The following is a 71,082-nucleotide window of genomic DNA, read 5'->3' as shown; positions in this document are numbered from 1 at the left end:
TGCTGTAACATGTAGTAGAACTTTTAATGAAGGTTTGTGGACCACAAGGGAGAGATTACATCACACCACAAACAATTTGAAGTCACATTTTTGAAATGTTCTGAGAAGTTATTTTGGCTGTCTCGTCACCGGGGACTTCTTATTAGCCACCCCCACCCCCAACAGAGCTCCGGAGACCCCAGCCATCTCATCTCGCTTTCCCTCTTACTCCCTTCCCCCACTCCTCCTCGACTGACTCCGGGAAGCCAGATTCCTCTCTACTCTGCTGAATATTCAAGTCTTCCCAGGTCCCTTTTCCTAAATTCCTCCTGTCCCATCTTTTTATATCCAGAAACCCACCAGGTGTCTGGCAGGGTCACCTCTTTCAAGAAAGAAGCTGTGGCTTGAAGTGACATTTTCCCCACTAGTTTGTATTCACGATTAGGAAGAGTGTGAAATACTTGCTTCTGGGGCCCCTGAAGTCTTAGAGAAGCCCATGTTCCAGCAACCTAGTCCCATGAGGCTACCTGTTTCAAGTAGGCTGTGGAAGTGCCTGGAAAGATGCACACTTCTGTGGCTCTTAATCTTTAACTGTTAGGATTCTCTTGTCTGCCCACTCTTTAAGCTCCTCGATTTCCCTCTCAGAGATATTCCTGCAGCGGAAAGGAGAAGAGATTGGGGAACAGAACACCAGATTTATCCGTAAGGGTGCCAAACTGGCACTTGTTTTCTTACCTCCCAGTGGGGCCAGGAGCTGCACCTGCCCACTGAGGACTCTGGACATACGGCTGAAGTGGATTTCATCCTGTGGGTTTGCCCAAACTATTGTCAGAGTCCAGGGATAAGAGCTGCCTGCTTAGAGAACAGAGGCAGAGCCAGTTGGAACAGAGGTGAAAACTCCACATCCCTTGAATAGGAAAGCATGTGACTTATTGTATTGGGGGGAGGGGGGAGCACAGGTATTTCTGTCTTTTGGATTTCATTTTCAAAATTCCCATTGGCTGAGAGCTTTGTTTCTCAGACCCCAGCTCTGCCATGCATATTAGCATTCAGACTGTGAGACTGCTGGGGACTGAGGTTCAGCCTCCCTTTTATTCCTCCTGAACCAAGTAACAGGTTTCCCCTCACACTAGGCTCACAGAATTGGCTGCTGCCACTGCTGAGGATGGTGAAGACTGGGCCAGGCCTTGAGTAAGCAGTACCTTTGCAGTCTGAGCCAAGATGATCAGCAGGTATGACTCCACTTACCTAAGTGCCTGGCCCAAGGGGAGGCTGGGGAGGCTGACCTAAGGGAGTCGGGTTGTTTTCATGGAAGGCCAGAGGGCCAGCATTCCCTGCCCTGGTGGAAAGGCAGCAGGCCTAGCTGGTTCACACCAGGCTAGAGCCAAGGGCATTCCTGGAAACCAGCCCGCTGCAGAGGACCTGGGTGGCTGCCATCTGTCATGCATAGTCTGGGGATCAAAGAGCTCACCCAGTCAGAGAGTATGTCAACATAGCATGTGTGACAACCATTGCCGGCTGCCCCACCCCTACTCCTAGATGGCGCCATGGCCCAGCTACAGGCATGACCTCTCACGGATGGAAGAAATGACCTTCCCACCCAACCTGGCTCTGGGTCTGGCTAACAGCACGCCCACCCACCCACCTATCTGAGCTGAGCCTCTGTGCTGAGTCAGGTGAGTGAGTCAGGGCTCACTGCCCTGAGCAACACAGTGAGAGACGTGACTGGGAACTAATGTTTGAGAAGAACAAGAGACCCAAGGACAGGTGTACGTGTTGTGTGTGGTGGGGGGAAGTCTCCAAGGGGCCTAGAGACCAGAGGGACCCTGCTCTAGAAAGGAGTAGCCTGAGGATAGAGATGAATGGGAAGATATTGTCACTGGAAATATGTGGGCTTGGGCTGGTTAATCAAATTCACTCTTCTGTCCACCCCCAAGATTCCCCTCCACATTCATTCATTTTTTTTAATTCATAAAATATACAGTGCTGAAGCTGTGCAAGGAGCAGCCCTAGATGTTGGGGCCACAGAGACAAGTGAAGTACTGATCCCTACCTGGGTGCGATGGGGGTGGGATGAGGGCTGAGCAGCAAAGGCTTCATAGAGAAGATGCTGCTCCAGCCGACTCCTGACAAATACCAGCTGGACAAGGCAGGGAAGGGAGTCCAGGCTGAAGGAACAGCCTGGAGAAAGGCAGGGCAATGAAACAGCCTGGCACATTACAGGAACTGTAAAGATTTCAGTGCGGGTGGGGCAGAGGGTGCAAATCGGGGTGGAGTGAGAGCTGCAGCCGGAGACAGGTCCTGCCGAGCCTGGCGGGCCGTGGGTGAGTGGTGGTGGCGTCCACCAGGATGGTGACCACGAGGAGGAGAAGAAGCAGGTCTAGCAGAGGGGCTGCCGAGATAAGGAGTGAGCTTGAGACATGTTGAGCGTGATCTTTCCGTGGAGTGCACCATCATCTCAGAGTCCCCAGGGAGCCTGGGTTGTCACTTTCACACTCTCCGGTTCCCTGCCCGTCCGGCGCCCTAGCAGAACAAGGCTGTGCTCTGCCTGTGGCCACTTCATCTCCATATTCCAGGCCCCACTTTAGACGTTTTCTTTCTGACCCAGAGCCACCCTGTTGCACAGCCCTGGGAGGCACCATTGACCATAGTATTTGGTGTGAAGGGCGTCCTTTGCTAATCTGCCCTGCTGGCCCTGAGAGACTCCCAAGGCAAGACTCCCAGCTGCATCTTGGTGGCTCCAGGCGCTGGCTCCCAGTCAGATCTGGCTCCTACTTCCCACGGCTCCTGATTCCCCACTTCCAGCCTCCTCCTCTCCCCATCTGCAATCCCAGCCCTGTCGGGAAGAGTCTCCCCAGAGCCAAGGGCTGAGGACTCCTCCTTCTCTGTCTCCTCCTCTGCTTATTATGATCCTATTCACTATTTATTTTACTGTTTGTTATTACTTTGAACATAATCTTTAGAGGAAAGAAAAACCTGTGAAGATAAATATCTCTTTACATCTCTCTAAGTTCACTTCTGATTCTTATCAGTTTGTAGAAGCTTACTTTTGCATACCTGTGATTGATATGTACATGTCATCTTGGGTTCTGCTTTGGTCAAATTACAATATTCCCAAAACACATTACTACATACAGAGACCTTCACATACTTGTCGTTGTCAGCGCTTCCCAAGGGTTCCATCCTGTTGCCAGAGGAGTTTACTTAAGCGTTTTCCTATCGTTATTTGAGTTCTTTCCAACTCGGTGCAATATAAACAGAGTGTGTGTCAGGGTAGGAGTCAGAGTGGAAATGGCTTTCAAGCAAAATGGACAAGGTTGGATCTCAGCACCAGGTCCTGCCAGAGAGAAGGAGCAAAAATGTTAAGCAGTGGGGTCAATTGTCCGGGCTATAAACAGGGCCTAGGGGAAGGCACGTATTTGCTGTAAGGGGATGTGAGGTCCAGTACCTGGAACTCATGATGACTGACTCATGGGGAGGCTGTGTGGTGTGGAGGAAAGCTGGGCATCTGGGCAGATGGAGATGTGGCTTCAAGTCTGGACTGTACTACCAACTTGGCTGCTGGAATTCTGGGTTTTTCTGGACCTCTGTTTCCTCACGCAAAACAGGGTGATAGCTCTCCATCTGGGGCTTGCCATGATCCAGTACAACAAAACAATAAATATAAAAGAGCTTTGAAAAAGTTGCAAGTATTGTGCAAATGTCAGTTACAAAGATGTGGATCCAGGCTAAAAATCTGGAGGGGAAAGGAGTTACTTTCTAGAACCTGGAACTCTCCCTGTGCCCTGCTTCCCAGAATGACAAGAAAAAGCGGAAACTCACTTGCTGCAGAAAAAGATTGTCATTGCTGGTCCTCAGTACTTGTTTGCACTGGGATTGTCCTTCTTTGAAAAGGGGGACTGGACCTGCCCCAGCCATGAGCAGCTGCCACTTCCCTGGCACAGCCTGGCTCCGGAACTGGCTGCTGTGTGTCTAGCAGCCCCTCAAAACTTTCTCAAATGCATTTTTCTGGGTTGGACCAGAGAGCCTGATGTATCTTTCTTCAGTTTCCAAAGCTGCAGCTCAGAAAAGTTAAGGCTGAGAAAGCATCCAGTAATTGTAAACAATGTTCAAGGAATCTGCTCTGATGATTCTTTGTGCTACTTTGTGTACTTTTCTACCCTGTGTGTGTGCGTTTGTGTTTGTGGGGAGGTGTTTACCAAAAAGCAGACTCCAGAAATTGTGAAACTGGCCTTAGCTCCAGCCTCTGCCCACGTCTTTTGCCAGGCACTTATTTATTGAGCACCGGCTCTGGTATGCGCCAGGGAATCTGAAGTCAACAAGACAGACACAGTTCTTGTCCTCATGGGGCTTAGAGTCCAATAGCAGGCCTTTATCACAAAATCTGGGCCCCCCAATATCTTCTCAGAAAGGAGCCCTCCTCCTTCCTCTCTCCATGTGCCACACCCTGCAGAGTCCTTCTTAGAAGTAAAAGTCACACTCTCTCTGCTCCTGAGACTCCCAGACCCCAGGGTGGGGAGGAGAAGGGCAGTCCATCCCTAAAGTTCAGATTGACCCATCAACCCTTGGAGTTGCCCTGAGTCTTTTAGAAGCTTCTGGAATACTGTCTCCTGGGCAGCTTTCCTGTTCCAAGGTGATGGAGAGACGGCTGGTGAGGTGGAGGTGCCAGTTGGCCAAGTCAGGCGCAGCATTGCCTGTCTGTGCTTCTCACAGGGACTGCCACTCCACCCCCTCCTGCCACCTGCTCCTAGGCCTGGAAATGAGCCTGGAATTGGAAGAGACAACAGGTTAACCAGGCTGATTAGATACCCTGCTGGGGGTTAGTAGAGGTGTTTGTCTTGACTGGACAGGCACTGGGGCTGGATGGAGTGGCTAGGCAGAAGCTGCAGTTTCCCAAATTTCAGGTGGCCAGGGTCTCGCTCCCTTCACCCCAAAGGCCCTGCCCTGTAGCGGATTTGTTGGAGCTACAGGAGAGAGTGGTCAGCTGTTGGTTGTGTGGAGGCTGCTGGGTGGGAACCGCCTTCCTCACCCTCTCTGGTGTGCAGGGCGGGCCCCATTGCATCACCCTTGGAGCCTCTGCTCCTGGTTTTGCAGCCAGCTGGGCCCCTGGAGGAGGGACTCTCCCTGTTTTTCAATAAACCATTAACCATTTCATCCTCCTAGGTCTCCTTGTAGCAGACCTGGATTCCCAAGGCTACCCCAAACACCTGTCTGTCCAGACCTTAAAAACCTCTCTTCTGCTTTACGATGCACAGGTGTTCTGCCTGGGCAGCCTTTTGAGGGTTGAAGTTTCCACCTTACCCAATGCAAGCCCGGCCTCTTCCCCAGGAAAAGAGTTAAGCTTCCTCACCCCCACCCTCAGCATTTGTCCAATTCTGCAGCAGTGAGGAAAGACTTCTCAGACTCTGTCATGAGCTCATGTCACTTCCACACTCCAAACAGAATCGGACAAAGGGTCAACATACCATTTTCGACCAAGAGCAGGAGTCGGGCCCAAGCCAGTCCAGGAGCTTCGATGTTGGCCTCGCTCCACAGCCCCTCTAACCATTTCCTGCAGATCTGCTTGGGCCTTTGCCCTCTTTACAGGGACCATGGAGGGCGTGGGTGGAGTGATGGTCCTAGGGGCCCAAGGGTGTGATGAAAGAGTCCCAAGTACACAGTGTGTCCCTGTTCCTGTAGGGGCTGGGAGAGGAGGCGTCGGGGGTGGGGCGGGGATAGGAGGGGAGCACAGAGGCCCTTCCAGTCAGTCAGGCCCAGGCCACATTCCTGCTCAGGACTTTTATCTCCAGCTCTACCATTCCCCTCAATACCCCACCCGTTCTAGGGCCTGAAATAGCCTGAAATTTCATCCGGGCCTAGGCCCAGCTCCCAGTTTTAGTTCCACAAACATTTGGCTGCACTGTAACTGGCAGAATCCTGGGCTGGGTCTTGTACGGGATGTAGGGATGAATGGGGCCCAGCCTCTGCCTTCAGGGAGCCTACAGCATGTGCCCTGTGTCTGTAGACAAAGATATTAGATGTCTGTGGAAGAAGAAAGAAAGATGGCTTCCTATGGAAAGAAAGAGGGTAGCTTTGTGGAGGAGAGTTGTTTTTGTTGAATCTCAAAGAATGAGTAGGATTTCAATAATCAGAAACGAGGGGCACTCATTCTGGATGGAAGGAGAAGCAAGAACAAGGCTATGAAGGTATGAAACTTAGAGAATGTTGTGGAACATGGCCCGCAGTCTGGTTTGACTGGAGCACATGGGAAAATACTGAGCTGATTATGGTGTCCAGGCACGTGTCACTTAATTTACCGGTGAGTTTGTCCAGCCTTCCTACAGGCTGAGGGCTCCCAAGGGGCAAAGACCTACTGGTTCCTAGAACTGTATGGACCAGAAAATGGAGGCACAGAGGAGGAGAAACTTGCTTGGGGCTGTAAAGCACATTCGTGATAGAGCAAGGACTAGAGCCAAGTTCCCTATCCTTATCTGTCTTGGCCCAGTTCAGGTCCCTTAGTGCAAGGAGCTTAATCCACAGAGCTGATTGACCCAGCAAGCCTGCCACCCCTTAGGGAGTCAAGAAGACATTTGAAATGAGCAGCCATTGATCAAGGGTGAACCCAAAGATTCAGTCACATGAATGTTCCTCATGGTGTTGCATATAAACGAGGAATGATGGCCATAACACTTGGGAAAGAAAGGCCAGGATTCTTTATTTTTCCAGGTTTGTTTAATCTGGTCCCAAGCCCCATCACAACTGGTGAGAAGTTTAGTATCATTATTAGGGCTTCATCCCTTGGCTCCATGGGTTTTACAAAAAAACAAAACAAAACAGAACAAAACAAACAAACAAAAAAACCCAAAACAAAACAAAACCCCCCAGACAGTCAAACAAAAGGCCCGACTTGTAGAGCTGGGCAGCTGGTTCTTGTTTCCCCAGGCAGGCTGCTGAGTGCCCACTCACAGTGGCCTCTCCCAACAGCTGGCCACCTAGTGGTCTTTCTTCCAACCTTCTCTTTATGGCTATCTCCATACCAGGTTTTGCCACCCTGAGAGTTGGGGGGGAGGTGTGTGTGTTCCATTTGGATCTCAACTTTTGCCACTTGTGGACGCCCACACCCCCCACCCTCTTCTTAGGAACTGGAAGCCACTGCCTCACAGGTGAGGCTGCTCCCACTCCCTAGTTGGAAAACCAGCCCCAGTCCTCTCTGACCTCTAGGACTGGAAGCCCTGGCCGCCCTCCTGGGAGGATGTTGGGAAAATACTTCACATTCTTTCCTGACGAGTCCACAGCCAAGAAAACCAGATATGGCTGATTTCTCAATCAGGTTATGCTGCCACATTAAATGCTCAATTCATCACCCTGTTCCACCACCAACAGCAAAAGAAGAGTTCAGCAGTAGGCGACCAAAATATGGTAAAGGCGATACTGTACAACCAGGCAGAGGACTGTTTAGTGACATGGAAAGATATCCATGATAGAATTGCCAGCTGAAAAAAAGCAGCTTTTAAAATAGCATTACGGTATGAACCGATTGTTTGATAAACATAAAATTACGTGTTTGTACAAAGAAAAGAGAACCGAAAGGGTAAACACCAAAATGCTTATTTCCTCTGTGTTGTGAGATTACAGGTCATTTTTATTTTCTCATTTTAGCTTGTTTTCATTTTCTAAAATTTCTACAATGAGTGTGTATTGCCTTTTTTTTTTTTGGTGAGTAATTTGAAGAAAAATTGAATTTTAAATGATAAAAATAATGTGTACTCATAAAAAAAGCTAAGCAAACAGATGTATGTGCAACACAAATGAAATTCCTCTTCCCCGTTCACTTCCAAGCTCCAGGCTTAGAGTGAGGAAACTTACCTCCATATATTATTTTTTATATTTTCATACAGGTATTAAAAATTGCACAAATAGAACTATCCGTATTATTCTCAAACAATTTCCTAGTAAAACTGAGAGAACAATGATTCCGATCTTACTGGAGGTTTTGTTACAACTAAGTGAGTTAATATATGTAAAGCGCTTAGACAGTACCTGGCATGTAAAAAGCACTATATGACTATATGAACTTTAAGTATTTTAGTGTATTTATTATTTAATTTCTCATTCTACTTCATAGGCTTTTTTTACATTAGGATTATATCAATTTAATACTGAGGAAAAATTATTTTTTTGAAAATCAAACAAAACAAATACATAACTGACTTATCTGTTCCTCCCATCACTTGGAGAGGGACTGCCTGGTAGAGAGTTCCGCCTTTGTCTGCCTTCACATCAATGACTTGGGCTGGCTTTTACCTAAATGACCATGGGCCTCAAATGGGTGATCTGTTCAGCCAAATGCCATGCTTACCTAGAGGCCTGGGGTTATCTGAACTATTTACACCTTTCTGGAGGAGAAGGAAGCAGAGATGCCCTTAGCTCCTTGGAAATCTGCATAGTTGTGAACTGCACAGAGACCCTGGCTTAGCTGTTTGGTGGATTTTGTCCCATTCTAGGTGTGACTGCAAAATAAAGGAAGAACAAAAGAGATCAGGTTGACAGTGTAGCTGTAGGAAAATATAAACATTTGTTGCATCAATCACTGAAAATGCATCAGCAGGGAAGACCAGTTTTAATAACTGGCAATGAGATAGTGAGATTACAAAAGTCAGTTGTCAGTGCAGCCAACATGACTGTCATCTGTATTTTGGATTCAGGAGCAAAACAAAAGAAATTATATCTAATTCACAGCCCAGCAAATGCCACTAGCTCAGAATCCAGGAAGTATCTTCTATGGGATATTTGCAGAATTCTTGTTATTTCTTAGGTTCTATCCTTTTTAAAATAAAGAATTAGTTCATTTATAGGGTGTCATACTCAAACCAGAAAAACATCACGAGAAAAGAAAATTACAAGTGAAATCTCTCATGAACATAGACACAAAAATCCTCAACAGAATATTAGAAAATAAAATCCAACAATATAATAAAAAAGAGTAAAACACCAGCCCAAGTGAGGTTTATCTAGGGAATGCAGGCTTCTTTAATATCTGAAAATCAATCAGTGTAATTCCTGTATTTGCCATTTAAAGAAAAAAAACACAATTATAGCAATTGATGTGTACAAAGCATTTGACAAAATTCGACATCTGTTTACAATTTTAGAAAAGAAGTAAAATAAATATGGATTGCAAAGGAAGAAATACAACTGTCCCTATTCACAGAGAAGCCCAAAGAATTCACAAACACACACAAAATCACCTAGAACTATTAACTATTAGTAGGATTGTAGAATGTAAGATCAACATATAAAAATCAGTCATATTTCGATATAGTAGCAATAAAAATTGGAAATCAAAAATTTAAAACCAATACCATTTACAATAGCTAAATAAATGAAATATTTAGATATAAATCTTCTAAGAAATATATAGGATCTATGTACTGAAAACTATGAAAGAAATCAAAGAGGACCTAAATAGTGTTGTGACATACCATACTCAGGGATTAGAAGACTCAGTATAATTAGAGTATAGATTTAATTCTCTCTAAATTGATAAATAAATTTAACTCAATTCTAATTAAAACTTCAATGGATTTTTGGTAGATATGTACACAAGCTGATTCTAAAATTTATACAGAAAGGTAAAGGAACCAGAATAACTAAAACAATTTTGAAAAAGAAGAACAAATTTGGTGGAATCACACTGTCTGATTTTCAGACTTACTACACAGTTACAGTAATCACAACAGTATGATATTGGCAACAGGAGAGACACCTAAATCAGTGAAACAGAATGGAGGCTCTAGGAAGTAAACATTCACGAATATGGTCAACTGATGTTTTACAAAGGTGCAAAGGCAATTCATTGCAGAAAGGATATATATATATATTTTTAACAAACTGTGTGGTAACAGGTGGACATCCATATGAGGAAAATAAACTTCATATCTTATATAAAAAATTAACTCAGAATGGATCATGAATTTAAATGTAAAACAAAAAACTACAAAACTTTTAGGAAAAAAACATAGGTGAAAAATCTTCTTGACCTGGGTTAGGCAAAGAGCTCTAAGAAAAGAGCTTGACAAGAAAAACATGATCCATAAAAGAAAAATGTGGATATTGAACTTCATCAAAGTTAAAAACTTTCACTGTGAAAGAAACAGTTAAGAAAAATGAAAAGATAAGTTACAAACTGGGAGAAATTTTTTGCAAATCATATGCCCAACAAAGGATTTGTAGACTATCTAAAGAACTCTCAAATGTTTCTTACTTGACAGTAAGAAGGCAAGCAATCCAATAAAAAATGAGTCAAAGACTTAAACATTTTACTAAAGAGGATAAACAAGTAAGCACATGAGAAGATGTTCAACATCATTAATCACTAAGAAGATACATATTAAAACCTCATGAGATAACAGAACATGTGTTAGAATGGCTAAAATAAAAATACTGACAATACCAAGTGCTGATGAGGATGCTCTCATACAGTGGGACATTGTTCCAATACATTGCTGGTGGGAATGCAAAATGGTGCAGCCACACTGGAAGACAATAGGACAAATTCTTATAAAATAAAACACATATTACCCTATGACCCAGCAATTGTCCTCATAGGTAGTTACCCTAGAGAAATGAAAATTTGTGTTCACACAAAAACCTGTACAGGAATATTTATAGCAGCTCTGTTCATCATTGCCAAAAATTGTAACAATCCAAATTTCCTTCAGTAAGTAAGTGGATTTTAAAAACTGTGGTTCATCCATGCAATAGATTAAAAAGAAACAAACTATTGATACATGAAACAATTTTGATGAACCTCTGAGGAGGCATTATGCTGAGTGAAAGAAGTTATTCGTGCTGTTCTTTGACTATTATTAGAATGATGTATCTTTCCCCATCCCTTTACTTTTCATTATGTTTATATTCATATATAATCTATATTATATTTAAAGTGGGTTTCTTGTAAACAATAAACATGGTTTTTGATCCACTCTGACAATCTCTATCTTTTAATTGGAGTAGAAGATCATTGATATTTAGAGTGATTGTTGATATAGTTGGACTAATACTGCCATATTTGTTACTATCTTGAATTCATTACCTTTTTCTTTGTTCCTATTCTTGTCTTAAAGTCTTTTTCTGGCTTTTGTAGTTTTTATTGATTATTTTTTATAATTCCATTTTTTCTCTCTTTTCTTAGCATATCAATTATATTTCTTCTAAAAGAGTTTTTAGTGTGCCCTAGAGTTTGCGATATATATTTACAACTAATCTAAGTTCACTTTCAAATAACACTCTATCACTGCAGGAATAGGGCAAGTATCTTATAATAACAAAATATTGCTGATTCCTCCCTCTGAGCAAATTGCTATGTGTTAGGTCAGTTAAGAATAGCAAAAATTAAAGTTTTAATTTTACTTCCATTTGCTCCTTCTTTGACATTCTTCCTTTTTTTACGTAGCTCTGAGTTCCTGACAGATATCATTTTCCTTCTGAAGAACTTAATGTTTCTTGCAAGTAAGACCTACAAGCAACAAATTTCCTTAATTTTTGTTTGTCTGAGAAAGCTTTTATTTATCCTTTATTTTTAGAGGATAACTTCACAAGGGTCAGAATTCTAGGTTGATGGGGTTTTTTCTCTCAACACTTTAAATATTTTGTTTTACTCTCTTCTTGCTTGCATGTTTCTAAAAAGTCTAATTAATTCTTCTTTTTGTTCCTGTATATGTACGGTGTTTTTGTTTGTTTTTTACCTCTGACTTCTTTCAAGATTTCTTTCTTTATCTTAGATTTTATGCAGTTTGAGCATAATATGCTTAGATGTAGTTTTGTTTTGTTTTGTTTTGTTTTGTTTTGTTTTGTTTTGACATTTACCTGCTCTGCGTTCTCTGAGCTTTCTGGATCTGTGGTTGGTATCTGCCACTAATTTGGGGGAAGTTCTCAGCTGTGATTGCTTCAAATATTTCTTCTGTTTTTTTCTCCTTTTCTTCTTAGTATTCCCATTATACAAGTGTTACCCCTTTTGTAGTTGTCTCAAAGTTCTTGGATATTCTGGTCCATTTTTTTCCAGTCTTTTTTCTCTTTGATTTTCAGTTTGGAAGTTGCTATTTTCATATCCTCAAGCTCAGAGATTCTTTCCTTAGCCACATCCAGTCCACTAATGGACCCATCAAAGGCATTCTTTATTTCTGTTACTGTAGTTTTGCTCTGGTATGTCTTTTTGATTCCTTATAGACTTTCCATCTCTCTGCTTACATTATCCATCTGTTATTGCATGCTGTCTCCTTTTCCCATTAAGAGCCCTTAGCATGTTAATAATAGTTGTTTTACATTTATAGTTTGATAATTCCAACTTTTCTGCCATATCCGAGTCTGGTTTTGATGCTTGCTCTGTCTCTTCAAACTATGTTTTCTGCCTTTTAGTATGCCATGCAATTTTTGTTTGTTTGTTTGTTTGTTTGAAAGCCAGACATGATGTACTGAATAAAAGGTAAATAGGCCTTTAGTGTTGTGGTGGTAAGATGTGGGGGAAGGGTAAGCATTTTGTAGTCCTATGAATCGATCTTTGGCTTTTGGTGAGCCTGTGCCCCTGGCCTGTGAACTTCACGTGTGCTTCTCAGTTTCCTCTCCCCTTAGGTGGAACAGAATGGCTAGAGTGAGCTGGAGTTGGGTATTTCCCTTCCCCCAAGTTGATTAGACTCTGATAAAACCCCAATAAGTTAGGCTTTGGTAAAATAGATTCTCTTGAGAGCAGACCTTGTTAAGAACAGAAAGAATGCTCTGGCATATTTCAGAATGGTCACTTTTCCCCTTCCCCTGCCAGAAGCATGAGGGGATTTTCCTCTGATATTGTCTGTGAGAACCTGGTAGAGCTCCTACAGCTAAAACTCACAAAAGCATGCCCCCCCCCCGACCCCTGATTGGTCCCCCTGGAGTTTTTAACTCTCAGGCTTGTTCGCACTGAACCTCTAGCAATTCGTTAATTACATTTTGGGTTGTCCTGCCCCAATACAGGTTTTCACGGAAATTCCTGTTCTGGTAAGTAGTGATGCTCTGTATCTGCCTGTCTGCGTCTCCGACTTGGGGGCAGCAGTTTGCCCTGTGACCTGAAGAATCTAAGAAGAGTTGCTGATTTTTCAGTTTGTTCAGCTTTTTCCTTGGTGTTAGGATGGAGTGATGACTTTCAAGCTCCTTACATGCTGGACCAGAAACCAGAAGTCAATTTTATATGCTAATTAAAAAAAAAAAAGACTCTTAAAATGGTTAATATGTAACTTTTACATTGCATGTATTTTACAATAATTTTTTTTAAAAAGAAAAGAATGAGAAATTATAAATGAGGAACAGAGTGTAAGGAATAAGGTGATTTTTTTCCAAATCCTTGCAAGATATCTGTACTTGATAATGGCATCAACATATCAGTTCAACATATTTTAAATCCTTGTAGCTTACTTTGCCTTTTGTGTTCTTGATTTTCATTATAGTGCCACCTTGCTGTTGGTCACACAGGCTCCAAACGTTGGACCATCTTTGACCACTCCTTCTCTCCCAATAGTCTGTCACTTACCATGTCATGTCTACTATGTATGCAGAATTCAGTTGTACATACACTTTCACTTTTGCTTCTCTCCTGTCCCTCCTCCGGTTCATCATCACTTACTGGGACTTTCACTATTTTTCCCTAACATTTCCCTCACTTAAGAGTCAGCTTTGGAGTCAGACTGACCTGAGTTTAAGTCCTGGCTTTGCCACTTATCTCTGTTCTTGACCTTGGGTGTAATATTCTTAACCTCTTCAAACCTCAGGCAACATCTGTAAAATTGAGGTAATAATAATATTCAACTCACAGGGTGATTGTGAGGATTGGCAAGCACCATGCGTGTGCCAGGCACTGAATCTTAAATGCATCGTCTATTACTTTCATTGAATGAGACAATATATATAAAGGGCTTGGAATGGTGCTGGATGCATAGTAAGTACTCAATCATTGCTGACTGCTTTATATGATAATTCTGCATCTCAGTACATTTTTGGCACTACAATCAAATTGATTTTCTTAATGAGCAGTTTTGATTCTGTCCATCTCTTGCTCAAAATCTTTCTTTGATGCTCTCTTGCCTGTTGAAATAAGCCTGGAGTCCTTTGCCAAGCATTCAAAGCTCTTCTTGATCGGTTCCCTCCTGCCTTTCAGGTTTTATCGCCTGAATTTTTCTACTTACTAGATCCTGTACATAACCCTGATTTTTCCTCTTCTTTAGCTTTGTTCAAACTGTTCCCTCTCCCTGGAATGCCCTTCCTCCTCCCATTTTGCTCAGCAAATATTTGCTGAGTAAATAGATGGTATCCTTTGGAAAAGCTCCTCCAGAGAAACTAGTTCTTATCCTTGCCTTATGCCCCTCCCATGGTGGAGACACATAAGGCAGGTTATGTTTATTTTCAGCAGGACTCTCTGTGGGGGAGACATACACAAACAGAGGTTTTAAAGGAGTCATCCCTGCTCACAACCTCCCCAACTTCTCCCAAATACTGATGCCACATAATACTGATGCCAAGAGGAGATACTCTCACCTCCTCTTGTTCAGTGAACCTCTTAGTTAAGAGAATATTTTTTATATACTTACTAAGTGCTCTGCAACTTATTGGGGACTGTGAGGGTCAGAGCATTTTTTTCCAGTTTTATTATGTAGAATTATTACAGTTTGACTGCACATACACATTATATTGCATGTAAACACATATAAACAGTATATTGCACTTTTTTTAGTTTTCATATGTGTACTAATTATTGTTTCTAAGAACAGATTAGATCTTTAGCTTTTTAAACTTACATAGTTATCAAAGGAATAAAGACAACTACAAAATAAGAATCCACAGAATGTGGTAATCCAGTCATAAGGGACAGTCAAAGGTGCTTACATATATTCAAGAAATCAGAATAATAATTAGTTTATTTGTGTCCTTATTAATGTTATTATTTTTTAGATTCCTCATATAGGTCAGAGCTTATTTAAGACCACCTGGCTGGTAGTGAGAAGGCTTGTGCAACAATGGCAAACAGTACGTGGGAATTGAGGATCAGCATCTAAGTTCTGTGATGCTGAAGAGATGTATCTGACCAGGATGAGACTTTTTACTAGGGAAGAGGTCAAAGAGGCTGCAGCCAGATGAAACTTTGCGACAGCTGTGCCGGGATGTCCCGCGTGCTTTGAGAATGTATGGTATGCTAAGGCAAAACATCTGATGTGTGCTGAGGAAATGCAAACCAATGAACTTCTCTCTTCATGTGATGAGCCAAGCCTGGGATAGTTCCTTAAAAGGCAGCTTTCCTAAAACCACTGGTAACTTTCTGCTGCTGAAGGCATGGATGGTGTAAGGGGAGATTTTCCCAAGGACCAGCTTCCCATACCCAGTGCAATCACTTGGTCCAGCACAGGCTCAGTTATTTAAAGTGCCGAGGCATCTAACAGTAGGAGTGATAAGCTTCAGGTTGATGAAAAAATGAGCGTGTGTAGCCTTGTAACTTTATGCAAGAGTTTAGCCCAGCTTAACTCAATATCTAGGTTCTTGAGCTCTCTAATCTAGGTTTTATTCCCAGAATATTCTCGGCTCCTGGATTATTCAGAATAGGATAAGGGTTAAGCCTGGAGCATAAGCTTTGAAATCAGATGGATTTAGTTTCACTTACTAGCTCTATGACCTTAAAACTCAGATAAATGCTCTGTGGCTCAGTTTCTTCATTTTGAAAATTGGGATGATACCACTGATGTTAAGGTTTGTTGTAAGAATTTAATAAAATGAGGTCTGTGAAGTGCCTGACAGAGGAAGTGCTCAACATTTCATGGTTACTGGAGGCCCTTTGCCATACTCCATCCTATGCCCAAACTCTCCTCCAAAGCTACCTAAACTCTAACAGCTTCCTCCATATTTTCCTCACACCTCTTAGGAACAATAATTGTAGATATTAATAATGATAGCAACAACCCAGCTATTATAGAGGGTCTGGTACATGCCAGGCCCTGTGGTGGGACTTTACAAACTTTATCTCCAGTCTTAATTATTTCCAGTTTATAGTAGAGGAAACTGAAGCTCAGAGAGAAGAAGTGACTTGTCCAAAGTGGCAGAGTTGGAATCAAAACTCAAGTCTTCTCTCTCTGAAGCATATGCTCTTTCTACTCAACTATATATTTTTTTTTCTGGGAGGATGTCTTTTCTGGACATGAAAACCAGAAACACTATCTACCCCTTAATAACTTTCAGACCTTTTCTAATAATCTGCCTCTGCAACTGCAATTCATTCATTCATTTACCTCACAAGTGTTTCATGTGTGTTTACTAGGTGCTATGGATGTAAAATTGAGTCAAACAGTCCGTGTCTTTAAAGAGTTCACACTCTCCAACAACATGAGTGGACCTAGAGATTATCATACTAAGTAAAATAAGTCAGACAGAGAAAGACAGATATTATATGATATCACTTATCTGTGGAATCTAAAAAAGATACAAATGAACTTATTGACAGAACAGAAACAGACTCACAGACATAGAAAACAAACTTACAGTTACCCAAGGGGGATGGGAGGTGGAGGGACAAATTAGGAGTTTGGGTTTAACAGATATACACTACTATATATAAAATATATAAACAAGGACTGACTGTATAGCACAGAGAACTTATATTCAATATCTTGTAGTAACCTATAATGGAAAAGAATTTGAAAAAAAATAAATATGTATATGTGAATCACTTTGCTGTACACCTGAAACTAACACACTATTGTAAATTAGCTATACTTCAATTTATTTAAAAAAAGAAGAGTTCATACTCTCATTGAGAAGACAGACACATAGAATCGATAAGTGGGAAAATCAGTGGAAAATCAGTGATTAAATAAAAGGGCACAGCAGGACCAGGTCCAGGTAAGGTTGAAGGGAGCAATGATAGTGTCAGAAAACACTTCTAAAGGAGGTGATTTGAGTGGATTCACTATCCTGCTCTTTATGTCTTTCATTCCCGAAACAGGTTTTAAGCAACTGCTGTGTTTTAGGCTTAAGGCTACACCCTGAGATTAAACACAGGCAGGTTTTCATCCAGTCTATACCCCTAACAAACTCATAGTCTAGCCAGGAGGGATAGATTATAAATAACTTGATGTCATTAAAATTGGATTGGGATGCACAAGGAAATAGTTGATGCTGTAGGCCAAGTTTCTTTTAAACATGTTTTTTCTTATTCATCCCAATCTTTTGGCACGTTAAACACCTTTGAGGATATCTCATAGACCATGCCAAGCAAAAATAGCCATCTGAAACTATATTTATATTTTACGACATTCTCCAGGGGAAGAAGCTATAATTCAAACTACAAGTACGTCAAGATGGGGCAATGTCTCCATAACGAGCAACATCTTGGTAAAATGAAGGAGATGAAACTTTGACCATAGTGTCACAAAATACAGTATTAATTATGTTTTAACTGCCTGTTATTTGTCCACTGTTGCCCTCTCTAGCCTGGATAACAGTGCAAGACAAAGTCCAGCTACAATTTCATGATTCTCCTCTAAAAAATTAGTTTTTAGACCTACTAAACCCCAGAGGTGAAAGCAGATTCAATAATGAGATTTTGAAAATAAGGAAATTTAATATATGGTAGAAGTGTCCTTTTAAATCAAGACAACTGTGTAGCCATTTGGGAAAAATTTGATCCATCCTCTAAGCCTTTACATCAAAGTAAAATCAAGATGAATCACAGATATTTAATCTTTGAAAAATGAACTGGGGAGGGTATAGCTCAGTGGTAGAGTGCATGCTTAGCATGCACGAGGTTCTGGGTTCAATTCTCAGTACCTCTGTTAATACATACATACGTACATACATAAATTAAGAAGAAAAATGAAATCCTAGAAACACCACAAGAAAACATGAGCAGGTTTTGTTTTTTCCTTTTCATAATCCCAGAGTAGGAAAAGGCTGAAGCCATAATAGAAAGTACTGATAAATTCAGTCACATAAAAAGCAAACATTTCTTCATGGCAAAAAAAAAAGTCACCATAAATAGTCAAAGTCAAATAACAAATTGACCAGGGAGAAGAGTAGATATATGAAGCTTAATAACAGCGAAAAGGATAACATATAATAATATCCTTTTAATATAATAGTACATAATTTAATATATAATTATGTTATTAATATAAAAATATATGGTTATATATTACTGTTACTTTTGGATATTACAGATGGACCTGAGCAATTCTGGAGGGAATTATATACATGCATTTGTGTATATATATATATATTGTTTTTTTTCCCCAGCAGTTTTCTCCAGAATTGCTCAGATCTACCTGCCCCTCCAGGACCTCAGTTGTTTGCTCAGTGGAGTATCTGGTCACTGCCCTTGTTGCCTTGTTGTCAGCACACTGCCTAACTTGTCTTCCACCAGGATGAACCCTGGGCTAGAATCACAATTGCATAGGTGCCCAGATCTGGAAGATATAACCCTACCCTCTTCTGGACTCAGATTAAACATTATGCCACTGGATATGGGCCCTGGCTTCCCCACCAGTTATTCTGGGTGATGCAACCCAGATCAGGCAAATGTTGTGGGGCAAATGTTGATCTATGAGAGACTGCAGATGGGGTGGGTGGGGAACTGGCAGATAAAGTCCTCCTCCCCATTCCCACCATCACCCTACCCCAACATTCCTGTAACTGAGCAGTTGTCTGTGTTTCCTCATGAAGCTGTGGCCTGTTCTGTAATGCACCACCTTGAATTTGCTTCCTCTCCATTTTGACCTCACTTCCATGTCCCCCTTCACTCTTGCTGTCCTGGGATTGCAGTCCCCCAGGAAAGCATGAGTATGTGAACTTTGTCCTAGCCTCTGTTTCTTAGGGTCTCTGAGTCAAGACCATGTATAAAGAATTATTAGAAGACAATATGAAAAAGACCAACAACACTATTAGAAAAGTAGGCAGGTATGAAAAAACGTTCACAAAAAGTAAGTATAAAAGCAACTATAAATAACTTTTTAAAAATGTGTAAAGATGATTAATCTCACTCATGGTAAGAGAAATACAAAACAAAGTTATAATTAAATGTACTTTTTCACCTGTCACATTGAACAGTCTGATGACATACTGTGTCAGTGAGGCATGGAGAAGCTCTCATTGCTAGTAGAAATATATATATATAACCTCTAAGAAAGATAATTTAGCAATAGCTTTTTTTTTTTTGAGCACAAGCTTTACTCAATGGCCAAAGAATGGAAAAGCAGTAGCCTAGTTTGGAAATCAACTTCTCCAGCAACATCTTTAAAAATTAAAAAATTCACATGCTATTTAGCCCAGCAGTTTAGGCTCATTGTTGTCTTTTTTGTAAAAAGATTGGAAATAATATCCATCAATTAGAAATTCATTCAAGAAATTAAGGTACATAGGCCATAAAGGGACAATTATGCAGCTATTAAAAAAAGAGGTTTTAAAAAATATACTGATATATAAGAATTTTCAGCTTATATTAAGTAAAAATATCTCTAGAAAGACACATAGGAAAATGGTAACAGTGGTTCCCTCTGGGGTAGGCAGTCTTATTTTGCACCTTTTGAATTTTGTACCACATGGATCTATTTTTTCCTTATCAACTTTATTGAGGAATAATTTATATACAGTTAAACTACATCCATTTAAAATGCACAATGCATTGAGTTTTGAAAATTGTATACACTAGTGAAACCACCATGATCAAGATACAGAACATTTAAATCATTCCCAAAGATTTCCCCATGTTCCTTTTTTGTCTGTCTCTCCCTATGCCCTGGTCTCCCACAACCACTGAATTATTTTCTGTCACTAGAGGTTAGTTTGCATTTTATGTCAATGGAATCATACAGTACATACTCTTGTATCTAGCTTTTGCACTCTGCATAGTGCTTTCAAGATTTATTCATGTTGTTTATGTGTATCAGTAGCTCTTTCCTGAATAGTAGTCTATCATATGGTTTTACCACATTTTGTTTATCCAGCCAACTGTTGGTGAACATTTGGGTTGTTTACAGATTTCGGCTATGTGAATAATGCTGTTGTGAACCTTTTTGTGTAAGTCTTTGAGTAGAAATATGTTTTCATTTCTTTTGGGTGAATACCTAGAAGCAGAAAGGCTGGATTGTATAGTGTGTGTATTTTAACTTCTTAAGAAATGCCAGTCTTCCAAAGTGATTTGGACCATTCTCCATTACCACCAGCAGTGTATGAGAATTCCAGTTTCTCTACATCCTTGCTAATATTTGGTGTTAGTCTTTTAAATTTTATGATTAGTGTATAATGGTGTATTACCTATATTAAAAGATACACTGAAGACTAAAAATAAATAAATAAATAGATGATTATTTTTAGCCTCCCCCACTAAGTCTGTAAATAATGTGATAATAAGAAAGTTGGATGTTGAAATTTTTAGAAGGGAGGAGTATTATTTTTCTTCTGTTTTGTAGCAAAATACCACAAATTAGTAGCATAAAACAACCTGTGTTTATTACCTCATAGTTTCTGTGGGTCAGGAGTCTAGGTGTGGCTTTGCTGGGTCTTCTGCTCAGGGTCTCACAAGGTTTGAGCTGGGGGCTGTATTCTTTCATGGAGCCTGTAGCCCTCTTTCAGCTCAGATGGCTGTTGGCAGAATTCAGTTCCTGTGATTGTAGGACTGAGGTCCCTGTTTTCTTGCCGGCTGTCATCTGGGGTCTGTTCTTAGCATCCAGAGGGTGTTTCCTCCTATAACAAGGCAGCTTACCTCTTCAAGCAGGAGAATCTGTCCAGTCCTCTGGACAGTCTCGTATAGTGTAATATAATCACAGGGTATCTATCCCAACACTTTTGCCTTATTCTGTTGGTTTAGATACAGGTCACATATTCTGCCCACACTCAAGGGAGAAGATTAACTAGGACATGAATCACTGGGGGACATCCTACGTGTTTCAACACAGGAGGCATACAGTGCTGAGCTTGGGCAGTGGTTCTCAAATTTGAGTGTGTATAAGAATCACCTAGGGGAAGGGTGGTGTTAAGATTAAGTTAGGATTCCTGGGACCCATCCCCAGAGTTTCTGACTCAGTAAGTTTGGGATGGGGCCTAGGAATTTGTTTTACTGGTGAGCAGTTAACTTTTCAGATGCATCTGAGGCAAGGTCCTCAGGCCACATCTACAGAAACACTGTCATAGAGATTACTTCTTGACTTCTGAGAGGGCCACCCTTGGATCTGAGCCTCCCCTTTGCCAATAAGCAGATGAGATGGACCGAGTCCACCTTCTCTTGAAGACCAAAGGAGAGGCTGGATACTGTGTATCAGCAGAGCCCCAAAGAGACAAAGACCACAGCCAGGGACAAAGAAGTCGACGAAGCAGAAAAACCCTTAGGACAAAGTAATCCACTAGGACATTGCTGAAAGGCAAGGAGAATGAGTCACAGTACAACTAACTGATAATTGAATATTTAATACAATTTAAATTATGGTTCTACCACTAAATAGATGTAAAACATTAAGTCATTTAACCTTCCTGAGCCTCCAAGTCTGCAAAATGAGGATAATAATATCTACTTCCCAGATTTGTTACCAGACGTCAATGAGACACTGTTGGGGAAAAAAAAAAAAGCCCCTATTCAAATATCTGCCAAATCCTACCTAAAAAAATAGAATTCCAAAAAGCATTCCAGACTGTCAAAATATTACCACAAAATTTGGTGCTTCTGTTTCTCCACAGAGACAAGTTAAAGAAAACAGTAAAGGAAAAAGTGATGCAATGAAAATAAATACAAGCTGCAATGAAAGATCATACAAGTATATCATTTATATTCCATGTCAAGGAGATAGACTTACCTGTGAGGAGAAAATAAGTTTGAAGTCTGGATTATAAATAAATACAACTATTCATTTCCTACAGGAAAAATAAAGCCAAAAGACTTATTAAAAAAAAAAGACTAAAATCATGTGAGTATTTTAAGTTCTCTTATGAATGTGTGAAAAACTCGATGTCAAATAAATAGACTTTACAGCCACAAGTACTAAGGGCTATAACCTACACTGAGCAATGAGTGCCTAACAATTCTCAAGTTTTTGGTCCTAAATAATGTAATAATAAAGGCATGAAAAAAGCTGGTAAAAATTAAAGAGAAAAATAAAAAACAATTGCATTTGGATTCTGTGGTACTTCATTAACTAGTTAATTTTCATTTTAAAAAGAGAGAAAATGAAGAGAGAGGGTATAGTTCAGAGGTAGAATATATGCTTAGTATGCATGGGGTTCTGGGTTCAATCCCTAGTACCTCCATTAAAAAATAAATAAATAAACCTAATTACCCCCCCAAAACCAAAACCAAAACAAAATTTTTTAAATAAATAAAAAAAAGAGAAAATGAGAAAAGTAAATCGTGTATTAAAAGGAAAAGCAATTTTTAAGCACATAATCATATTTTTTAATCACTGTTGAAAAGACAGTCAATAAAGTTTAATATTTATTCCTCTTTAAAGCTTTGAAATAAGGTGTGGAGTGTTTTATTCTTCAATGAGAAGAACCACATACTTATTCTGAAAAGCCAATGTCACATTTTCTGGAGATGTAAGAGTCCCTCGCCTTCAAAGCAGGATCAAAAGGTTCACCCAGTGCCGTTCTTTTTCAACATGATATTGAAAATGCTGGTCGTAGCTATTTGGGTCGCACATAAAAATATAAGATAAAAAAAATACTGCTTTTTATAGTTGACATGGTTATATACCTGACAGTTCCAAGAAAAACAACTCCTAAATTACTAGAAATAATAAATGAATTCAGCAAACATAGCCAAAAGAAACCCACATAGAACAATTACATTTCTATCTGTCAGTGAAATACAGCTGTATATTAATAAAAACATAAAATATAAAGGGAGAAAGATTCCATTTATAACCATAAACCAAAAATAAATTTGAGGGTTTTCTTCAAGCCACAAGATTTATCCAAGAAAATTACTAAACCATAACAGGAAGAGAAAAGGAAGATGTGAACAAATGGAGAGATCATTATTGAAAAAAAACAAAATCTAGTAAATGTGACAGTGTTAATAGGTTTAATGCAATCGCAGTTAAAGGCCTTACAAAATACTTACAGAAGCTGAAAAATTGACATCAATCTTAGAGAATAATGGGGAAAAAATAAGGACTGTCTCACAGCATTTAAAATGTATTACAAAAAGCATATTTATCAAAACTATAGGTCCCCAAACAGGAAAAAAAAAAAAATCAATGGAACATCTCCGCTTGGTATAGCATCTTAAGCTTAAAACAGGAGCAATTCCAAAATTCAAACTGTTTCTGCAAATTCCAAACAGAATCAGCTTCATTTCAGGAAATGGCAAAACCACCCTTCCAATGATCTGGCCAAAATATGTGGAGTCATCCTTGACCTTCTTTTTTTCACACCCCACCCCGTGCCTGCCACCCATCTAAAGGTCAAAAATTGATCCAGAATTGACCACTTCTTACGGCCTCACCTCCACTGGCTGATGGAAGTCACTGTGTCCTCTCGTGTGTACCACTGTCAAGGGCCCCCCAACAGACCTGCCATTTCCGCTGCTCTTCTTCGTCTGTCTCAGCACCACAGCCAAAGCACTTCAGGCACCTTTCTCCTCCAGGAACGTATGACTGCTGTTTTCTGGACTGGAGCCTTCTTTCCCCAGCTATTTGCTCTCTTGTTCCCTCCCTTCCTTCAGGTCTTTGCACAGACGTCGTCTTCTCAGTGAGGTCTTTAAGTTCCTCATTGACAAATCAACTTTTCACCCCTCGTGCCAGGCTCCCTATTATTCTTTCCTACCTTACTTGTTATTTACTTACCCACCTATCATCTGTTTTAAAAATTTGTCTCTTTTCACTCCATTCCTCTACCAGAATGTTGGCTCCAGGAGGGCAGGGATGGTTGTTTTGTTCACAGCTGTTTCCTTAGCACCTAGAACAGTGCCTGGCACATAGTAGGCATTCAATAAATATTTGTTGAGTAAAGAAAACAAAACAAATTCCTGTAGCACAGATGTCTGCTTTATAAACCTAATTTACAGCAAAGAAGAAACAATACAATGATGCAGAAAGATCTCATTGCTTACTCATTGAACAATGGGATAATAGGAAGTTAATTACTTTAGACTAATACATCACATCATTTTAAATAATAATAAATTTAAGATAGATTAGAGTAAAACATACTATATTTAAGAATGGGAAGAAATAATATGGCTGTCTCATGTTTGAAGAGGTGATAAATGACTATGGAAGAAATGAAAAATATTGTCAAGGACAAGATAGAGAAATATGATTATGTGAAGATTATTCTAAAATTTGAGGTAGACACATGTAAAACATGGCTATAGAAAGAAAAGCTATGTGAGAAATACAATTATTAGAATCTTATTGCAAAATAGGAAAGAACTGATACAAATATATAGTTCATGTCTAGATTCCACTCTGAGTTGCCAAAGAAGATGAAGAATTTATTCCCAAATGAAAAGAAAGAACAAATATCACATAGAAAAATATACAGCCTTGAAAGCAACTAAAAAAACTATGTGTCTAAACAACTTAAAGATAAAATTCTAGAACTATTAAACTAGTAAAAGCAAATAAAAATAATAAACCTCTTATTAACAGAGTTGTGGGGAAATAGGTACTGACATGCTGCTGGTGACCATATAAGTTTGTGTAATTCCTTAAACAAATAATTAAATGCTATGTATCAAAAGCTACAAAAATGTTCCTATCTTCCAGACTATTTATTATTCCATTTTAGGAAACTTATCTACAAGGAAGTAAATAAACCCAAAATTAAACAAACAAACAATGTCTGTTTTATACTGTGTAGAAAAGCAAAAAATTTGAAACAGCCCAAGTTCCAAATAATAGAGGAAGAGGAATTTCTTAACAAACTTCCTTTTTTTTATTAATTTTTTTTTTTCAGTGGAGGTGCTGAGGATTGAACCCAGGACCTCATGCATGCTAAGCATGCGCTCTGCCACTGAGTTGTACCCAACCCCCTAAGCAGGTCTTCTTATAATAACATGCTGGACCATTAAAATGGACAGTGTAGGGACTCGTTTAACACTTGGGAATGTGGATGTCAACACAGCATGATTACCATCTGGACCATTGAACTTGAGTTGTGATCTTTTTGTAACCAAGCCAAGGTCACGTTTGGGATCAGAATTCTAATCTTTGGGGCAATGCACCATCCAGGACTGATTGTAACAAATAAAGGAACACCTTATGCAGGGTATGCCAACTCTTCAGACTGAAAAGTCTAAGAAGGTCTTTGGTGAGGCTTGAGGCTGGAAGTTAGGATTTAACTTAGCCTCTTGGGTACTATTAACTTGGCCTAATATACACACTTGTCCTGCAGAGGAGAAGTGGTCAGATAGTCAAGTCTGATCAGTTCAGAGGCTGAGCACCCACTGAGGAGGAAGCAATAAACCATCTCAGAGGCCCAAGCTCCTGGAAACTGGAGAACTTCACAGGGAGCCCTGGGCCTGGGAGCTGCCTTCAGAGGCTACAGGCGTGGCAGGCCGGAGGGTGTGAAAACTCCAGAGGAAGGGTCCAATGTTAGGGAATTCCCTGTGGACCCGGAGCCCTCTGCCTGAGGCAGGATGCTTGAAAGCCCTAGTTAGAAGGCATGGCAAGATGGAGAGCAGCTGCAGTTTATTTGTCTAACTCACCATCCAAGTAATCAGGAAGCTGAGATGTTTGCCTAACAGTGCCAGAATGCCTGGATTTGAATTCTGACTCTGCCACTTATTAGCTGAGTGACCCTGAGCAAGTCACTTAAGCTCACTGTGGCTCACTTTCCCCCTGGGAAAAATGTGTGATAACAATAGTCCCTACCTCATCAGGTTGCTGTGAGGATTAGATGCAACAAAGCACATAAAGCTCCCGGACTGGAACTCTTGTCATTTTTATGCACTTGGGGTGACTTGCCCAAATAGTAAAGTGCCTGCAGGCACAGCTTGGAGAATCAGAAAGGAATGGATCACGTCCGAGTATAAGGAATTTATAGCTGAGAGTTACTGAACCAAGTGAGAATTCACCCAGATTCATTTTTTTTTTTGTTGGTGCCATTAATTTGGGAGGAGGAAGAAGGAAGGCCTTCAACGTGTTCACATTGGAGATGCGGGGCTGGCTGGAGGAGGTGGAACGTCCCTGAGACTTCGGGCCAGATGGGCTCTCAGGCAGGTTTCTCCCTTCCCCTGATTCCTCGTTGGAGTCAGCCTAGAGGCCCTGGCTGGAGGCAGTTCCCTTGGAATTGCTTCTTGTGAGAGAGGGCTAGTCCTACATGTGTCCAAATGGGACCACTGGGGACTAGACCATGGATGTCTCCCAGACCCTGCTGTGTGGCAGACAGACCCAGGAACACACCCAAGAATTTAGGAAGTGGATAGTTTTTTTTCTTCCCCTCTTGATTGCCTGGCCATTGGTTGAGAGCGAGTAGTGTCAAAATTAAATCCTGATGCTCATGTATTTTCCCTGGGAACAATTACAGATTTGGCTGCTGGGATAGTGGATGGGCAGGCAAGTGGAGAGACTGCATGCAGGGGCCTGGAGGAGAGGGAGAAACGTCTCTGGGGCATTTTTAGGAAGATTTGCTGTATAATATCCTCCTCTTCTATGGCTCCAAGAGAATTTTGCTAAAGACTGTTTCATCTCTTACGGCTTTTTTGAAGTTAGATTTAGATTTCATTGGAATGTTGTACTGTGATGGTCCTTAAGACAGAGGTAATCTGTAGATATGGGGTTATTTATTCGTATACTTATTTATAAAACAACTACTGTATGTGAGGCACCACACTGGGAACTGAGAGTATAGAGGTAAATGAGGTAGAATCCTTGCTTTCAAGCTGCTCACTGTCCACGAGAAAGACAGGCAAATATACAATGAAAAGGTAAATTCTAAGTGTAATGATAATCTTGGTAGGCCAAATAATGTCTCATAAAGATATCCAAATCCTACTCCCCATGTTGCTTATCCAGATGGGCCCTAAATGTAATCAGATGTGTCCTTAGAAGAGAGAGGCAGAGGGAGATTTGACTGCAGAAGAGAAGGTGGTGATGTGATAATGGAAACAGAGCTTGGAGTGATGTAATTTGAAGATGAAGGAAGGGCCCACAAGCCAGGGAATGCAAGTGGCCTCTAGAAGGTGAAAAAGGCCAAGAAGGGGATTCTCCCTTCAGAGTCTCCAGAAGGAACCAGTCCTGATGATACCTTAATTTTAACCCAATGAATCTCATTTCTGACCTCCAGAACTGTAAGAGAATAAATTTGTATTATTTGAAGCCACTAAGTTTGCAGTAATCTGATACAGCAGCAATAGGATACTGTTGAGTGAAATAAGGGGCACAGAATAGAAAGGATGCTCTGACTTTTGCCCCACTGACATGCAGTGCACACAGGTGTCAGGAGAATTCTGAGAGGTGTTGCCAATGATTCCTCCAAATTGGGAAGGACCGTTAAGGCCATCTTCCTAGCACTCTCAGGTGTGGAGTAGTGAAAAGATTGTCCAAGGTCATACACATTCATTCACTAAGCAAACATTTATTGAGGATCTGTTCTGAGCTAGTTCGTATGTTGAAATTGATGGGATCTGAAGAGAAGTACAGCAAAGTTCTTGTCCTCAAGGAATTTACAGTCCAGCAGGGAGGAACTTGGCGTAAAAGCCCTGGATTGTCATTACACTGGACCAGTGACTTAACCTCTTTGGGTTCACTTCCTTCTGTGTAAATCATAAAAAGAGCTGCTCACCAGATATAGTGAGGACCAAGTGATAAAATACATGCAAAATTGTTTTATAACCTGTAAATCATATTATAGGGCTGAATCCTGGTCTTTCCACAAACCTTCTTAATCTGCATATTTTCTTGGGCTTCCTTGCTTCCACCACCTTCACCTTAGAGAGGGTCCCGCCTTCTCATTAAGGTGTCCAGAGTTAAACCCAGTTGTGTGACTTCACTTGAGGCTCATCCCACCATCAGTCCTATGTCAACAACAGGCACAGAGTTAGGGGTTGGTCTTTGTTAGCATTTTCTTTAAAAAAAATGCTACTAAGTAAAAAAAAATTTTTTTTAATGAGATTACTCATTGTCAAATCATGAGAAGGATGAAGTGAATAGTTTCTGGGAGAGATGATCTGTTATTGTGAGCCAAAAATCAAATGCTGTTTAAAGTATGTTCTATTTGGACCTCTGCTAATATTTCCATATCAGATTACATTGTGCTGAAAAATTGATGGAGAATGTTTGCGCTGGAACAGAAGTCCCAGCTCAGGGTTTGTTTCCTGGTTAGAAATAAAGAGGGAAATAATTAGGTTAGAAGTTGTATTTGTCTTCTCTTTCTGTTTTGTTCCTTCCAGCTCCACAGAGGTGAATCGGGTGCCTTCTTGGCCCAGCCGTGTGCCTCACACTGGGCAGCCTCTGGGAATGGAGTTCAGGTCTGGTGAGGCTGTGTGTCAGGTGTGGTTCCTCTACCTCAGTATTTGAACTTTTAAATCAAAGGGTTATGACTTTAAAGGAAGATTCTAAAGCCATTTAAGATCTTTCTTCCTGTTTATTCTTCACTGAGCATTAGCTAGAAGGACGCTCTCTGTCTCTGTCTCTCTGTTTCTTTTTCTCTGCCGCTGTCTCTTTTTATGTCTCTTGCCTCTCTAAGAGTAGCCTTTACTGTGTATCTCCCAGGACAGTTCAGAGTTCAGATATTTTGCCCCAAATCCCTACATTAGAATGTGGCTAAATTATAAATATTTTGACAACCAACCAACAGCTTCTGAAATAGTTCTGTATTCCAAAATAATAAAAACAACAAATACTTGCATAGTGTTATTTTCCAGAACAATTTGGAGACAGGTACTATTATCATCCCCAATCTGCAGGTGAGGAAACTGAGGCACAGAGAAATTAAATGACTTGCCTGAGGTCACCTTGGTCAGACCTTCTGCACCAATTTTTAGCTCAGAAAATAATGGTTCCCCTAATCACTCATCCTGTCTCTTTCACCCCTCCCTAGCATTGTCTGAAAGCTCTGCATGTCTATGTCCTTCATCCTCTCGTGGATAGAATCATTATAGTCACATGCCTTTGAATGCTCCACTGTACCTGTCTTGTACATAGTGAAAGCTCAGTTAATAATTGTGGATTGGTTAATAATTGTGGATTGGTTAATTCTAAGTTGGAAAACTTAGAAGGTAAAAGAATAAAAGGAGATCTATAAAAATTGTAATGATATGGGAAATGGTTCATGATTATGACATTAAGTATAGATTGATGTAAAACTGTATATACATTATGATATTAACTATATAAAATAAATAGACTATTAAAAGACTGAAAGGAAATACGACAGAATGTTGGCAGTGGTTATTGATGAATGGTGTGGCTAAGAGTGATTTTTATTTTTTTATTTATACTTTTGTATTTTCCCATTGACCTATAATTGGCTTGTGCTAACTTTATAAACAGAAAAATAATAGTTAGAAAATATATCATCCACTTAAAGAAAAGCAAGAACAACATGGAAAAGACTGGTCGACTGAAGGGTCTACCCGGGGATTAAGCTGTGTGAATGGAACTGGGGTTGTGGTATGGCTCTCACAGCCTCTGTGTGTATGTGGTATCTATGCCATAATCTGATGGTATACACAATTGAAATGATTACTTATGAATGGGGAAACAAAAAAAAAAAAACTCTCCTTTTGATATAGTTCAAATAGCCCATGAATTTTGGAGGAAACTGATCTCAGAAAAGATGAGCATGTCAGAGTGGGAAAAAGGCCACAGAGATACTAAAATCAAATCTTCTTTTCTTACAAATATCTGATGTCTACTTTGTTCTGCTGACTGATCTGGGTTAACCTAGATCAGGAAGGAAGAGGTTGAAATGAGAAATGGAGTTCTCAGTTCTTCCTTCGTCTGGGTCAGACCTGCACAGGCGGAGGGACCCTCAGGCATGGCTCCGACAGTGTGCTGCTGCTGCACTGGTTGAGATACCTGTAGCTGTCCATGGTTATCCTCCCTGCTATGGGGATCAAGCCGCTGTGTGTGTGAGGTCTTGTGGTGAGTAATTTGGGGGAGGGCATAGGGCAGGGCGACTGGGCTGTCTGAAGACCCAAGGAAAAGCCGGCTAAGCCAAAGAGTCTGCCTTGCTGGCCTTCCTAATGAACTGTTCTTCATCCCTGCTACCCCCATGTGACCAGCAAACTGGTCTTTGTGACCAAAATACCTATTCAGAGACATCAAACAACCAGTGACCAACCTGTAGCTGACCAGTAATTTGTTCAATTGGTCAAACCACTTTGCATGTTTAGCTTGCTGCAGAACGTAACATTTTGTGGTCCTGTGGATGACTTCAGGAAAATCACAATTTCACATGCGGAGTAGAAATTTAAATTTATTTTTTATGGTTATAAAAGAACTATGAACATATTATTAAGAATTATTAAGAATTTGAAAATACAGAAAGAATAAAGAAAATAAATCCCCCATAATTCTAATCCTTGGTAATAGCCTCTATTCACATAGTTGTTTTTCCTTGCAATTAGTGATTCCCGCTAATCTTTTTTCTCTGTATAGATATATGGCATAATGTATATATGTTTTATTCCTGCCATTTTCCTTAATGTTACATGATAAGTATTCCCCAATCCCTCAATATTCTTTGTAAAGTATGATTACTAATGCCTGCATAAAATTCCATGGTACCAATTAACCATCGTTATGCAATTATTCTCCTAGTATAGGCAAATACATATAAGCTGTTTCTAAGTTTTAATGATAAAAATGTATGATATCACTTATATCCAACTTATAAGAAATATGGGTGTCAGAGGAACACATTCGTGACACTGTAGCACTGCAATCAGCAAAATCCAGATTCCAGGAACTCTACAGGACAAATGAACCAGTTTTTTTCAGCAAATAAACTACTGTGGGGAAGAGATCAGGGGAAGGGGTCCCATAGAGTCCTATGAATGAGAAGAGGCTTACAAGGCATATCAACCAATTGCAATGTATAAATGATATTTGGGTCCATATTCAAACAAACTCTAAAAAAATTTAAGAGACAGAGAAATTGAGACACTTAACTTGGGTGTTTGATTAGATTAAGGAATTATTAATTTTTTCAGAAGTGGAAAGAGTATTGTAGTTATGTTGTTAAAAACAAATCCTTGCCTTGTAAAGACACATACTGAAAATTTCACATTTGAAAAGATATATTTGGGATTTGCTTCAAAATAATGGGGGAGGGGAGGACAGGGGATAGTTTGGGAGATATGGGCAGGTCAAGACTGGTCACAATTGTTCAAGCTGAGTGATGGGTACAGGGAGGTTCATTTTACTGTATCTTTACTTTGGTATGTGTTTAATGTTTTCCACGTTTAAAAGTTAGAAAAAGGAATGAGGGAAAAGGAAGCTAGCATCTCTGATGGCAGAGTGTTGAGCTGAACTGTGGAGGAAAGAGCCCTGTACCTGAGTAAGACAGACTTGTTTTAGTCTCACCTTTCATAGTTACTGGCTGGGTGTCCTTGGGTTGCTTCCCTAACCTCTTTGAGCCTCAAAGCCCTCATTCATAAAGCTGATACTATGAAGCCTACCTTAACAGGGTTTTTGTGAGGAAGAAACATGATCTTATCAAAGAAGTGCTTGGGAAACTGAGGAACACTGGGTATTTTATCTTAAGGGATGAGTAGAGCATGAAGTCAAGGGGCAAGGACAATGTGTAGCTCTTCCTTTCCCAGGGAGTTAAGCTCTCTAGTTCTTCACTGACAGCTGGAGGGTGAGGCTGTTACAGCAACCTGAATCCTGTCCAGAGACCAAGCAACACTCGGAGGGTTGGAGAACTCAGGTTTATTATGCCAGCAGGCCCAAAGGGGTTAACGCTCCAAGCTCTGGACCCCATCTATAGGTTTACACAGGCTTTTATAGGGTTTTAGGTTTTGATTAAGTTTGCACTGTATGCAAATAAGGTGTTAGAAATGGACCGATCAGGAGTGAGCTTTAGGGAACCAATGGAATCTTAGGGGTAAGTTTCATTTTCCTAGAAGCAAGCCGTTTTACAGAAGCGCAAAAGCGGGAAGGCAATGGCCCTGCCTGGGAGGTCTTGCTTGTCCCTTTGTGGGTTTTGCCCCTTCAAGGCTTTTATAGAAAAATACTCAAGTATACTATTTTAATTCCCTTGTCATTTCTTTTATTATGTATTTTTGATTGTTTTCTTAGTCGTTGCCCTGGGGAGTACCATTAGCGTCTTAAATTACAACAATCAACTTAGATTAACACCAACTTAATTTTGATGGTACACAAAACCTTTCCTCCTGTATAATGCCAATCTTTTCCCTCCTTTATGCTGTAATGATCACAAATTACATCTTTTTACATTTTTTATCCATCAACATAGATTTATAATTATTGTTTGTTTAGTTTTCTTTTATATCAAATAAGAAAAAATACATTTATACTGTCTTTTATATTTACCTGTGTAGTTACCTTTACTGGTGCTCTTTATTTCTTCATGTGAATTCAGGTTACTATCTATCATATTTTTATTTCAGCCTGAAGAACTCTTGATATTTTTTGTAGGTCAGATCTTCTTAATGGCAAGTCCTCTCAGCTTTTGTTTATCTGGGAATTTTGCCTTCAGATTTGAAGTATAGCTTTGCTGTATATAAAATTCTTGGTTGACAGGTTTTTCTTTCAACTCTTTAACTATGTCATCTCACTGTCTTCTAGACTTCATGATTCTTTGTTTTTCTCTTTCTAATTCCTTTAGGTGGTAGGTTGGGTTGTTTATTTGAGATTTTTCTTGTTTCTTAAAATAGGCCTGTATCACTATAAACTTCCCTCTTAGAACTCCTTTTGCTGCATCTCATAGATTTTGGAAAGTTATGTTTTCATTTTCATTTGCCTGTATGTATTTCTTCTTTGATTTATTCATTGACTCATTGGTTTTTTTTAGTATCATGTTTTTTAGTCTCCACATGTTTTCCAATTTTTCTTCCTGTAATTAATTTCTAGTTTCATATCATTATGGTCAGAAAAAGTAATTTCTATCCTCTTAAATTTAATGAGACTTGTTTTGTAGCCTGGCATGTGTGGATGTCATAATTTCTGATGAAAAATCAGTTCTTAATCTTATTGAGGATTCCTGGTACTGTATGAGTCACTTTTCTCTTGCAGCTTTCAAAAGTCTCTGCCTTTCAAATGATTGCTGAGCTTCTTGGATGTGCAGATGAGTGTTTTTCATCAAATTTGGAAAGTTTCAAACATTATGTCTTCAAATATTCTTTATACTCCTTTTGTTACCGAGTCCAAACTTGTTCTGCTTGCTGCACGACAGGCCAATAAATCAGGAGACGAGGTGTTGGGGCAAGGAATAGCAACTTTATTTGGAAAGCTGGCAGACTGAGAAGATGGCAGACTAATGTCTTGGAGAACCATCCTACTCCAGTCAGAATACAGGCTCCTTTTATACAAAAAAACAGGGGAGGGGTTGGTTGTTGCAAACTTCTTGTTGCAGGAATTCTTTGCTCTTGCAGCCATCCATGTGGGTCTGGCCATGGTGTCCCTCTAAACCTCCAACAAAACAAAGGTTATTCTCTATTTTGCAGTTTGCCATCTCTACGTAAGTGTGGAAGTACTAACATCCTTAAAGGTCAGAGCCCCAAGAATAGGCTCTCCTGTATGTTTCAGGCTAAAGACCACATTGTTTTACAAAAGGTGCAGAGCTAGCAAAACTCAGCCTAGAAAACAGGGCACAGTGGTTAAAACTAGAGGAACAGATCCAATATGGAGTCAGATTTGTTTTCCTCTATTATACTTTGTTTCTCTCTCTTCTCCTTCTTGGACTCCTCCTATGCATATGTTGGTGTACTTGCTGATGTCCTGTTGGTCTCTGTTCATTTTTCTTCATTCTTTCTGTTATTCAGTCTGGATAATCTCAATGAATTTTTCTTCAAATTCACTGATTCTTTCTTCTGGATGTTTAAATCTGTTATTGACTCCTTCTGGGGAAATTCTCATTTCAGTTATTGTACTTTTCAACTCCATAATTTCTATTTGATTTCTTTTTTATAGCTTCCATATCTTTGTTGATATTCTCTGTTTGTTCTCATATTTTCCTTTGGTTCTTTGGACATGTTTTCCTTTAGACTCAGAACACATTTAAAATACCTGGTTTAGAGTCTTTGCCTAATAAATCCAGTGTCTGGGCTTCCTCAGGGATAGTTTCTATTTATTGCTTCCTTCCCTTGTGTATGGGCCATACTTTCTTGTACTTTTACATACTTTGTATTTTTTTCTTATTAAAACTAGACATTTAAGATGACATAATGCAGCAACTCTGTAAATTAGATTTCTGCCCCTTCCCCAGGGTGCTGTTGTTGCTGCTGCTATAGAAAAATATTCTGAACATAACACATGCCTTGGGCCAAATTCCCTTCAAGCCTGAAGCTCTCCTAGCTCTCTCCTAGACTGTCAAAATGGGCTTGTTGCCTATGCCCATGGAACTCAAGAAAACCAGCATGGATTGAGCACCTCCAGTGTATTCTGATCATGAGGCCTCTTTGAGTCTGTCCCAGACATCGTAGGCAGGGGTAGGGGGTCAACCTGTGGGCTTTCCTGTGGTGCCAGACTGGGGATGGGGCCACAGTTGCCACAGCCCCTGCAGAGCTTCAGGAATGAGACTCTCTTTGGTTCTGTCAGTTTGCCAGGTGGCTTTCCAGGCTGGCGTGGTCCACCTTGCTCCCTCAGCAGTCCCAGCATTTAGGACAGCAGAGCCTGGTCATCCCCCTTCCCAGAAACTGGCTTGAGAAACCAGGGGACAAAAGTGCTGCAGTGGTAGAGGGGGCCTTCACTGGGGGCTGGGGTGGAGTGGGGGCTTACTGGGAAATGTGGGCTCTTTTCCCAGGCCCACCCTGCAGTTGACCTGAGCCTCAGGCTGCCCAGTCACTGCCCACCCACTAATGACTTTAGTTCTTCATTCAGGGGGTCGTCAGACACTACCTAGGCCCTGCCTAGACCTCAGTACCCCACACCCCTTCCTTGCCATGGCCTGCAGTTTGCATGAGGTTAACCTCAGGCTTCTTCCTGGTCGCCTCTGATTCACTTTCCTGGCTCTGGCCGGATAATGGTTTGGGGTTTGGCTGGGCCCTTCTGCTTGCATACTCAAAGCCAGTGTTCCTGACCCTGCCCACTAACAAGCACCCGCTACATCCCAGGGCCACTTTCCCCTCAGTCTTCTACCTGCCTCCTCCCTCCAGCCAGAAATCCTTGAGCGACAAAGTATCTGAATCCTCATCCCAGCAGAAAGTGCCTGGCTCTGCCACCTTCTGCTGAGAACAGCCAGGCCCTGGTAGCATTCTGGGTCCCCTGTGCCTGCCCAGAGGGGAGCTGTGTGTGGCCTGGGCACCATGGGACCAGCTGGCAGGGACAGCACCAGCACTTTACTTGGGCACAGACTTTGGGAGTCCAGAAGGTACTTTGGGGTTTGTTCCTGCATTTGAATCTCAGAGCAGGTATACCTGGCTTGTATTCTTAAACCAGTTCTAAAGATGAAGAGAAACCTGAGGTTCAGAGAGATTAAATACTTGCCCAAGTTCACACAGCTAAGCAATAAGAAGCCTAAGCCAATGGCCTAAGTTTTCTGGCTCTGAATCCAAAGTGAATGTTGTTCCACAGATACGACACTTCTGAAGTGGCCCTGGCAGCACATGAAGCCCAGGAAAGGCCTGCTGAGATTCTCTGGACTTCCTTGCTGGTTATCTCCTGTAGCCTCTGGAAAGGCAGGTGAGGGGCAGGGGTGTTTGCCTGTGTGTTTTGCTGACCCCTGTTTAAAGGCCTTGAAACATACATTCCATCCACACACCCAGTTAGGGTGCTACCTAGCCCCATCTCCAACAGAAGCCAGGGAGACCTGCTGAAAATACCTCCTGTTTGGCTAGTGAACTGTCGTTATTAGGTATACATTCCATTGACTGATACCAGGTAAGCCCCTAGAAAAGGCCATCATTAAATCTGGTCAGAATTTACCTTACTATACCTTTATTCATGCATCCATTATTAATCTTTGGAAGTACATTTATTGAGCACATACTGTGTGCCAGATACTCTCAGGCACTGGGATGCAAGGAGGGATGCAGCACATTTCCTGTCATAGTCCATGGCCTGGTAGGACAGACGAATAAACAGGGTCTCAGTTGCACCCCATAGGTGCACTGGGGAAGAAGGAACTGAGCCAGGGTGGGCCTCTGGGGCCTGGGTCAGGCTGGGAAGGCTTCTCAGAGGAGGTGACTTTTAAGTTGGGACTTAAGGGAAAAATAGGAATAAATTTCTTCAAAAACTGCTTCTGAGGAGCTTTTGACAGAAAGGAAAGAGAAATGATGAGGGATAGGATGGTAGTGGGGGTTCAGGGCACAGAGGAGGGCAACTGAGATACTTGGGTATTTAGTTCCAAGTTGGCTTAGTGCCAGCTCTGACCCTATAACCTTCGTCCCTTAAGTCCAGGGACCCAAACTTTTGTGCAGTGCTGTCCAATGTGACTTCAGTGGTGATGCAATGTTCTATTTCTCTGTTATCCAACATGGTAGCCACATGTGGCTACTGAAATTTGAAATGTGGCTAGTATGACTGAGGAACTGAATATTCATTTTCATTTCATTTTACTTAATTTAAACCTAAGTAACCACCATATCAGTCAGTGCAGCTCTACCTGTTTGTCACCATGGATCCCATTCGAATCACTTGAAATGTCTTTAAAAACTTCTGATGCCTAGTGTCTTGAGCCTCACCCCTGAGATTCTGATTTTGTTGATCTAGAGTGGGTATATCCACAGTGCAATATACCAGTATATTTGGAAACAACCCAAGTGAGTTTCAGGTGAGGCAAGGTTGAAAACCACTGATTTCAAAACTTTGTCCACCACTCTCTCAGCGGTGGGGAGGCCCCTCTTGTCATAGCCTTGCCCAGGGTGTGTGGGGGGCAATGCTGGGCCTTCACCACTCTGGCCCTTCTCAATACCCCTCTGCCCCAGAAGGATGCATCCTTCATCTCCTCTCCACTCCCAGAAGGAAGATCAGGGCTTAAGGCCACTCACAGAGCCCGCTAGCTCTCTTCCCCTGCCAGCCTCACCGAGTTCCCTGCCCAGAGATGGTGCTCATTCACCTCAGAGCCCACTAGGACCTGGACAGCAGGGGTCAGTGGTCCAGGAGTCTCGTCCTTGCAGCCCCCTTGGGCCCTTGGATGGAGGCCAACCAGCTGTTTTCCTGGGCTGGGCTAGGCTGGGCTGGAGCAGGGGCTGGTGGCCAGGTCTGAGGTTTAGCTGGTTTCTGTCTGTTTTCCTATTAAACAGATATGCAGATAGTGTATTTGGGACAGTGATAATGCAGGAAGTTTTGGTAACAAGACTAGAACTTGGAGAGAACCCTCCTTTCCCACATATCTTGAAAAAAGCTTTCTGAGCTGGGGCTCACCCAGCAGCTACTGGCCACCCCCATTTTTGCCACCCACATCCCAAAAGCAGCTTTTCCCATGACTCACACATGGCAGCTTGTGCACTTCTTTTATTATTAAATATATAAGCAGCTTCCTATTTTTAAATAGATATTTAAATGACTTCATATAAAATAATTCACCACTTCCAAGTATAAAAACAAAATCTCACAGTGTGTGAGCCAATGTTCCCTCTTGGCTTTCGCAGAGAAAAGAAGGGTTCCCGTGCAGGTAGCCAAGGAGCCACCCAGAGAGGGCTCTGGGGCCCCTCCTGCTCTCATGTCACCAAGAGCCCACAAAGAGCTTCTGCAATGGTTGGATTTGCTTTCTTGACTTTTAAAATACTACACGTTTAAGGGGTGGGAAGTGAGGGAGGAATGCCTTTTTTCTGTGTTGTTTTTTTTTTCTTCCACTTTTAAATACATATTTTTTAGTATCAAATATAGAGTCTGTGACTAAAAAAAGGAGCCCCATGGGGAAAGTTCTTCACTGCCCCTCCCACAGCTAACAGCAACAGGGCAGGGCAGGCAGGGACCAGCAGATCCTCACGTTCAAGGACAGGAAGGGAAGGTCATGGGACCCGGCCCAGTGGCCAGGTGGGACAGAGTCTCTCTATGAAGGGCCCAGGGCAGCAGGAGAGGAGGGACACGGCAGCAGGAGAGGAGGGACACAGCAGCACAAAGGGACCAAGGGCAATCGACAGCCCCATCACCTGCTGCCCAGCTCTCAGAGCCGAGACCAGGTAGCTGAGGCACTCAAGGCAGACTTGGAAACAGATGCCTGGACTCTCCCAGTCCCCCTCCCACCCCGGCTTGCCTGGTCAGAGAGAAGTGTTAGTGAGGAGTGGGGTGAAAGCTGGAGGGTGTCATTACCTGTCAGGCTCCAAACAGGGACAATCGCTCAGCCCAGGTGCCTGCTGGCAGCAGCCTTGCAGCTGTGTTTGGGGCAGGGGCCTAGTACAGGGAAAGGGAGTGGGCAGGGGGGGTCAAGGGTCTGCACCCCTGCCCCAACTTCAGGGGCATGCCCATAATTTCAAAGACCCAATTTCAGTCAGAACTCACCCTGCAGCCTCTCTCTGTGTCTACCTCTGCCCTCCTTTTCTCCCTCTTACCAGTCTCTTTCCTCTTGGGAATGTCAAAGTGCAAGATGCAGAAACCTGGGTGAACAACACAGCCTGAAGACCAGCTCCGGCTGGTGGCCCCGGGCAGTTCTCCCACCCTGATCCACCCCAGGAAGTCAGAGCCGGATCAGCAGAAGGTCAGGGCTCAGGGGCTCCCTCAGTCGACAGGCGAGGCCGGCTCGGGCACTCAGTGCAGGAAGCTGGGGAGAGGCTGGAGGGTGGGAGGACGGATGGGTGTTTGCTCTCTGGGATGGATAGGGCAGGCTGTTCAGCAGGCAGGTTCAGTATTCACAGTGCAATGGCTTCCTTCATGAGGAGAGCCTCTGCGTGGCCTCCCGGAGAAGCTCTGGCAGGGCTGGGGGGACGGTGGGGCAGAGGCCAGAGTGTGGTCTTCCCCTTAGCATCACGAGCCAAGCCAGGCAGGTCCTGAGGGTAGGGTTGGCCTCCCTTCTCCGCCTGGCCACCAGCAGAGAGCACTTAGGCAAGTGGAGGGCGCAGACCCGCTCCGGGCTGTCAGTGCAGACCAGCAGGCCCAGCAGCCTTCTCTTCCCGTCTTTTGGGCTACACACCTTTACAGGAAATCCAGCAACGCTGTCCCGCCCTGCAAATCTCATGCTTCTCTCTGGAGACAAGTCCCTGCTTGTCGGTGTTGGGATCCCTTGGCACCAGGCAGGTCCTCTGGGTACAAGGGCTTTTCCATTCCTCAGCACCCACCCTGTTCTCCCATGTCCCACAGGCCTCTGGGTCCCTGGCCCAGGTGTTGGCTTGGAGGGGAGTGGGAGGAGGCCACAGCCCCTGAGGGGCAGAAGGTCTTCAACCGGGCTTGCCAGCCTCCCTCAAGCAGATGGGAGCCTCCAGGGCCCCCGATAAATATCAGCAGCGTGGGGGGCATCCTCCAGCCCTCTCTTAGTCAGTCCAGAGTCTAAGGGTCGAGGGTGGAGGGGCCCCAGCCTGGCTGCTCTGGTCTAGTCCTGGCAGGCAGGAGCTCTCGCGGTGGGCAGGCCACATTCCCAGAAGAATGGCTGGGGAGGGGTGGTGATGTAGGCCCCATAATGTCTCCTCCCATGGAGAGACTGTCCTGTGCGCCCAGCTGTAGGGGAGAAAAAGAAAGCCTGGTCAGCTGAATGGGGGCAATGGGACGGGTTGCTGAGGACAAGAGTAGGGGAGGCAGAGCGTTCCTGTGGGCTGTTGGTGGTGTGCAGGCAGGACTTCCATCTTTTCCCTCGCCTTCCCAGCCGCCCCAGACACCACAAGGGACCAGGCAGCTTTCTCTGGCAGCAGCCCAAGCCACTGGGCAGACTGGCCTCACCTCCTACCTCCTCCTGGGGAACCAGGGACCACAGGAGAAGGTAACAGGGCCTGGTGGAGGTCTGAGCAGAGCTGGAGGCGGGGACACTGCTCAAATGTGTGTGTGTAGGGGGTCTGACAGGGAGGGAAGGAGGCACTTAAGTGTCCTTAGGCCCCTCATCGGGCAAGACCATCTCACTATCCTTGGTCCAAAAGACCAAGAGTGAATCCTGCTAACTCTAGCAAAGAAGAGGAATTTTCCGTTCCCACCTCCACAGCATTCATCACAGAGGGTCATCACAAGATAGTCAGGACAGCAGGGCAGAGGTATCTGAAGGGGAAGAACCAGAGGCAGTTCCGGACAAGGAAACTCCCACCCTGCCATTTGGCATGCTAAGCCCTAAGCAAGCCAGCCCCCTTCCGGATGGGCCAAGAGACTTGCCTCCCTGCATCATCCATAGGAGTCAGGGCTCTGCTCTCTCCAACCCCTCCCCTATCCTTGTCCCCTTGCCCGGCATCCTCGGAACGCTTTGTTCCCAGAGCAGAAATCCCCTGGATTCCATCCAACAGATTGACTTTGGACCCTGTGTGGAGCTTCCCTCTCTGACTGTCCATAGGCCCTACTGGCAAAACCCGTGATGGGTAAGGAGGAAAGATGGGACCACAGCTTCTGGCTCCCAGCCCATTCCCATGCTCTGGAAGGGGAAGAAGGGAGGACCATAAACTGGACATGAACCATACTGGGTACAGCCGGGCCACAGGCCCTGCTGGTGCCAGGAGGTAAGAAAAAGCAAGTGGGTGAGCTCCAGCCCACTGTCCCAATGCCCTGGTTTCTTGGAGTGGAGGGGCTGTGGTCCATGTTTTCTTTCTGAGGGTCCCTCTTTCAGTCTCTCTGCCTCTGTGTTCCCCCTCTCATTTCTTTCATCAGAACAGCAGTAAATCTTGGGGCTGGCCCTAAGTCTCCCTGAAGCTCCTGCTGCCTGGCCTGGAGACCACTTTAAGTCTGGATCCAAGTGGGGGTCTGGATGTAGCCCCTGCCCTGGGTTCCACCTTAAGGAGAGGAAGAGGAAAGTTTGGGAAGGCCTGAAACTAGGCAGGCAGGGAAAGGAGAGAAGGAGTGTAGAGGAGATGAGGCAGAGGGCCAAGACCAAGGGGGTAGGCGGGCAACCAGTCAGAGGGTGGTGCAGCATTGAGTCACAAAGTCCCCAGGGACCTGGGACAGTACTCTGCTTACCAGTCCTGAGGGGGTCTGCATCATCCTCACAGCCCTGCCAGTGTCCCATCTGACCCACTCATCCATCTTAGCCCACCCTACTGACAAGAGGGACCCCAGGATTCCAGATGTGTTACTTCTTGTGTTTTCTAAACAGGCTCTCCTGGTTTTGAGCATTTGGCAGATCCCTGATTTCTCTAGAAGTGGCCCAGGCCTGTCATTCCACATGTGATAAGGCTCTGAGGCACTGGCTTGCATTTGGCATGGGGGTGTGACTGGAAACTTGAATGGGTTCACCTCAGCTAGTCAGCCAACCAATCAGCAAAATAGGCAATCAGACAGCTAGTCAGTTAGCCAATCAGCTCACCAATCAACTAGCCAGTTAGGCAGTTACTAGCTAGTTAGTTGGTCAGAGACACCTAGCCAGCTGGCTAGCCAGTCAGAGTCAATTAGTTAGTTGGTCAGCCAGAAGCCTGGACACTTAGAGACAGCTGGCCAGGGCCAACTGGTCAGTCCTCAAGCCAATCAGTCATTTAGTGAGTTCTTAGCAAGTATGAAGAAGCTCTCTCTGTTTAGGGCCTGGGGTAGAAAAAGAAATGCAAAAAAAAAAAAAAAAAAAAAGGAATTAAGACACAGTCCCTGCCCTTATGGGGCTTACAGCCTTCTTAGGGGTGTAGAATATATATGTGTGCATAAAATATGATTTTAAAATGTATAAAAATAATCCAAGTAAGTGCAAATTGATATAATATGAATCAACTACAAAAGAGCAGAGGAGTACAAACTAAAGGAGCAACTAAAGACTGATGGAGACCATCAGGAAGGGCTGATTCCTGCAGGCTGAGGGGAAGGAAGGGAGGAGGGTCATGGGGAGCCAGAGTGAGGGGTGATAAGAGTCATATGTTTATCAACAATGTGGGTGAGGACAACAGAAGGCACTCATCCGTGTGCAGGAGACACAATTGGGAGGGCTATGAAGACAGAATTAGAATTTAAAACAATTTCAATAGGCTCAGTGATGGGCCGGAATGAACAAGTTGCTTTTAACAAAGATGAACATAAACTTCTGCACACTGGTAAAACAATCAAGTTCTCGAAGTACAGGATAGAGAGAATCTGGCTTGACAGAGGTTTATGGGAAATGGAACTAGGGGTTTTAATAGACCATAAGCTCAACATATGACAACAGAATGATGTGGTTGTTTAAAAAAAATGTAATCTTAATCTGTACAAATAGAAGAACATTGTCCAGATCAAGGAAGGTAGCATTCCCACTGTACTCTGAGCTGGTCAGACAGCCTCTGGAGCACTGTGTCCAGGGTGGGCGCCACATTTTCAGAGGGACATTGACAAACAAGTGTGTCCAAAGAAGGGTGACCAGGATGGTGAGGGGTCTGAAAACCATATCATACAAGGAATGCTTGAGGGACTTGACCACACTGAGCTTAGAGGGGAGACATTCTTAAAGGGGGCATGGAGCTGACTTAAAATATTGGAGGGCTCTCATGAGAGGAGAAGGGAGGACCACCGGGGAAGGGGCAGGGAAGCAGGTTAAGCCTGGTGTATAGAAGGATTTCCCCAAGGTGCTATTGGGAAAGGGCAGGGAGCTTGCCTGGAACCAAGAGTGTACGACCAGAAGCTGGCTGACTCCCCATCAGGATGCAGAGAGGGGAGGCCCTTGTGGGGTGGGATGCTTGGCCAAATGACCTCTGAGAGCCCTTCTAAGACTAAGCCTTTATGGCTCCATGCATCTAAAAGCAGGAAGGCAAAAATTATCTTGGTTGGAAAGAAGGGTTAAATCAGTGTGCAAACAGAGAGCTGGCAAGAGGTGGATGTTAGGGGCCACTGCTAGAGGAGCTTGGGAGGTAAGCTGAGAGTGTTGGCTTTGAAGTGACTGGTGATGCAGAGCTGCTGAAATTCCCTAGGAGGCTGAAGACCTTACACAAGAGGAGTTTGGTTGCTCTGGGATGGAAGGGGGCAGCAAGACTAGAAGCCCAATGCAGAAATGATAACCTGTCGCAGAAGTAACAGGGCCTGGCCTCAGATGAGGCAGAGGGACTAGAGGGACAGTGGGGAGACCAAAGGACCCGCGAAGGAGAAAGTTGGCCAGACCTGGTGATGGATTGAAAAGGGAGTAGGAGAGAGAGAATGGAGTCAAGTGTAGGCGCCTCAGGGGAGCTGGTGGTACCACCAGCAAGTGAGGGTGAGTAGAAAAGGGTATAGCTAATTTTAAAGGGTGGAGAGAGATTCAGATCAGAGTCTTACCTTAGAATTCCCTCTACACTGGCAATTCCACCTGTCTGTCCTCGTCCTGGGTCAGGGGGCTGCGGGCAGAGCACAGGGCTGTCATAAGACTTGAGCAGAGGCCAGGGAGTGAGGAAACCCCCGAAGTTCATCCCCCAGCACCTCCCCCCAGCATCCAGCCCTCTTCAGATTTAGAAGTCCCAGAACTGCCTAACTCTAAGAAGAAATCAGGAAAAATCCCAGATTTCTAGGAAAGAAGGGACACCCCTTCATTCTCCCCACCCCCCATCCTGTTCTGAGCTCCATTTCCTTAGTGCAAGCAGGAGAAAGTCTCCCCCAAATCTAGAGGGGAAATAGATGCCCCATGCCTACGAGAGCCTCCCCCCACCCTCAAACTCTCACCTGCCCTCTGGTTGCTCCATGGGAGAAGCCACTATCTGAAGCTCTCGACGGCTCTGAGGACAGAAAAGAGCAGGCTCTCTGAGGAGCTGGGGGAGGGTTGGGAGACCATGGCCCCATCCTCAGGCTGGGCTGCCCAGAGAGTATGTGAGAGAGTTACCAGTATACCCTCTGGACCAGCCAGGGGGCTTTCAAAGGCCTCCTTGCTGGCAACGCCCCATCTCTTCTCCCCCTGCAGGTAGTCTCCTATCCTGGGGCTTCTTGGACCCCAGGCCTTGCAGAGCTCCTAGGGAATGACCTCCCTGACACTTATACACATCACTTTCCTCCTCCATCTTCCCTCCCATCTGGGTTTTCACCTGCTGTGGCCCAAGAATAGTCTCTCCCACTCTTCTTCCCCAGTCCCTCTGGTTGAACTTGTAGCCTGAGCCTTCGCTGCTCTTGAAGAAACCCTCCATTTCAACCTCCCATCCTCTGTGCTCAGTCTCCTGTCTCTCAGTGTCTGAAGAACCCAGGCCAAACCCAAGTCATCCTCCAACCTATTTGACCTGCTCCTCCCCCCAGGCTGTGCCCTGGCCCTTACAAGATGCCCTCCTCTCCCCAGTGGGCTCTTCTTACCCGCCGCCTCCACCTGTAGAACAGGAGGCCACCAACAGCCAGCAGGATCAGGATGACACTGGGCACCAGCAGGTGGTAAACAAAGCTGGGGAGCTGGTGGTCGGAGGGACCCTTGCGCTGCCTCTCATGGCCTGCGTCAGTCAAAGGAACGGAGTTAGAACGGGCCGGGGGCCTGGCCACCCCCTCACTTGCGTGTCCTCTGCGGTACTCTGTGATGCTCCTCCGATCCCTGGTGCTCCTTTTGCCTTCCAGCTCCTCCAGGGGCAGCATGTTGCCCCAGGAGTGGCTTTTGGGAAGCCTTGGCTGAGATGAGAGGATGGAGGGACTGCTGAGGCTTTGCGGGCGCAGGGATGGGGTTCTGGCAGAGCCTGGCTCCTGGCGGTCCCTGGGTGAGGCAGATGAATGGTCCATCTTATCGGGTGTGTGACTCCAAGCCTCAGTGGGTCTCACGGGGCCCACCATGGACAGGGGCGTGCTAGTTACATCCGCAGGCTGCCAGCCTTTTGCCGACCTGGAGAGTGGTGAAGATGCTGAGAGGAAGTTGCTGGGTCTGGCGGTCTCTGCCTGGTCACTGCCTCCTCCCAGCCTGGAGGAGGGAAGCTCAGCCCCTTGGGGTACAGGACCCTCACCAGCCTCTCCAGAGGCCTCTTCCAGGACCAAGTTAGTGCCCAGCACAGAGTCAAGAATTTCCTCCATCCCAGTGATGGGCGCCCCAATTGGGGGGTGGGGCTGAGGTGAATCTCCAGTGGGGCTGCCCTCGATGCCTGGGGTCTCTGGCGACTCAAAGCTCTGGCAGGTGCTCCTGGGTGGTCGCTGCTTGGCACGGCCCTGTTCCATTGTGTGAAGGGGCTGCTCACTGGGCAAGAGGGAGCTGCCCTCTGTTCCCTCAGAGTCAGCCCAGGTCAAGCCAGCCATAGGGGCTATGGAGGGGGTGAGGGGCTGCTGAGGGGCGACAGAGGTCAGGTCACTGCTAGGGGTGGCTTTAGGGTACAGGCAGTTGCAATCAGGCTTGGTCACCATATCTGAAAGAACCACAGAGAGAGGGAGAGAGAAGGATGGGAAGGAGATAGAGTCACCAGCTTTCAGCTCAGCTTTCCCAGAGGGGTCAAGAAGGAGATATGGGTCGCGGGGTGGGGGGTCCCTTCATGCCCTGACTCAGCCCTGGGACTGAGGAGAGGACAGGAATGGAGCCAATGCTAATGACACAGGCCTTAGGCAGGGAAGGTGCAAACTGCAGGAAGGTTCTTTGCAGGAAAAGCAGAGTGGGGTTTAGACACACAGATTTGGGGTCAGGGTCAGGGAAGACCAGAGAACAGCCCTTCGTGGAGTTCGAGCTGGCCAGGTGCCAAGCCAGGGGTGACAACAGCCAGACAGGAGGTTGAGCAGTGGCCTTCAGGACTAACACAAGACACCCTCAAGCCCCAAAGACACTGTTGGTTGGAAAGCAGCAAGGTGGCTTCATGCACGGCAAGGGGCCCCATAGCCACAGCCTCAGGGGAGAGCAGGCTGGGGCTGGAATGTGGCCAAGGCTTGAGGCCTTGGGATTGAAGCAGCGAGACTGGACTTGGCCATTGGCAGGTCTTAGGGCTTCAGCCCCCGCCTTGGGGAGCAAGGTTGAATGTAGGCTGGCCCACATGGCACAGGACGCAGTGACGAAGACAGGCAGAGAACACATGTGTGCAGCTGGGCCAGCACTGGGAGAGTCTGAATGATGCTTGGACTTCAAATCCAGCCTTGTCCCTTGAGGGGACACTCAAGGTATCCTGGGGACTTCTGGAGCCAGGGCGTCCTGGTGATTCGCAGCAGGGCTCCTGGAGCAAGGGCCCTGACTCCGATGGAGCCTCTGCTCTCTCCACGGAACCCCCCATATGTCCAGCCAGCCTGCAGAGCCGGTGGGGAAAGCCTCCATGCCTACAGGGCTCTCGGAGAGGCCCGCTTTTCCACTCCCTGATCTCACAGCCACCAGCGTGATCATTCTTGATGCCTCAACATGCAGACATACGTAGGTGTGCATGCACACACATGTCAGAAAAGACATGTGCCCAGGACCAACCAGAGGTACACGAAGCCACATATGTACACGAAACAAGCACATCTACACACACAGGAGCACAAATAGCAGCCAGGCTGCCTCCCAAGGGTCCCTCCAGTCCCATGTGTCACCTCCCAAGGCAGCCCTGTTACACATCCCCTTCCCCAACCCCGCACTTGCTGGCCCCTTTGGTGCTTACCTTGGCTGGAGCATTTAGCAAAGATGTTGTTGCAGTTCTTGCTGAAAACGTTCCAGTCCTTTTTAAGGAGATTCTTTGTTTCATTAAAGATATTCTTGATCTTCTCCAGCAACTGGAGAGGCGTCTCATGGAAAGTTCGGACACAGGCCTGGAAGGAGAGCAAGGCACCCCCTGATGAGGATGAGCATTGGCCCCATGTCTCTAGGTTGTTTGTCAGACTCCCTTGGCCTTTCTCGCATCCATCTTCTTTTTCTCTTGTTTTCTCTCTCCTCTCTACCCTGGTTTTCAGGACCCCTATGTCCTGAAGTGGTAAGCTTTATCATTTATTCATGGGTCCATTTAACATATTTATGTGCCAGGCATATGGTAACTACCTGGGAATCATGCACTGAACAAGAGAGAGGTGGTTCCTGGCCGAGTTAGACATTGATTCCAGCAGAACATCGGAATTAAACATATTGTTACAAGTGTGGTGAGTCCTAAGAAGACTGATGTGAGAGTTTATAACAGAGGGACCTAAATGAGGGCTCAGGGGGAATCCCCAAGGGGCTGACTAAGAGATGAGCAAGAGTTAATCAGGAAAGGAGGCAGGTCAGAAAGAGCTGTCCTGGTGGTGGGAACAGACTGTGCGTAGGTCCTGAGGCAGGAAACAGCCTGAAATGTTGGACGACGAAAAGAAGGCTAGAGTGGCTAGAGTACAGCCATCTAGGGGAAAGTCGTGCGAGATGCAACTGAGAGAGGTCAGCGAGGATCAGGTCCTGCAGAACCATTATTAACCTTACCTACAGAGCAAAGAGATAACATCTGAGGGGGTGCTGGGGAGGTCAGTAGAGCATGATAAGACTGGAATCTTTTAGAAAGATCACCCTGTGTGGGGAGGAGAATGGCCAGGAAGAGGCCAGGGGGCTGTGGGTCCTTCTCTGGCATTGGTGTGTCTTGGAAGGAGAGCCGAGCCCTGTCTATGGAGCTGCTCTTTTCTCTTCTGCAAAGGGTGTGGGGAACCAGGCTCTCCACACACTCTGAAGCTCTGAGAAGCTTCACACGGTCCCAGTTTTCCTCCCACCTCTTGAGCTGCTCCTTCTCAGCCTCCTTATCAGGCTCCCGCCTCCACCTGACTTCTAAGTGCTGGCACTCCTGAGGGCTCAGTCCTGCGCCCACCCCTCCTCTTGCACCAATCTATGGCCTGCCGGCCGATGACTTCCAAATCTTTCCTTAAACTGAGCTGCACGGGACAAAATGAGGGGCTTTACTAGGTAGTGAAGTCCTTGAAGGCATCACTGGATGCCCAGGGGCTGTGCATATAAGAGGCCCTTAATAAATGTTTACTGGATAAATGAGAGAATGGATGTGGGAATGGGAAGACCTGTGCTCAGCTCCATTACTCACCAGCTCAGCAACACAGGCCAAATGAACTATCCCTGTTTGGGCTCATTTCCTCATTTGTAAAGTCAAAACAACAATCCCTGCCAACCTCCCCACCAAGGATGTTGTAGGAAAGAGGTAAGCCGGCTCTCCCACACTTTTCTTCCAAAATCTCTGTGTCCTTTGTACTTCACAGAGAAAACAGGAACCGAGGACAGAAGGTCCTGATGTCCACCCGTCTCCACAGAGGCTATGTCTTTTTGCCTCCTGGGCTCTGAATCCCTCTCCTGCCAGCTTCTCAGGAGACTAGCCCTCTAACTTGGCCTGGAGTCTGGCCCCCCCAACCCCCGACACTGCCCCCGGCATCAGTCCAGGGTGGGTGGCTTGCTAAAATGCAGATTCCCAGGCCTGCCCGCAGACCCAATGACTTTCTAGTGGTGCGTACTGGGAACCTGCATTTTAAACAAGTTCCCCAAATGATCCTTATGAACCTCAACAATGGAAAACCACAGACTTAGTACCTCTTGCATTTAAAAATGTTTCCTCTTGCAATCCCACACTCCCTCTGGCTATCTCTCTCTTTTTCTGTGCCCTTTTGGAGCACGGTACCTCCACAGTGTTGTCTCCACGTCCTCACTTTCTGTTCACCTGGTCTGGTACCTGCCTCCAACAGCGACCTCTGCATTGCCAAATGCATCGGACACTTTTCAGCCCTTCTCTTGCTTGACTTCTTAAACCCCATTTGGTAAAGTTGCCTCCTCTTTCCATCCTGAAACACTGTTGTTCATGGGCTCAGCAATCCCACACTCTCTTTCCTCCCACCCTTAGGCTGCTCCTCAGTCTTCTTGCCGGTCCCCTCCTCTGCCTGACTTCTAAATAAGTGCTGGGGGTCCTGGGCCTGTTTCTCTTCTCACAGTGAGTAATGTTATACATCCCCTGGCTTCACAGATGACCTACAGGCTGGCACTGCTTATGTCTGTATATCACTAAACTCAAGACCCATGTATCCAGCTGCCTGCTCAACATCTCTACTTGGTTATTTCACAAATATCTCAAGCATAATGGATCCCAACCTGAACATCTGCTTTTCCCCCAAATCTGCTCTGCCCCATTTCCGCATCACTGGATCTCTACCAGCTCGAGACAAAACCGTCAGCTCCTCATGGCTGCCGCATTACCAAGTCCTGTTGGTTCTTCCTCCAAACTTGTTGGAACGCATCCCCTTGCCTCCACCCTCACCCTGATCCACGCCTGAAATTGTGCCTCCTACTGGCTGTCCAGCCTCCATCCCTGCTCTCTACAGTCCATTCTCCACACAGCAACCAGAATGGTCTCAGAAGACCAGTTAGACTAGGTCACTCGCCTGTTCACCACAGCTTCCTCCAACCCCACATCTATTAGGACACCAGGTGATCTGGCTCCCACCTCCTTCCCTCTCTCCCCTCCACTTCCTTGGCCATGCTGACCACGCTTGGGGGGTCCCAAATGTGCACATTCCTGCTCACCTAGGGCTTTGTGCCCAGCGTTCCCTGTTCTGGAATGCTCTGAGCAGCCTTATTGCTTCCTAATTCTTACTTATCTTTGGACCTCAGATGAATATTTTCTTACTCAGAAGCCCTCCTTGTCTCTCCTTCCCTACCCCTCTTTAAATCAGACTCTGGTTTCTCTCTCAGAGCCCCATGTGCTCCTCCTTCCTGCCTCACTCCCTCACCACCTGCAGGTCTTCCTCTCTGGTCTTCTTTGTGCAGTGCAGTTACTGCCATCTCCACACCACCATGAACTCTACTTAGGTATTTTGTTAACTGTCTCACCACCCCCAAATGTAAGCTCTGCAGATGTGGGGATTTTTGTCTGATCCCAGCTGTGTCTCAGTGTCTAGAACAATACCTGGTACACAATAGGCACTCATTAACTATTTGCTGAATGAACACATGCTCCTCAAGGGTTGTAACTCTATTTACTTGCATCATTGTTTCTTTACTGGCTGTCAACCTCACTTAACTGTAAGCTCTGAGGTGAGAACCATGTCCTTTGTGCTCATGAAGACATCGTCAAGGACCTGCACTGTGCCTCCTATAAAATGAGTCCTCAGCATAGGTTTGTGGAATGAATCCATCCATGCATGAGTGAATCCGAGTGAGTGAACAAAGCCATGGGGTGAGGCCAGTGACTGCACCCTGAGCACATGGGCAGGGATGGTACCATCACACCCACCCTCTGCCCTTACTCAGCACTCCCAGCTCCCGTGCCTTCCTACCCTGTCCTGCTCTTCATAGTCCTTGGTGAAGCAGCTCTTCAGCCTCAGAGAGAGCTCCTGGAGCTGGACAATGACATTGGCATTGGGGGTGTTGTCTTTGAAGCGCATAGTGACGTCCATTGTGTCTTGCATCAGGAGAAGTGCCTTCTTAAGGTAGCACACGGAGTCGTTCTGAAAAACAAGAACCTGGAGTTTATGATCTGGCTGATGACAGCTGGGAGCCCAGGCTCTGTGCTGGAGATGGAGGGCTGCAGCCTGCCCTCCTGAGGAGAGGGGCCACGCTACCCCGGTAAGAAGGAGAACACTGCCCTCAGCTGACTTCCATTCTCGGTCTTTGGGATCTGGCGCTGCTGAGGATTATGGTAGAGGGAAGGAGATGTGGATTCTCATTAGAGAGATCTTTGGATTTCTGGAAGATGAGGCTTTAATCCAAATAGGGGTACATAGCTAGGGTGGGTTCTGGGGAACTTCTCTTTCTCTGTCTCTGTCCCTCTTGGCTTGCTTTCACAAAAAGCCGTTTACCATATGGCTGCTTCTAATCCTCCAGGCCATAGGCATACTGGACACTACCTCAGGGTCCAAAGAGTAACTGCAGTGTTTTGTTTCCCTAAAGAGATAGTGGTTGCCTCAGTGAAGACTCTGCTTTAGCTCTGTATACCTAGCACCTGGTCCAGAAGGGTCCTAGTAGTAACTGCTTGCTAAGGCATGAGAGTGAGTGAGTGAGTAAGTGAGTGGAATACCGAGGTTATTCCTTGGACCATGAGGTGCTCTCCAGTTCTAAGAGAAGTGTGTATGGGTCAGGTGTGCAGAATCTCAGGGGTGGGAGTAAATCCTGGGCATCGTGGCAATTTTTATGAGGCACAAAGATGAGCAGACATGGAATAAAGGCTGGGGTAGGGGCAGTTGGGAAGGCATAATAGGCATCAGGAAGAGCTTGTGCAAAGTCTTGGAGGCAGGAAGGAATGGGAATAGGGGTAGTGGGTGGGGCTGTGTGATGGAGACTGGAGCTTGTAATCCCCAGACTAAACAACCGAGGCTTTCTCCTGGAGTGCAGGAGTCTCCAGGTTTACAGGGGGCAGTAAAGGTAACAGGTTAGGGTTTAGAGAGCTCCTCTTAGTGGTGGGATGAGGGGTGCACTGGAAGCAGGGAGGCCATTTAGGAGGCTCTTGAAATTGTCCAAGCAGCTGATGGGGTGGAGCGCCAGAACCCAGAGATGCTGGGAGGCAGAATCAGCAGCACTCGGTGTCTGGTTGGGAATAGAGTAGGAGAAAGAGGGAAAGGGCTGGACTGGATCCCTGGGTGCTTGTCTGTCTGCTGGATGGAGGTGACATCCTTAAGCAAAGCATGTGACCCAGAAGTACTGGTTGGCCTTAGGTCTTAGAGCCAGACTGCTTGGGTTCAAATCAGGCCTCCACCACTATGCTCTCGAGCTATGCTCCCTCCCTTTACCTCTCTGAGGACAATGAACAAGATTATTAAACCACATAGTCAGGATTAAATTAGAAAAGTGCCTGGCATGCAGTAAGTGCCAGGCCAGGAGAAGGGAGCAGCAGAGGGCTTGAGCCCTGGGTCCAGCCCAGCCTGTCCTGGACCCTGGCACCCCAAACTTGAGGACAAGGGTCCTCACTCCCATTCCCTGCTCAGCTCTAGGATTTCTCCTGCCTTCATGCTCCCACATACACCCACCCTGGGAAGTGCACACATGCTATGACATGGGCTTTGTAAATAACCGTAACTCACCAACTGCTCCTGGTCTACAAACTCAAAGGAAATTTGGCACGAGGTCTCCATCTGACTGTCAATCTGTAAGAGAGAGCAAGCCAGTGGTGGCAGGGTGTCTGCAGCTCAATTGAGCTTGGCCTATGAGTGGGGACTAGAGTTTCTGGATGGATCTGGGTTTGATCCTCCTCCACCTCCCCGCCTCCTCACCCCAACCATACTTGGAAAGACAGAGCCAAGGCTAGGGGAAGACCTGTGCCTTCCACCTGCCCAGGGGAGGGTTGTAGATCAAGAAGGCTCCTCTCTCTACCTCCCACTCTAAGAAATCTGACAGACATCAACTTGTTATAAGGAAGAACTATCTAACAGAGGATATAGGACATAATCCTCTGTCCTGGAAGGAACTCAAGTGGAAGCTAGACAAGTGCTGGGGATTCAGGATCTGTAGGGGCTGGGGCTGGCTGCCCCTAAAGCCCTCGCTGGCCCTCAGAGCAGTGCTTCTGTGATTTTAAGCCTCAGAGAATGCTGTGGCTCTCAATCTACCATGGATTGCTGTGGCAGCTACATGCAGGAGGAAAAGTGTAGGGGCAAGAGAGGTAGCCGGAGGCCCAGCCTACAGGCAGGCCCTAAGCCCAGGGCGCTGAAGCTGGCTTTCGCCAGTGGTGTCTCACCCTGCCTGGCTGGCCAGAGGGATGGTAAATTCTCTTCTGAGCAGGACAGCAGTCATGACAGCAACCTGATTCTGCCTGGCTGAACCATGTTTGAAATTGCTGACAACTCTGCTGGCCTGATTAGAGTGAGGCATGGGCTCCTTCGTGGCCAGGGTGAGCAGGACATCCCAGGCCCATGGCTCGGGCAAGAGCCAGGGAGTGAGGGGTGGAGGGCCAGGAGTTAGGCGGGAGCCTCCCTTCCAAATCTGGCTGAAGCCCTGGTGCCAGGCTGGCGGCCCATCTGGGAGTCCAGGAGCTAGAGGCAACATCTGGGCAGAGGCAGGCAGACTGGGCCGGCTCCACAGAAGAAGCATCCCACCGAGGGAGAGCAGGCCTCACAAGCCTTCTCAGAGTGCATGACAGACATTCCAGGCACCCACTAACCCCAGCAACCAACTGGAAGCCCACCATGTCCACTGCCTACAGGGGAGTCAGAGAAGGCTTCAGGATGGGGTGGATGGAGTGGTGGTCAGAGGCCCTGACCTTTAGAAGGCCAATGAGAGGAGCATCCTTTGAGCTGGTGGGAGCCATGCACCACGTCCTGCACAGTCCTATTTCTCTGCCGGTGCCCCTCTCTCTGGCCTTGATCCCTGGCTCCTGCCTCCGTTTCCCCAATGGAGAGAAGGTAGGGTAGGCAGGGCTGCACACTCACCAGCTGCTGCAGGAACTGCAGGTGTCCATTCCCAATCAAGTGGCTACAGTGCTCCGACACCTCCTCGGTAGTAGTCCTGCTCGCCAGGAGACAGACCAGCAGCAGCAGAGGGCCCAGCCATGTCTGTGATAGGGAGGGCATCATTTCTCCCCAGCTCTCACGCTCCCCAGGAACCCCCCTACCCTGCTGAGGATGCAAAACCAAGGATCTCATCCCTATAATGCTACAGGCTCTCATCCCAGGATGCAGCATTCCCCAAACCCAGCTTCCTCAGGATTTCCTAACAGCCACGGGCAACTTTGCTCTCCTTGATAACAGCCCAAACGCCATCTCCTCAGAGAAGCCTTCCTAGATTAACCCCAGGCCAAGCCTTACTACACACTGACCTTCTACAGAGGACATGCGAGGTGTCTAGATGTCAACTACACAGGAAACTCCTTGAGTGCAGGACTTGCATCTACCCATTATTCTGATCCTGCAACATCACTGAGCCATGCAGCTTATGAGCTGCCCACTTTCTCAAGTTTATGTTCTTGCACTGGCTGGCCTCCAGACTTCGAGCCAGAGACATTTCCCTGGGCCCAGCCCTTCCTCCTAACTGATTCTACACAGGTCTGGCTCTGCTACTGGAAAAACCAGGGGACCAAACTCAGTTTCACTGGGAACCTATCCCGCACCAGACACCTTTGGAGCCCTGGGTATATGTGTCATAAAGAGCCTAACCAATTAATCAGAGGCAACGATGCCAGCTCTAGACTGTCCCTGGCTGGCACCTGCCAATCAGAGCCCCATTAGGCTCTGCATCCAGCCAGCCAGCTCTTATCATGGCAAGAACGTTTTCTGAGATCTCTCCCCTCTTTCAGCCCCCTCCTGGCCCAGCAGCTGTTCACCCCCAGAGTGATGGGATGGACGCCTGACACCCTGTCATTCCCCTTCCTTCCTCCTTACCAAGGTCCCCTTAGCTCTGTCCCTGGCCCTAGGTCTCCCCTTCTCCAGCCAGAGGCAGCGAAAGACCCTGGGCTTTCTTCCCCCAGCTGGACATTGACTCCTGGCAGCTGATGCCCCCAGATTCAGGGAAATGCTGTCAGGGTGGGGTGAGAGCTGGCACCTTCCTGGGTTCTGGGCTCTGGGCTCTGCCTCAGTAACTCAGATGGCAGGACAAATGCTGCAAACAAATAGCACATTGGAGACTAAGAAACAACCCACAAAATGCTGATTTACATATAACTAAAAGCCCAAATGTTTGTCGGCTCTTACCAGGGAGCAGAGGCCCTGGCTGGGCTCCAGGGAGGTTGCAATGAGGAGGGGCCTCAGTGAGGCCTTGACAGATGGGGAGAAGTTGATGGCAGAGAGAGGGAGGGGGAGGCCTGGAGGAAAGAGGCACATGATGGCCCAGTCCCATTCAGCACAGGGATCTGGTGAGGGTCCTAGTCTGACCTTGAGGAGGGAGAGTGTGGAAGAGGGAGGACAGTCATGGGGGGACATTAGGCCCTGTTAGGCAGTTGAGGAGGTAGCCCTGGATGGCAATGCTGCCCAGGCCCTCAGGAACCTGCAGTTCAGTACCTGTGGGAGGAAACAGCCGTGCAGAAGGTGTGTCTCTGCCCCAGGCTGGCTGCCTCTCAGGCTCTGAGCCCCCAGTGTGAATGGTATGGAGGAAAGGGCCTATGGGGAGGGGGATGCTCAGGAAGATAGCCTTGCCACAGGCACTTCGAGATATTAAGTTTGAGGACAGCAAGGAGGCGGCAATGCTAATCCCAGGGCTGCCTGGCTTTTGGAGCTGTTTCAGGCACCGGTGTGGGGAGAGTACAGCCACCACGTGGGCTAGCTTTGAAGGTGGCCAGAGAGGGGCCACCCCTGCACCTGAGGCCCTGATTGGGCCTCAGAGGAGGATCTAGACAGGCACCCAAGGGTTAACACTCTAGCTCACATGTGGCTGGGCCAGCTCCTCTTCCCCCCTCCTTTCTTCCTCCCACCCACCAGCCTTGGCCTCTGGGGCAGCCACAAGGAATCTCTGCTTCAGGCTCAGAGAGATGCTGGGATATCTCAGCCTAGCTGTCCATGCTCACCTGCCTTCCATCCTGTTCCATCTTTCCCATCAGCAAGTTCCCCAGAGAGACCTTGGCAAGAGTGCACCCTTGGGCTGCCCCTGTCTAAAACTAGCATCACCTTTTTCTTTCCAACTTTACTTTCCTCCTCTTTCCTCCTGGTCTCACCTCCAGCCCCTCTTTGTCTTGTTGCCTATTACCTCATCCTTCCCAATTTCCCCTCCTAACCCCATCTCTCTCTCTCAGGCTTTTCCTCCCCCTAGGATCTGCTCTTCCCTCTCATCCTACCTGCAACCCCCTCCCTTATCCTCCAAATAGTTTTCTGCTCCCCCCCCCCAGGTTTCTTTCCCAGGGTTCCTCAGAAGCAAACCCATTGGGAGACCACTTACTGTTTGTTAACAGTGCCACCCTGCACCATCTGGAGCTGCCAGCTACTGCCCATGGTTGGGGCAGGGAAGTCCCCATGCAGTCCTGAGCAATCTGCGGCCCCTGTCCACAGTTCTGCAACCCCAAACCCTCTTTCCACCTCTTCTACCACCACTAAGCTCAGGATCTCCCCAACTGACTGAACCAGATTTGGCAAGATTTAGAGCTGACCCCATACAACTCTGGGACCCCGGCCCCCACAAAACAGACTTGACCTAGCCACCCAAGTGCCCAACAGCTTCTGCCTGTGAGATGGAACAAGTAGTGGCTTGCCCGGCTCCTTCCTTCTGCCTTGGCATTCTATAAGCTAGATGGCCCCTGAACTTTTCCTATCCAGAAGCGCCCACTCCCCAGCAGGACCTGGAAGCATGTGTATGGCCTGTAAGGAATGCCCACTGGGAAGGCACCACCCTCAGCACAGCCATTCTGCCTGTCCTTTGGCGGTGGCCGATCAGAAGGGAGAGAGAGGGAGGCCCTTGCTGACACGAAGCCTTTGCTCATGGCTGCAATCCCCTTTCTCCTGCTAGCGCGTGGCTCAGTGTGCCCCTCCGTGCAATGGGGTGAGCACCCTTCTCTTTCCCAGGGAAGCGCCGCAGCCCTAGAAGCAGCTACAGGGCCGCCTAGTGTCCCAGTCGGAGCGCACGCGGGGCCTCGGGCAGTCCGCGCGCAAAGATGGGAAGGAAAGCGGAGCCCGCGGCCGCGCCCGTGCAGTGGGTTCCGAGGGACCGTGCCGCACAGCCGAGCTCCCGCCCCAGCCCGGCCCCGGCTTCTTACCGTGGGAGGGCAGTGCCCGGCGGCGCCCCGCGCGGTCATACGGGCAGCTGGGTCTTGGCCGGGCGCGTCGGCCACCCTCACTCGCTCGCTCGCTGGCCGCTGCAGAGTCCGCGCCCCGGCCGAGGGCCGCGCTGCCGTCCCCGGAGTGCGGAGGGACCCGCGGCAGCGCCGAGAGCAGCCAGGCAAACTTTCACTTTCCCCGAGCCGGGCTCCACTGGCCAGCTCCTCGGCACAGCCTTTTAAGCTTGCGAGGCATGTGGTTTATGGGAAATCACCTTGGACAGGCGCCAGAAACACACACACACACACACACACACACACACACAAACATGCACACACATACACGCGCAGGCGCGCGCACCAACACAGACACACATACTCAAGAGGCCCAGAACCACCTCCCCGCCCCCACCCCGCGGGCCGGTCTTCCCCGCTTGCTGGTCGCCCTGTTTGGTGTGCTCAACGCCGAACCTTCAAGAAAGTAACGCGGACTCCACCGCCTCCCGCCCTCCCGCGCTCAGGCTTTGGATAGAGCCTTGCTTTTTCTTCCGCGCTCTCCAGGCGGATCCGGTGCTCTCTCTCTCTTTCTAATATTCATCTTAAGGGACTTTCCCTTGAGGCCTGAAAATTCCCAAATCTGAGCAGGAAATGGTCTGAGAGCAGGGGCAAACACTGGAGGCTGGGGCCTTCCCCGCTGCGCACGGTGCAGCACCTTGTGGAGCCTGAGTCAGCAGGTTTGCAGACAGCCCTCTCCTTCCTATGCAGTCCCCAAGCAGCCTGCCCAGCCTCTCATCTCCCATTCTGGGGTCAGGGTCCAGGCAGGGAGGCTAACTACCTGGCCAGAAGGGGATGGGTTTTGTCCTGTGTCAGGGAACTGCGAGGCTCTGCTATGTCTCCTGGTACCTGACCTTCTGGTGGTGTAAATGCTGGCTGGTACCCATGCTCCTTCCTAACTGCCCAGACCTGGGGGAGTTGGCACTTGGGCCCTAAATTTCCCTTGATGCTTTTGGAAGTGCATTTACTGAGATGATTAATCACATTTTGTCTCTATGTGAGAATGAATCTAAATGAGGGCTAATAAGATGAGACTATTAATTATAACGCCAAATTCAGGAGCTTTCTCTTTTATTCACTTCGCTATGATTCAATGTTTCAATCCCTCTGTGAGGCCACCACCTCCAGCCCCCTGGGAAATACATGATGTGCAGCCTGGTCTGGAAGGGGCATCTCTTGTCGTTTGCTCCAGATCCAAGCAGTAATTTTACACCTGCATGCCCTTGCTCAGACTGGTCCCTCTGTTTAGGATGCTCCTTTCCCCATTTGTCCTTCAGGAAAACACCTCATCCTTCAAGGCTGAAATCACACCACATCCTTCACCAACAAAGTCTTTTTCAACTTCCCAAGCAGACCAATGGTTCCTTTTCCTTTGGTCTCACTGGATTTGGCTCCTTTATCTGTAGTCTCCCTGCTAAATTGTTTGTAATTCACTCATTCTCCACGTTATTCTAAAAAGGTTTGACCGTGATATTGATAGTTATATTCTGGACCATCAGACTGAAATTTCACCCCCACCCTGGACTGAGACTTCCTCCATGCTGGTCCTGTGTTCACTTACCTCCAGGTCAAAAGTGCCCAGCACATAATAGATACCCAGTTAATAGTGATTAAATCAAACGAGGCCATTCATTACAGAACAACTCATTTACTTGACAAATGTGCACCGTGTGTCTACTATGTGCCAGGCTCTGGGCTGGACCTGGGAATATAATGATGGACATGCTGACTTATTCTTGCTTTCATGGGCTTGAGAGCAGTCAGAGCTAAAGTGTGTGGGGCAGCATTGGATGCTTAGAACCTTGAGGAATGAAGGCCAGAGACAGAGCCCAGCCAGAGCAAGGAGGTTGAGGGCTTACTTCCCCTGGGCATTGTCAAGTGGTCCAAGTATAAAAATGATTTAAGATAACATGTTGACACCATTTGTCTTAGGACTGATAAAAGGTTAAAGGAAGTAATGTGAGCAGTTAAACCTCTTGACTTGTTGACCTGGGAGTCAAATTTTACCTGCTCCCTTCTTCACTGACCCAACGCTGTCTCTGGCTCACTGAGGCTGGTATTAGAACCTAGCTCTGCCTCTGGAAGGCAGCCATCCTCTGTCAGCACAAGGCTTGGGTTCTTGTTCCCCCTCCACTGAAATTCTTTACACAACCAGGTTTGAACCCTGACTCTACCACTTACAAGCTATCTGATCTTGAAGCTCTGCCCAGTGATTTGTTGTGTGACTTGGGACAAACTCTCTCAGCCTCAGTGTCTTCATCTATAAAATGGAGATGTTAATATGTCTTTCTCACCAAAGTATTGGGGATTGAATGGATTGGTGCTTGTGAAGTGTTTAGCACAGAATCTGAAGGTAGTGAGTACCATCATCATCATCATCATCATCATCATCATCATCATCATTATTATTATTATTACCTTCTGTCCACTCACATGGGTCTTAAGCAATGACACAACAGTAGTGCAGGAAACTTTGGAGTCCCAGTGCCAGACTTTAAGCTCTGCCTGCGTGGAGCTGCAGAGGGATGAGCAAGGTCATGGATAACTGTTATTCCACAGTAGGATTTGCAGCTGTCTTGTCTCTTTTACCTTAAAAGGCAAGGTTGTAAATCTGCCTGTCCTCAGACAAGCTTTACCACCAGACATGGGGAAATTGAGGCTGGAAGAGCTTATGGTGTGCCTGATGGGGCTCCCCTGGACAGCATCTCCTGTGCTCTCTCCTACGCTGGACAGATACACCTGTCCCCTACCCCTACTTGTCTGGCTGGGAGACCTTGGGCAGGCAGGTTCTGGCTGGATCTCAGGGCTGAGTCAACTGGATAGTATCTATCTGCACGTGGCTCCTTAGCTGTTCACACCCATGCAAGCCTGTGTATGCTCGTCCATGGGCACGAAGTGTTGGAACCACAGACCAGTCCTAGAAGCTGTTCCATCCACATTGCCTCAAATGAGCAAACAGAGACCCAGACAGACAAAATCAACCTCCTTCGAAATCACACATGATTGTCTGGGGTGGGGGCCTCTGGAGTGAGGCCTGAAGTGAACCAACTCTGGGCCCCCTGGGTCCTCCCTGGTCGAAGTAGCTGCTGTTCTCCCTGCTGACTGCTGGCGGAGTCATGTCCTCATGTCTGGAGCTGGGTCCTGGGGGAGGCATGGAGGAATTCGGAACAATCCAAGATTTGGAGTTCAATGATTTCCTAATGTAGCATCATCAGGAAGGCAGCACTCAGCTGACCCTGGAGGAGGGCAGAAGGGAGTACTGGAGGGATCCTGACTGCCAGGAGAATGAACCAAGGGTGGGAGGAGAGAGACTGAAAAGAGAGAAATGGAGATGGATGGCAGGAAGTGGGAGGAAAGCCTCATTTGCTTGTTGTTGAAATGTCATTTCCTTAAAATTATTTGACAGGCAATTTCCCCTTGAGATGTTTTCTGGAGAGTTGACTTCTATCACAAAGGACTCCTTTTTTTCTTTCTCTTTCATTTTCTTTCTTCCTTCCTCTTTCTTTCTTTCTTTCTTTCTTTCTTTCTTTCTTTCTTTCTTTCTTTCTTTCTTTCTTTCTTTCTTTCTTTCTTTCTTCCTTCCTTCCTTCCTTCCTTTCTTTCTTCCTTTCTTTCTTCCTTTCTTTCTTCCTTTCTTTCTTCCTTTCTTTCTTTCTTTCTTTCTTTCTTTCTTTCTTTCTTTCTTTCTTTCTTTCTTTCTTTTCTTTTCTTTTCTTTTCTTTCTTTCTTTCCCCCTTTAGTTTTTTCTCTCTTCATTCCTTTCTCCCTCCCTCCCTCTTCCTCCTCCTCCTCCTCCTTCTCCTTCACTCCAGCCTCCCCACCCCTCCATCTTTCTTCCACAAAACTGGCCCAGAGCTCTTTGGGAAGTGGACTGGGAGTAGATCATAGCAGCCTTGGAAGCTTGGGGCTGCAGAAGAAATGCCACTTTCCTGTCCCCATGCTCCTGGCAAGGTGCTTCAGGGAGAGCCAGAGTGTGCAAAGGCCCTGATTAACCCATCTCCTCTGCTGCCCCACCCAGGTCTTTTGCTCTGCTGGCTGCCCTGGTAGTCATGTCTTCTCCCTCTTTATGGGGTGGGGGTGCAGGGGGAGGGTGCAGCATGAAAGGAGTAAAGCAGCCATAATGGAGGGACCCTTGGACTAGGTTTCTCATCATTAAATGGGAAGAGTAGCTCCCAGCTACCTGGCTTCCCAGGGCTGCTTTGAAGACCTTGTATTTGGTAAGCTACCAAGAGCCAACATTTGATACTTTGGAAAATGACTGACATAGTTGTTGAGACCACTTCTTCCCCTGGCTGGACGACAGCCAGTGTTCCCCTTGTCCCTACAGGTACAGAAACACTTGTGTTGTCTTCAAGGCCATGCCACCAGGAGTCTTGCTCCTGGAGGGCAGGCATTGCTGGGAGGCTGGATGTATCAGGGGCTCAGCTCTTTCTTCTGTTCCGAGCGTCCTGCCACCACCAGGCTGGGCCATCTCCTGGATCCGGACAGGCTATCTCAGGTTGCTCTCAGAACTAATCAATCTAAGCTAGAAATGAAGATGCAATTTATTCACAGTGAATCTTGGCTTCTCAAGGACCCTCCCTACCCACTAGAGTTACAACTCTTCAGCTGAGGACCCTTCTAGAATGAAAGTTTGTCCTAACCTTCATCGGAAAAAGAGAATCACAAAGAGGATCATGTGTCAGCTGTTGTCTAAGCAACAGACAAGCTCACTTCCTATCTTTGGCCCTGCATGACTTCAGAGCAGACGGGGCAGAGAATTACCTGGAAACAGGAAGTGAGAATCTGTGCCATCTGTATTCATCTGTTAATGCAATAAGCATTTCTCAGTGCCTGCTGGACCCTGTTCTCATCCTGGTCAGTTGAATTACATGCCCTCCCTGCTCACAGACCACCAGGGGAACAGACACCTCAGTGACAGTCCAACCTGAGGCAGTGAGTGTGATGATGATGGAGAAATGTACGAAATGCCCCAGGAGCCAGAGTGGCTTGGCTCCTGAAAATCACTGGAGGAAGCAGAATCTTGGAGCAGAGAAGAGCCTGAGGGTTGGAAGAGTTTAAGTCCAGACATGGCTGCAGGACAGACCCTCCTCCCACCTCATGTGATGTCAGGCTATTCCTTGCCTTGGTTCTCTATGTTGGTTAGCCTAGTGCCAACTGAGAAGTCCAAGAGGAGGCTTCCTCACATGACAGCCAGGCTGGGTGGGGTGGGGAGGCCCAGAGCAGGGACAAGTCGGGAGGGAAGTCTTTCCAGGGCTGCCCTATGTGAAGGGAAGAGAGGCAAGAGGTGATTCCCACTCCAGTCTGCAGCACTGATCTCTGTGGCTGCCCTAAGCCCTGAGCCAGGGTCCCAGTCCAGCCCCTGGCCCTCCAGCCAGATGGCAAATCTCTTTTCCCCTGGCTGGTGCTGTGCACTTTTTTCAAGGAGTAGGAAGAGTCCGAGCAGCCCTCACAGGTGGAGCAGTGAAGCGTGGTGAGTAAGGGCATCAGCTCTGCGGCCACACTGCTTGGGTTGAAATCCCAGCTCTGCCTCCTGCTAGCTCTGTGACTCTGAGTAAGTTACTTAACCTTTCTCTGCCTCAGTTTCCTCATCTGTAAAATGGAGATAATAATGATATCTTCCTTATAGGGCTTCTGTAAGGTCAAGTTATTATGTATAAAGTGTTTAGAACACTGGCTGCAATACAGTGGGTGCTGTTTAAGGGGGAGACCTATCATTATTAAGGAATAGTGAGGCCACGGGGGCATTGCATCTGTTGCCAGTCAGTGCTACTCCAGGCTCAATTCAAAGAGGACTGCAGAGTGGCTGTGCTAATGCCTCCTCAGCACTGCCCTAGCGAGGAAGAACGGGGCGGGGGGAGGGTCAGCACACACCACCGAGGCTGCTTCCATCTCAGGAAAGCCCCTCTCCTACCGTGAACATTCCTCTGGATCCTGTTATGGAGAGAGCCCTGCTCTGGGGGCCAGGAGGGTACGCGGTTATTGGGGGGCAGGCTTCATCCTGGAGCCAAGAGGGTGCAGGGACTGTGCTCCCAGCTCCCACTTGGACCAGAGCACCTGGAGTTGCTGACAGGAGCAGGAATGCAGTGTTCCTTGGGAGCCTCTTCCCTTCCCCTGACCACAGTTGGCCCACAGAACTGCAACTACCAATCGGTCCATTCATTAGAAAACCTCCTGATTGTCGAGCCTGTCACAGCTCCCACCCTCTCCCTTACATTCCAGCCTCCAGACATGGGGCTGCTGGCCCCCAGAACAGCCTGGCCATAGATCCTGGAGCGCTCTTCCCTTCCTTTCTCCCAGGTACAGGAGTCTGGGACAGAATCCAGGCGTGGTACTGTTAGGTAAGAATTCTCTTCCTAGAATTAAATTCCTTCTAAGAGACTGCAGTGTTCACCTCAGTGCTAGAAGCCAGGCAGGGCCAACACTAAATGATCCAGTCCTCAACATGGTGTAACAGGATTTGGCTGCTCCAAACAGGGACTTTGGGCAACTTGCTGGAACCCTCTGCACCTCAGTTTCTTCATCTGTAAAATGAGGATTATAATAATTATGACCTCACATGATTAGTGATAGTATCAAATTCAGAATTTCCTAGAAAACTCTGTCCTCTTGGAAGACTCATGCAGATGTTGGCTATCACTAGTAAAGAACTTTGGTTTGAAATCAGGGGCTCCACATTCAGATCCCAGATCTGCTTTCTGACTGCAAGACCTGGGGCGACGTAGGGAACCTCTTTTGAGCCTGAGATTGCTCATCTGTTAAGTGGAAACAATACTACCTGTCTTAGAGTTTGTGAAAAGTCAGTTGTGAATGTTATAATCATTCATAGAGGTAGCAGTGCTGATATAGCAGAGGGAACTGGTCACCGAAAGGAAACCCGATTCACAAGCGGCCTCTCTCTCACTCAGCTGCACCCCCCTGTGCTGTAATCAGTCTACAAATATTTACTGATTGGTTGAGGATGATTGATCCTAGACTCTGGTGCCAATATCCCTTGAAAAGCTGGAACTCCCGAGCCTCCCTGCACCAGGTCCAGGACCTGCTTCACCAGATTTGGAACCGTCTGGCCTGGAGCCCCTCTCCCCTCCCTTTACCCCTGCCTTAGGTCAGATATTTGTTTCCCTTAAAGCTCATAAAACACTATTTCACTTACGCAAGAAGGATGTCATGCTGAAGCTATTTTATTAGGAAGGAAGCAGAAAACCATAGAGAATGTATTTTTAGAACATAACAGTAGAAATCATATTCTGGTTCTTCCTTGAATTTAAAAACTAAGATCATCGACTTATGCCTAATTTTTAAGCCAGCTTCAAAGAGGGAGTCTTCCCAGAGCTGAGTTTTGGGAGGAACCTAGACTGTGGACTCAGGTCATCCTGGACGCTCTGGGCCCCTGGGGAGTTTCAGCCCTTTCTGCAGAACTCAAGCGGAAAATCAAACATGTGCCCGTCAAACCACTAGTGCTTCTCCAGACAACAATTAACTCGTTCCTTTACTGAGCACCTACCAGTCACCAGGCCCTAGTCACTAGGGTTAAAACCATTGAAGAAGACCCATCCCTACCCTCCAGGGGCTCTCGGGCTTGTGAACACACTGCTCCCACACAGAGCAGCAGTGCTGGGTGGTGTTCGGAGCAGGAGAGTGGGTGGGAAGGGAGTCAGGAGGGCTTCCAGGAGGAGGAGACTTCAGAGCTGCATTGAGAGCAAAAGTGCACCAGCTACAGAAGTGGCGAAGGGAATTCCATGCACAGAGACCGGCAGAGGTGAGCGACAGTGTAGTGGGCAGTATGATTATTCTGGCATGGTTGGTGCTGGGAGGAAGGTTAGAAGTGGGAGAGAGGCCTGGGGGTCATACACACAACGCTTGGCTTTCCCTCGAGGAGCAGCTGAGGAAGCTGGAGGGTGACAGGGTCAGATTCATCCATTCAGTGAATGTTTTCTGAGCGTAGGGCCCTGTACTTAGGTTCTGAGGGGCCCATGAAGAGGTGCACACGTACTGCATGGACTCTCGTCCTCAGGATATGCAGCATCTAATCAGAAAGTGAAGGGGTTTAGGGGGTGCCAGAGACTCAACTACATTTATCAGCTAAAAGGAAGTTGCCCAGAGAGAAAGAGACTAAACAGATGGAGAGACAGAGGTCACTGGAGGAGCGGGGTCCTGGGAGTGGGTGGGGTAAGATCAAGGATGCAAGGAAAGATTTTACGGGGTCAGGAGAAGAGATGTTTTGCCTTTGAGGTCAATGATGTGGGTTTGGCAAAAGAGAAGAGTTTCAAGAGACTAAATGCTGTTGAGAGAGAAGTTCAGGTGATCAGTGGTGGGTCCAGGTGAGGAGGGAAAGGGAGGGGCCGGGAGAAATTCACTGCCTCATTCAGCAAACAAGACGTGTGATTACTGAACACTGGCAGGGACCAGGGACAGAACCAAACCTTTGTGGTTTCTGCCCCAGGGGCTCATGACCTCCTTCGACCTGGCCTGCTGTCCCTCCCTAACCCTCCCAAGTCCTCCTGGTGAAATCATGTCTTCTAGGGCCCTCCTGAAACAGCCCTGCTTGGGAAGCCTTCCCGTTGGTCTCAGCAGGAATGCTTCGCTCTGCCTCCGGACCCATGGTGCTTTAGTCTCTGCCCCTCCTGTGTTTGTGTCTTCCTTTGTGAATACATTTCTTCCCCTTCAACCAACTAAACTATGAGCTTTCTGAGGCTAGAGACAGCTTTCGGTCTTCCACAGGATCAAATATACTAGATACTCAATAAAAGCTTGTTGAATGGAATTAATGAATGAATGGATTTCAGGAACCTGGGTCATTTCCCCTGCTGGAAATGCCCTCCCCTCCCCTGTTCCTAAGCTGAGCACCTCCCTTCCATCTCACTGTGGCCTGTCCTGGGGCTGGCTGCTGGGTCACATGCTTGTCATGGGCCCTCTGCACTTGGTTGAGGTCATGGGCTCAGGCAGGCTGCCAGAGCCACAGGGTTTGAACCCACTCTGTTAGTGAGTCGAGGTGTGAGTAGAACCCGGGGTCGGGGGTGGTCTATGGAGGCTCACCAGAAGCTCCGGAGACCTGTGTGCCTACCAGGATGCTGGAGCAAGCCTCAGGCCTTCCTCCCTCACCGATTCTCCTTTTCCTGCTCCAGCCCTGTGCCCTGCAGGGCAGTCCTGTCAGTGGGCACCGCTGGCCACTGTGGCTTGTCCAGTGCCATAGTGGCTCCACACGCCTTCCCCCTTGTCTGCTGGCAGGGCCTTCCTCTGGCTGGTCCCAGCCTTCTGCTTCAGCCTCATCTTCTATTATCCAGCCGTAGGCACTGCAAGAATTGGATACACATCCACTCAGTACATCTTTACTGAATGTTTATTATGGCCTGGCTGAAGGTTAGACGCTAGAATTTCCCAAATAAAAGGCAGTCCACTCTCAAGGAGCTCACAGTCCAGCAGGGCTAGAGGGGGTCAGGCAAGTAAGTAGCCAACCACAGTGCACCCCTATAGTTAGTGCCAAAGGCAGAAGGCCCAGTTTGGGACCCCCGGGAGGGGTGGAGAGGTCAGGAACAGTTTCCAGGGGAGAAGAAGGGAGAGGCAAGGGAAGAAAAGAAGGGAGGGGAGGGGCATCCAGATAGAGGGAGCAGCAGAGGCAGAGGGGCAGAGAGGAGTGTGGATTGGGGTGGCCGAGTGTGGGTGACAGAAGTTTTGATGGGGCGAAGACTGGTGACACCATAGACCTGTCTCTAGGCCTCTATTCCCACCTGAGGAAATCAGCCTCTCCCGCCTTCTCAGAACTCCATGACATCTGTATCCCTCTGTGGGCCCTTTTTCATGTTCCAGCTTATTTTTGGCCTCTCTGTGTACCTGCTCTACCCGCCTCCACCAGACTGGGAACTCCTCGGGAGCAGGAACGTGTCATTTCAATACTCTCCACGAATATTTAACGAGGATACACTCTAGGCCAAATTCTGGGTACTGGGAATACAGCAGAGACCAAGATGGACAAATTGAATTAAAATACCTAAGTGCCCACCCAGATCACCTGTGTCCCTTTAACAGGCTCTCCAGTGAGTCATCAGGAAGTTTCTTAATAAGCAAGGATTTCATCCAAATGGAAAGCAGTTGTCTGGTGCCGCTTGTTGTGTGACATTCAGGGAATCTCATAACCTCTCTGACAGGGATGAAAGAAACTCCTCCTTCGGGGCCTTGCCATGAGAAAATGCAGTAACAAGTGTGAAGGTGCCAGGTGAGCTTTGCAGCAGTTTCCAGAGGCCAGAGGATCGGGGATGGGGTGCTCTTCCACTGCTCCCCGCCAGAGTGCACCTTCCAGAAGATGCTCACTCTTGATCCGGTCTCACTGCCCGGACAAGGCCCTCAGGCTCATCTGCTCCTCTCCAGCATGCCCTCACTCCTTCTTCTTCTTCTTCTTTTTTTTTTTGCACTTTTTAACCAGCAAGGAAAAGTTACTTGTACTACTAGGAAGCCTCGTGTGTGGGGGTTTGATTTCCAAAACTACAGTTTACCCTCTGATTCTAGAGGATCTACTTCTTGGTTTATTTAACCTCTGGATTGAATTCGCATCCAAATTTCAACATCAGAAGAATGGGAGTTTCTCAGACATGTTTATGTAGTGGAGCCCCTAGAAGCCAGCACGTATTTTGTGGAACTCAAAAAAAAGTATTGTGTGCAACCTCCAATCACCCTTATCTGTGCTAAATCAGAGACCACTGGCTCCTTGATTCATACAGAGGTAAGCAGTAGCTGCGGCCAAAGTTTTAAGGTTTCAGAAGAATGTCAGGATCTCATGTCTTTAGTGGAGAGTATTTTACACTCAGTCCTTCAGACTGAAGGAAGGACATCTTTATTTATGTTTAGGGGTGGGACTCTTGGTCCAGGGAACAGAATTTGAGAGCTCTGGGACTCAGAGTTGGGCCAAACTTCAAAAGCAATGGCCCAGGATCCTAAGGGCTCAGCTGGCCTCCTGACTGCCCTAGCTTCTTTCATTTTCCTTTCTTTTAAATAGGCTACCCCCAAATGCCTATGACCTCGACTTTCTCTCTCTCTTCCTGCCCCTTCCTGGAAAGGTCATGGCAGCTAGCTAGGAACCTGGGTTTTGGAGCAAGACTGTTGGCGTTCAGTACCTTTTACTGAACGTATGACCTAGGACAAGCTTTCTGTGCCTCTGTTGCCTTATTTGGAAAATAGCAAGGATAATGATAGCACTGACTTCAACGGCATTGGTCTGATGACTTAACACAGGGGCCAGAGGATCTTTTCTATAAAGGGCCAGAGAGTAAAAATTTTTGGTATACTGGTCATGCTGTCTCTGTCATCACTATTAAACTCTGCCATTGTATCTCGAAGATAGCCATAGGCAGTACATACACCAAGGGGCATGGGGGCCAATAAAACTTTATTTCTAAATATAGGCAGGGAGCTGAATTTTCCCCGAGGCTCAGAGTTTGCTTCACTAAGTTATTGATGAAGAAAGGGCTTAGGGTATAGGAACCAATCAACAAATATTAGCAATTGTTACTCTTTTATGAATAAACTAAATATTTGAGCACCTATTCTGTGCTAAGCACTGTCCTCACAGCCATGAGCAACACAGGCAAGGTCCCTAAGCTGGCGGAGCTTAGGTTATGGGTTGGGGACAGGAGGAAATGAGGAAACCGATGACAGGGAATAGCAGGCAGTGGTGAGGGCTACTGTGAGAATGTACTAGGGGCCAGGATAGTGATGTCAGGGCTGCCTCTATCAGAGGGGTGGTCAGGGAGGGCTTCTTGGAGGGTGTGACATTTAAGCCAAGACCATGACAGAGAGTGAGCCTTGTGGCAACTCTAACAAGAAAATTCTGGGCTCTGGCTCTCACTTCTGCCCTTGGCCCAGTTCTGAACTAGCTGTAGGGTCTCCAGTGCTGGGAGGACTTGGAGAAGGGAAGTGAGTGGGAGGAAAGACAGGACAGAAAGGAAAATCGGGGTCCCTTCTGATCTGCATCTCGGGGTGCGGCTGTGATTGTGGGAAGGGCATCTCCGCATCCTCCTGACCCACAGCCCCTCTCCCGGGATAGATCCCTTTCCTCAATGCCCCACCCCCTTCAGCCCTGCTTCCCCCTCACCTTCTCTCCTCCCACTGCCTGCCTCAAAGCCCTCGACACAGTCCTGGAACCCACTTTTGCTCTTCACATCTGTCTCTGGGTCCCAAGCTGGCTTTAGCCAGCTATTCACTATTGCAGCCGGAAAGACTCCTTCCCTGCCCCCTCCCCTGTCCCAGCCGTCCAGCAGTGGGTCTAGATTCTGCTTCCTCCTCTGCAGGGGAGGTTGGAACTCTAGACACAGGAGATAGACTGGGTTCCCCTGGAACCTCTCTGAGACACAGAGACCAGAACTGGAAGGGAACTTAGAAGTCCTGTCCATTGGTTCATGGTTCCTACTCCTTGATGGAGAAAATGCCTGTGTGTATATGGATTCTGGGCCCTGCTCCATGTTTCCTCTCTTCCCTACCTTCACACCCAACCTTGCAGCTTGCCCTCTGTCTCTCAACATCTGTATTGAGGTGTAACTGATATACAAAACACTGTGTACATTTAATGTACACAATTTGATGAGTTTGGACATAGGCATACACCCATGAAACCATCACCACAACTGAGGTAGTGGACTTATCCGCCAGCTCCAAAAATTTCATTGTGTTCCTTTGTGTTTGGTTTTGCTTTGTTTTGTTTTTGTGGTAAGAATACTTACCAAGAGAGCTACCCTCCTAACCAAATTGTGAGTGCAAGGAACAGCATCGTTAACTATAGGCACTTCAGCCTTCCCTTATTAAACATTCTGGCTCACACAGAATTCTGTGGCATGGCCTGGCCGAGGAACTAGGCCACCACACGTGATGTCGCTCTTCTATAGAAAACAAATTCTAAGCTCCAACAACCTTTGGGGTTGGAGCCAGCTTGCCTCGGTGACTGCCATAGTGAGTTAACTCTTGCCAGCTTCTATGTCAGAGGGATGGGTTACTTGACCTGGTCCTATTCCAGGATACACCCTTCTGGGAGCCTGTAGCCATCCGCCCCCTCCTTCAGTTCTCACTTCCTTAAGAAGCCTTGCTAGACTTTGTCCCCACTCTGATGCCCTCACTGGCTCCAGCATCCGCCTCAGAACCAGCACTGGCTGGTGTGCCCTCTTCACCCCAACCAACCAGTGAAGGCTAGAATGGCACCTCCTCTCTCCTTCGTTGTCCTCACCTCCCGAGCTGGCCAGGAGAGGGTTTCCAGGGCTGCCTGACTCACCACCAACTGGTATTGTCAGGCTGGCTGTCATGTGACACCGTGGGTCCTGGGGGGGGGGGGCAGGCAGTGTGGGTAGGGTGGGGGTGCTCCCAGGCCATTTGAGGGCCTCCCTCCCCACTACTTGCTGTCCTGTGTTGCTGTCTTGGTGCCCAGAAAGCTGCCATGGAAGGAAAAGTGTGACCCCTCTTCCTGTCAACAATGACTTTCTGCTCCAAGCTGACCCCCGGCGGGTGAGTCACTAGGAAGGGCAGTCAGTGGAGGAGGAAGCATGGGCTGGGAGCTTTCCTCCACAGCCCAAGGCTGCCAGAGGCCTGGGCATGGACAGAGGTTTTCTAGCTGAAAGAGGGGCTCGGGACAGGTTCCCTGGGGCTCCTCAAGTGGGAGTGATCTCCAAACTCCTCCTGTCTCCCTCAACCCCCTACAGGCCACACCAGATTGATGTTCTTAAACATGGCTTTGACCATGCCACAGCTTGCTTATAATCTTTGGAGGCTCCTCACTGCCTCTGCGATAAAGTTCAAATGCCTTAGCTTGGCCCAATCTTCCTTTTTTTTTTTTTTAAATGGAGGTACTGGGAATTGAACCTTGTCCATGCTAAGCACGCGCTCTACCACTGAGCTATACCCTCCCCCCAACCTTCCATTTGACCTCATCTCCCTTCACTCCCCTCCTGCCCTCCACTCCCATCCAGTGGCCTCCTCTGCTCCTGAATGTGGCAGTGCCCATGGCAATCCTACATCTTTGCCTTTGCCATGCTTCTTCTCCATCACTCCCTATGATGCCTTTTCCTTTCCAGATATGCTCAACCCCATTTCCATTCTCACATCATCCATCCATTCAAAAAAATTTGTTGTGCACCTTCTACTAGAATCCTAAGGCGGGGAAGGTATAGCTCAAGTGGTAGAGTTCATGCTTATCATGCATGAGGTCCTGGGTTTGATCCCCAGTACTTCCTCTAAGAATAAATAAATAAGTAAACCTAATTACCTACCCCCACTAAATATCAATCAATTGATCAGTCAGTCAATCAAAGAATGCCAAGCCCTGTGCCAAGAGCTGAGGTTTCTACTGCCAACAAGCTAGGCCAGGTAAGCACTCATGGACTGGCCAGGCTTGTGGAGGGGACAGAGACATACACAGACTCTTGCAACATAGAAAGGGGATCACCTGGGAGGAGCACCTCACTCAGCCTTGGGAAGATCATGGAGGGCTTGCTGGAGGAGGTGACGCTGCTGATTTCTTGAGGAGT

General features: G+C 46.5%; 1 protein-coding gene and 1 non-coding gene across 3 annotated transcripts; one reads left to right on the top strand and one right to left on the bottom strand.

Moving 5' to 3' along the window:
* Positions 1-37,526: 37,526 nt before the first annotated feature.
* On the bottom strand, positions 37,527-56,959 carry CSF1 (colony stimulating factor 1). Of its 2 annotated transcripts, none has more exons than XM_010975926.3 (9): positions 56,528-56,959; positions 53,283-53,405; positions 51,942-52,004; positions 50,202-50,372; positions 46,583-46,730; positions 44,352-45,373; positions 43,737-43,789; positions 43,356-43,414; positions 37,527-39,680 (listed from the first exon to the last, which is right to left on the bottom strand). In XM_010975926.3, exons 1-8 carry the CDS (start codon positions 56,564-56,566, stop codon positions 43,369-43,371), a joined length of 1,665 nt encoding a protein of 554 aa, XP_010974228.2. In that variant the 5' UTR covers positions 56,567-56,959; the 3' UTR covers positions 37,527-39,680; positions 43,356-43,368. The 2 variants fall into 2 exon arrangements, with proteins under 2 accessions (XP_010974228.2, XP_064344874.1); XM_064488804.1 differs by having other exon boundaries at positions 44,352-44,482.
* A 13,755-nt stretch (positions 56,960-70,714) lies between these two features.
* TRNAD-AUC (transfer RNA aspartic acid (anticodon AUC)) lies at positions 70,715-70,788 on the top strand. The gene has a single exon. It is a non-coding gene; the product is annotated as a tRNA-Asp (tRNA).
* The last annotated feature ends 294 nt before the right edge of the window (positions 70,789-71,082 follow it).

The sequence above is a fragment of the Camelus dromedarius genome, chromosome 9 (assembly GCF_036321535.1).
Source record: "Camelus dromedarius isolate mCamDro1 chromosome 9, mCamDro1.pat, whole genome shotgun sequence".
Classification (NCBI taxonomy): Eukaryota; Metazoa; Chordata; class Mammalia; order Artiodactyla; family Camelidae; genus Camelus; species Camelus dromedarius.
Note: the sequence above shows the minus strand (reverse complement) of the source record. Positions and strands in the feature narration are given on the sequence as shown.

Bases quoted from the DNA above. Each gene is read 5' to 3' on its own strand.
- CSF1 (XM_010975926.3), bottom strand. From the start codon at position 56,566: ATGACCGCGCGGGGCGCCGCCGGGCACTGCCCTCCCACG. The intron at 45,374-46,582 runs GTAAGCACCAAA...TGGTTCTTTCAG, and splicing joins TGCTAAATGCTCCAGCCAAG to ATATGGTGACCAAGCCTGAT. The intron at 43,415-43,736 runs GTGAGAGTTTGA...CTCTGCCCGCAG, and splicing joins ATGGAGCAACCAGAGGGCAG to CCCCCTGACCCAGGACGAGG.